Raw genomic sequence first — 66,162 nt, 5'->3', positions numbered from 1 at the left:
AACTTAAGACATAATAACATTCATAAAACAAAAAAAAATGCAAACATAATTCAGTTAAATAAAAGTACAAAAATACAAAACCAACTTACAAAAATTAAAACCATGTTTTAAAAAGCGTATTTCGAAGCAAATCTTGAAAAGTATAGAAATAAAACATAACATTTTTTGCATTAAAGATGAGATCGTCAGCAAATAGAAGAAAGAAAATTACTTCCGACATAAGGTGGAAATAAATAAGAAAATTTTTTCAAACCCATCTGATATAGTTAGAAAACTTAAATACACATTTTGCTAACATTGGAAAACAGACATGTACAAAAAATGAAGCAATACAAAATATTTAGTAACATAAAAAACAACAGCAAAAGTATCTTCTGGTTGTACGTGACTGAAGTTGAAGTATATAACGTTATAAAAAACTTAGACTCAAACAAAGCCAATGGTGGTGATGGCATATCAGTTTAAATTAAAAAATCAATATTGTATTTCCGAGAATTATTAAACTAAATAATCAGGCATTTTATAAAGCTAAAAATCCCTACAGCTTAAACTGTTATTAGAGGAAGTATTACAAATATCTAAGTCAGGATAAAAAACAGTACCAAGAAATTATAGACTAATTTCAATCTTGGTTAACTTAAAAAATTACTGAAAAAAATCGTAACTGTTTATGCCAGTTTTTTACTGAATACATTATCTTCAACCATTCCTATTTTAGTTTCAAAAAATGCCATTCTAACATATAAGCTTTTTCTGTATTTGTTGAAAGAGTCCTATCTACATGTGATAACGGTAACGCAGTATTAACAGTTTTACTAGATTAAAGTAAAGCTTTTAATAGTGTGGATAACAAAGTTTTATTTAACAAATTAGAATGCTATGGCATAAGTGGAAAAAAAGTTTGTAGTTATAACCGAATTTAACTGAAAGGAAACAGTTTGTGAATTTTGAAGATATGTTTCAAGTTATGAAAACATTGATACTGGAGTGCCACAAGGCTCCATCATAAGACTTTTGATGTCTCTAACATATACTAACTATTTAGAGTTTGAGGGTTCTAAGTTTTGCAGATACAATACAGTGCTGACCTTATTTTGAAGTCTAAAATAATTTCTGACTGGTTTGTTGAAAGGAAACTTAAGTTAAATGTTAACATAAAAAGATGAATAGTTTTTCATTCAGCAAAAAAAACGTTTTGGAAAAACAAAAAAACTGATAAAAATTTAGGTAAACGAGTTATCTAAAAAAAGTATAACAAAAGACTTGATGAAAAAGTTAAAAAACGTAAAAATACCAAAATATCAAATGTTGAAAATTTGTTTAAATCTAAGCTACTCTACTTTATGTATATTTAAGTATAATTTTTTTAATAATTAATTAAAATGTTGTTTTAAATGTTTAAATAAAGTGCATTACCATTAAACAAGATTTTATCATTAAAATTTTTTTGTACCAAGCTGTAGTAGACATAAAATAAATCCCTAGTGTATCAAGATAGTAAACTTTAGATTGCAACGCTTAATGACTTACAAGATCAAGGTCATCTTGAAAGGTAAGAGGTAGGTTTGAAAGGCTTTTTACAAAAAGAACAATTGAATGAATACAGAAAAGATTATACTATTACAATGGCAATATTACTTTCATGTACTTTAGGATTATACTTGTATAATTAGCACACTTAAGGGTAGTTCTTGCTACTTGTTAATGTTAATTGGGTTCTGATGACATTGTATTCGTCTAGGTTGTAGCAAGTATTACTATATTTTAATTATATTTTAGGAATTATCTAAAACTTCGTTTTTTAAACCATTATTTTATTTGTAGAGGTAAACTTACCAAGTCTTTGATTTATTTGCATCAAAGATGTTAAATACTTAAAGTATTGACTAAATTACTGTACAAGTTTATTAATTCACCAATTTATTTACAAAATTACTTTAATCAATTAGATTATCAGTTATAATTAAGTTTCTATTTAAATACAATCTTTCAAATTTAAGTTTATCTATTTCGTTGTTACTCTTTAAATAAACTAAAAGTAAAAAACTAAATTAATGTAAAAATATGAACTGAAAATATCTTAGCTAATGTTTGTAGTTATATTATTGTCATAATGAAATTAATTTAGCGAGCCATTACAATTTATTTCTTTGATTTTTTTATGTTATTTAACTTTTTATAGTTAAACCTATAGGTATAGATATACATTTACAAATATAAACAATTTAAGTCAAGTTTTTTGTTCTAATAAACAGTTTATTCTACCACTTTAAAACTTTTTTATTTTTAATTATTCTGAATTAAATACCATATTGTATTTTGTTTCTGTTTTCAAGTACGTTTTTATTCTTCTTATATATACTATTTTTTAAAGTAAAAACTTATGATGTTAAACATTTTCTTCTGTTGTTTAACACAAAATACAAAATTTAAATAATTGGTGTGCAGCTCAATGACCGGATAGTATTTCTATACACCAGGTCCTTTGACAAAAATTTTTTTTTAAAGTTTTAAATTAGAGTAGGTTGTTTTTAAGTTTCTAAAAATATTCCGATTTAATCAAATATGATATAAATTTTATGAAAACAATTTTTTTATATATTGAAACTCATTTAAAATAGTAGGACTTTGTTTTTAAATATTCGTTATTAGTAAAACAATTGTATAATTTTAGCATCTAAAATACACTACTTTAAACGAGAAAAAGTTCCAATGCACAAAACTAAGAAATACTGTTTTAAACCATTCCTTTTTTATTAGAAAAAAAAAAGGAATAACTTTCCTAATCAGTATAAAAGATATACAAACTTTATTCAGGGTTGAACATTATTTTTATATATGGCTTATTTATGAAAATGTAAAAAAGTATAAAACGTCAAAATAAAAAAGAAACAGTAAAAAGAAACATTTACATATACTATTGCATATAAGAAAAAACTATATATACGTGTATTTAGTGTTTTACTCTGTGTAGAATAAAGTAAAGTAAAAAATCCAAAGGTTTAAATTTTAAACTTTTTTTATTGATTCAATACTTCGAAATATTTTTTTTTTGTAATTAAACTTTAAATACAACACAGTGATGTAAAAATGCTTACTTATGTTTTACCTTGAAATCAACAAACAGTCTGTTTTTTTTTTAATTCAAATTATTTAAGTAAGAACGTTAAAACTATCTTTTATAAACGGTTAAACACAATAAATAAAAATATTTTTTTTTTCTTTAGTTATACATGTGGTAAAAAATATATACTAATGTGAATTTAGATCTTATTGCTACGCTACTGACATGATTTTTTCTGTGCGACAGCTGCAACAGAAATAAAAATACACAAATATCGTTTTATATTGCTTTAGTCAGTTTTAAGCTTTCGATGTATTAAGTAAAGAACGATTATTTGCCATAATGTTGAAAAATTGTTTACGTCAAGTTCTCTACAACATTGCAAGGTCTTTCCACAGCGATTCAAAGGCAGCTTTTAAGTGTAATGGTAAAGTTTTTGACTTATATATGATTAAAATTAAATCAAAGCAAGACTATGTTCTTTCACTATTTCTTTTTTGGGTTTTATATTATATGTTGTTAAAGCATGTTTATGCTCATCAACTATAACTGTTACGGTTCATACGAGATTTTGGGATGCTTATTCAATCCTGTATGTATTAAAGCGAAGTGGAGAATTAGAAAAATTGTAGTACACTATCTACTCTTAGCTGAGAACGCTACTTTTGTAGCTCAATCTGTTAAAGATCTGCAACCTCTATTGTCTTAGTTTTTCTCTGCGTCTCAAATTTTAGCCTTGATAACAGCCTTAAAAATAGGGGTGGGCAACGTACGGCCCGCGGGCCGGATCCGGCCCGCAGAGTGAAAATGACCGGCCCCCGACCGTTTTTTAAACTTTAATGGGATCCGGCCCGCAAATGAAAATGACCGGCCCGCGAGCAAAGTTACAGGCTTGCGAAGGGTCAATATTACAAAATTTTCATAAAAATTTTTATAATACTTTTACAAAACAAAACTGTGAGAATTTGACTTTAAAATATGCTAAAAAAAGACTTTATAAACTAATGTGTACTAATAAATACACTATTTTGTCCTAATATTTTGTGTTGTTCTAACTTAGTTGGTATATCTTTATGCCAAATTAGCCCAAGCAAATTGTTTTTTTAAGTACAATATTTGTCAATTCTATTTATAGACATAATTTAAACATTTGACACGTCTTAATCTACATCTTAAGTTGTCAGACTTGAGAAAGTTTATGAATTTGAAGGATTCAAAAAAGTGATCAACTTTATCCATAAAATTAGAATGCGGTTGGATCCAAAACTTTAAAAAAATTAAAATCCGAACGGATCCGGATCTTGACTTTAAATTAGTATCCATACGGTTTCGGATCTGAAAAGTTTCGGCTGGATTCAGATACTTGATCCGGTAAATCACATATTCGAAAAACTCCGGCCCGCAAAAGACTTAATTTTCCGGATCCGGCCCGTTGATTGAAAAACGTTGCCCACCCCTACTTAAAAACTAAAGTACTAAGCTAAGGTACAAATACTTTACCAACAAATAAGGTTGATGATAAATGTACTAAATTTTGAAAAGCTTCGTATACCTTGGTACAAGTATTGCGTCTAACGCATAAATGAACACTGATACTATATAACGCAGTGTTGAAACTTCAGGTACATTTATCCGATTATCTGGAAGAGTTTGCAATAAACCCAAACTGACTGACTGCACAAAATTGGCTGTGTGTAATACCTGTTTTTGCAGTACTCTTCTGTAAAATGCCATACAAGGACTCTTTTAATTGTGTAAGATAAAAAAGTTAACCCCTTATACTACCGATACCTTGGTTGACTTAGAAAATTAAACGGCAGCATAATTTTTTTTACAAAGATGTACTGAGACGTACTGATCTCACAACTGTGTGCAGTACAGCCTCATAAGCCAATGCAGGTGTCGCTGACTTTGTCACGTTCTGAGGATAAGTGACAAACAGATTCCAAAGCCTTTGCTATACAGTGAGTTGCTTGGCAATTACTACGTTACAATGACGTTTGCAAGAATCTGAAGAACTTTAACGTAGGAAAGGAAAAATTAAAAAAGCTAACTGATGATTTGATGGTAAGAAACTGAATCATTAGAACCCGAGAAGACGATTTTTTTCAGTTTTCACACGTTTCGAGTTCTGTACTGTTGTGTGTATAAGTTGTGTAAGCATGCCACGCAAGCCGGATTCGACTCGAAGCGGGGTATTTCTTTTTTTTTGACAACGAAAATAATTTAAGTTTTCTTAAATGTTTTACATCAACTTGTTTATAACCAAACTAAGTTTTAAGAGTTTATAAATTACGTCATATAACCAATTAGTTTGTGCTTATAAAAACAAATATCAAAGGTTTGTTTAGAATGATAAATTCTCCTGAAAACTTAAAAAACACACACAAGGGTGCAAGATATACAGTTATGACACGCTTCATAAGATAACAATACATTTCACACGGTTTTAGTTTTTCCCAACAACTGTCGTTACTTAACTATGAGTTATCATAAAAACAGCTTTTTACTTAAACATCTGGATAGTATTAGTCACGACACTTTTATTGATTGTGTTTAAACTTTCTGATTCAAAACATATATAGTTATTTTATTTTTTGTTTTAGATGTCTATAATTTCTTGTATGAGGTTTAGGTAAAAAACGAACTGTAAGTAGCGATCTTTATAAACAGTTTACAAACAAGTTTTAAAACAATAACAAATTTTTTAACTAAAAAAATATTTATTTTTTCATTGATCATAAAAATTCTTTTACGACTAGTTAAAGGGAGCTTAAGAATCGCGTTTAAATTAAAAATTAATTTTACTTGAATAAATAGAAGCTAAACGTCTATGGTATTTAAAACAAATGTAAACTCCAAAAAAATTTAAATAAGTATTCTAAAATACTGTTTTAAATTGAAGCAAAAACTATTAATCAAGAAATATAGAGAAGTGTATACTTATAAAACTAAAATTTAATACACTGGTTGTAAATTTATATCACTATTGTAGAAAAAATAGCTTAATCAGGCATAAAGAATATAGAAAAAATTGCATTTTAAGCAAACTTTGCCGATATAAAAGTTTCACTCATAAAACTGATAGTTTTAAAATTGTTAGATTTTATGATTAAATCGATAAAATCCGCCAAGCAATAACGTCTGCATTTTAAATATTTTATAACTTAAATAATGATTTTAAGCTAAAAGCAAACAAAATAATAAGAAGCCATATAACACTGAATGACCTAAAACGATTTATGATAAGCATAGTTGGCGTGCAATAAAAACACAAGTAATTAAACCATTGTTGATGGTAATTGAAAAAGATTACGAAGGAATGCACAAGTTTAAAGTTACAAGCATGTAGAACGACAAGATTTTTAAGTTGTTATAAGTATAAATATACGTTTATTTTTTTATACTATTATTTAATTATTAGTCGTTTTACAAACAAGACTAGTTTAATTTTTGAATGCGCTTAAAATTTAAGAAAAAATGAATATACAACTTTTTAAAGGATATCTAAAATCTATAAAACTTTCATATACATAAAAGAGACTAACTTTAATTATTTAAGTTAAACAAATAGTTTAAAGATATTTAAATTATTGCTTTAAAATACAAAGCAAAAATTTTATGATACAATGATACTTTTTTTTTTTATATAATCACTAATTACAATTATTTATGTTTTAACATATAACTGTATATTGTATAACATACGTTACTTTTTCGTTTGTTAATCTAATAAAACAGTTTTTAAATAATGTATTCGATAATCACGTTTCTTTAAACGTTAAACTTTAATTTTTGCTAAACTAATAAATATTAAAAATTTTAAGATGATTTTTAAAAGGTTTTATTATTAGCAAGAATAACTGTGTACTTTTAAAATAAGTTGCTTTTATTATTGTAAAAATATGAAATTGTAACGTAGTTTTGTTTGTATTTTATAAAAACTTAACAACTTATAAAAATATTCAAACACTTAAATACAGTTATAAAAAGTTTTAAAGCGAAGGTTTTATGATCGTATTTCAAGTAATAAATTTTTTTATCAAGTTGTAAAGCTGGTGTTGCTTAACAGAACTTCAGGTAAGCTTTTTGTAAAACGATAAATTAATATTTATTTGTAAAAAATAAATGGCATGATGTTATAATTTTGTTGATAATATTGATATTTGTTCTACTTTTAAAAAATTGAGAACTTTAACAGTAATATTAACAACTACAACCACAATTCTGTAGATAAGTATCAAAAAATAGTTAATACTGTTATAATAGTTTATATAAAAATTGTTTTGTTAAAAAGAAAATAACTATAGACCTAATTTATATTATATTTTATAAGTAGGCAGCTACAAACTTAAGCTTAAAATTTGTAAAAGACAATTTTTATAAAACTTTAAACAATTACTGGGTTTTATTATATATTTTAAAATTTTGAGCAAAACTTTTAAATTTTACAACTAAAGTGCAAAGTATTTCAGTGACAAAAGTTATTTTTAAACAAAAGTTTTTGTGTAGTAGCTATTTTATAACTTTTCTTTTACATTTAAGTCGACTTAAAACAAGAAAAAAACTTAAGCTGTACATTAAAATCAACTTTAATTATTAGCAATAGAGTGTTTTAAATAAAACAACATGTTTTCTGGAAAAATTATTTATAGTTTTAGTATGTATGATAAGTGTTTAAAGATACAAAAAGCAAAAACTTTCTTCAATAATAGATACAACTTTGTTAAAAATCAGCGATGTATTCTTTGAAGGATTTTTGTCTTAAACAGCAAATTCGTTTTAATAGAAAATCTTTATAAGCAGGGTAAGAAAACATCATTACAACTGGGATAATTGTAAAGGCAAGACAGTTTAAGTACTGACTTGCGTCAGCAAATGTTTTAGTCCATTCTTTAAAATAAAAACTTTTTTTATAAATCAATTCAAGCAAGAAAACAGGTACTTGCAAAAGCATAAAAAAAACCGACGATGTTGAAACTACTGCCACTAAAAGCTTACGTTCAGCAGCAGCGTTGTCTACAGTGTGCCTGGCCACTCGACTGTTTCTCCGTCTAAAGTTTCGCCCATGTCCGTGAGGCGGCAAGCCGGACGTCGTTGTTCGAATCGAGCTGATGTTATAACTTGAAGGGTTTAGGGAGAGAAGCGAAGTTCCGTGCTTCATAGCAACCGAAAGTAGGGGTGAGTGGGGGACGCTTTTGCCCGGTTTAAATGACGATGATACCATATTATAATTTTCAATACTGTTTATTGGTTGATTTTTGCTTCTTTGCTGATAATAGTTCTGCGCTTTGACTAAACTTAAATTAGTACGAGCAGAACAAAAGCTTTCAGGGTAGTGGTCATTTCCAGGGCTACTTTGTTCCAATCTACTTCTAATAGTACTATAGGTTCCGTATGAGGCAAAATTGGGGCTGCTAGAAGGGCTCGAGTGACTTTTTTCGGAAACGTTTAAAATAAAGTTTACTGCTCGTGTTAGTCTTCTATTGATAAAAACTGAAAGAATCAGGACTACAAAAAAAGGAATCACACAACCAAGAAAAAAGATCCACCACAACCTTATTTTACTGTACCAATCTAAAAAATATGCTAATAAAAGTTCCATTGTACTATTTTCTTTAATGTCGTAATTTACACCACACTCCCATTGAGTATTGTTAAAGGTCTCGAGTTCAAAAGTTTTGTTGAGCCAAATTTCAGGCAGGGACAAAATTGCAGAAATGAGCCAGACACAGCCAACGTTGAACAAACGTCGAAAAATTGTAGCTTCTAAAAAATTAGCATATGTGGCAATTCTTGCGGAGTTTCTGAACTGCATAACTACCAGAGCACAAAAGCTGCAGGATGTTGTGAACAAAAGAAGAACCTAAACAAGTATTATATTAATAGAATGGTATTAAAAGTTCAGATGATAAAATTTTATCTAAACTTTAATATATAATTTTTTTTTACTTCAAAGCAATAAAATACCGGAAGCAGATGCATAACTTTTTTTAGCTACTTTTTCAAATGATTATTTCTTTTTAATACAAATCATCTATTTTTATTATAATACTAAATAACTTATGAAATACCGTTTTGCGGGGAAATTTAAAATACTTTTGACTTTTAAAGGTTTTTGGCTAAATTGAAACATTATTTAATTTTAAAAATATTAAAAATACTAAAACACGCATGGCTTGCTAAAGTTTATCTACCTTATATTGGTTTTAAACTTTATGTAGTTATTTTTGTACTTAATATTTTATAAGAGTTTTACATGGAAACGTTTGAAAATACCTTACTCAATATTTCAGTTTTTAGAATTAATACTTTAATTAGCAAGTATAAAATTACGTTATCTTATACAGTTTAGATTTTAGATAATTTTGCTAAACACTTTCAATGAAATTTTTCAAAAACTAGTATGGCTATTCTATAAATAAAAACAAGTTTATTTAGCTTTATTTCATTAGTTATACTCATAAATTACAAAATAAGTGTTAATATTACTGAATGACTGATAAAATTTTTATTTTCATTTTCGGTTGAATTATGAAAGATATAGGTCAGCTTGAAAATAATATCCTAACTCAATCAACATTTCTTATAAAAGGTGTAACAAACACTGTTCATCAAATTTATAAGTTAAAAAGTAATCAACATATTGATTAATTTTATCCCGTGTTGAAACAATAGCAAACAAGTGTTTTGTTTCTAACTGAATTATAAAGTCTCTGATGATAGAATAATAAAGTACGTACAAAGCAACTGTTTAACCTAAAGTTATAATTAATTAATATATATCTACACAAATTAGTTGTAAATCTTACTTGGATATAAGGAAAAAGTTGGCACATAGTAAATGCATGTATCCATGTACTATAACATTCCTCAAAATTTTTAGTCTTATTTTGAGTTTCTTTAATTATCCTTATCATTGTCGTGTAAGCATTGTTAGGTATACAAAAAACAACGTAGATCAAATGGCTAACAACCATATTGACTAATATTTCTTTACCTGTACTGCTTTTTCTGTTTAGAAATGTTACAACTTAAAAATTTACTAACTTGTACAAACTATAAATACTCGGTTGATAAAAACTACTTTCACATTATAAACTTAACTGTTTGACTGAAATAGTTTTATATGTTTAAAAATATCTGGCACTAACAAAATTTTATAACGTAATAAACTTTTAAACCCAATAAATTAATTTCATTTTGTAAAAGCAACTAGTAGCTTTAAGAGCTTTAAAACTTGTATAAGTTCAAATTATAACTTAACAGTTACTTTTTGTTTTAGTATCTAACAATCTTTAAAAAAACGGTTATTTTCGTTTGTCGAACACGTAAAATTAAAAAAATAAATATATAAAATACTTTTGTTTGATTTTGAGTAAATTTTTATCAGATTATTCATTTATAAACAGTATGTACAAACATTAGCAAATAACATATATTTTAAAAACTTTATAGTGAGTAATACATTACTATTCAATTTTTATTTTATTGTGTTAAAAAACTTTTTTGTCTAAGACTTAGACTCTAAAATTTTAATCGGGTTTTTTCATATTTGTTGAACTTAAACTAGTTTATCTGACACATTGATTTCCTTCTTTATTGTAAAGTTCTAATTTATTCGATACATTTTGATTTTTTTTTATCTTGTTAAAAAAAAGTTACTTAGAAAACATTGGTAGTTTAGTTTATTTTGCTTTTTGTAACTAATATAGTTTTTTTTAACTATTTTCATAATGTTAATTATTATAATAATTCTACTAAAACTATGTTCTTTAAATGTTTTTATCTATTTAAAAAACTTGACAAACTTAACATAAAATCGTTAAAAGTGTAGTAAACGAGTTATATCATAATATAAATTCAGAGTTGCATAATATTCATAGCAGGATATATGTGACTTTTATAGATTATTGTGCTTAAACTTTATCAAGTAGGTAAGTTTAGTTATATTTTTTTATTTTGGTTTAAAAATGTTATATAAAAAGTAAAGGTATAATCTTTTTAAACATACAGTTTTATGTAATTGTTTTTTCAAAAACTAAGTCTAATATGTTTTAAGTATAAAGAATTTAAATAAACGTTTAAAACTATAATTATTGGAAATTTTTATTCAAGTATAAAGTATTTTAATATACATTAACTTAAAGCATTTAAAAAACCTTTAAATGGAATTTGACATCAACAAAATACATTTTATTTTATAACTAAATTAACAAAAAATTAGTATAGTGCTTACTTGTATTTTTTAAAGTCACTGGAGCTGCTTGAAAAAAAAGATAACAAAAATATATTTCCGAAAATTCCTGCTGCAAAAATCAAACTGTAAACTGTCAGCACTGTTAAGATTGTCGTAGAATACCCATCTTTTAGTTTACTCAAGTGCGCAAAAATATTGATTAGGTTAATTTGGGAAACGTCGACTGTACTTCGATTTTCCATCATAAAACTGAAAAATTACAAACTTTTAAGTAGCCAGCAATGAAACAGATGTTTTGCTATGTTTGCAAAGTCTTGCTCTCACGGTGTAAAAAAGCAAGTTTGTAAATAACAGCTGTTAAAAATGCTTCATTTTATTTAACAATGTATTACTCTATGAATATTCTGTATATCAATCGAAAACATATTAAAAACAACTAGAACAAAACGGCTGGTTAACTTTCTATCTGTAAGTTTATTAAATTGTTTTGTCTAAAAATGGGCCTTAGTTATTTTTAAACCTGTGTTTTACGTTATTGCAAACCTATTTTACGGTCTAGCTAATGAACGTACTAAAAAATAGTGAAAATAGTCATTTTTATAACATACAAAAAATGTCTATTTCAGATATATTAAGTTTAAACACTATATCATTGAAGCTAACATTTATCAGTTTAATTTTAGTTGATGTAAAATATACTTTGTTTATAACAACTAATTCAAAATATAAAAATTTAGTAAACCTACCTCAATTTTAAATAATAAAAATAAAACTGATATGTTGTTTTTCTCTCGAGTTTGTTGATGATGGCCTTAATTAATACTGGCTATAATATAAAAGCTTAGTCTACTACTGACATGTTAGCTTCACTCTAAACTGTGCTAATCAATCGGTACAATCACTCGTACAATGCATCTTTTCTCTTGCAATTTTAAAAACTTTTTCTTTTGTCTTGCTCTTCTTTAAGTGTTCTTGAGTTTTGGTAAATTTTTGTTTAAAATGTTTAAAATTCTTAAACTAGCATAACATGAATTAAATAGTTTTAATGGTGATCAACCGAATTTCTAAAAGCTGTGATAGTTTTACATAAAACATATAACACATAGCTTAGTAAAGCGATGCAATAACGTCGCAACATAAACGTTTTTGTTAAACAACTATTAAGTTTTTATTTTATACTTTATAAAAAGTATCAAATTTTCTTTACAATAATATTTTTAATTTTCTGTACTTTATGTTTTTTTACATTGTTTTAAATATTTCAAGTAAATATAAAAAGTTTAATAACAATGTTTTTACACCATTAAGAACTAATGAAGAATATCGTGAGTTTTTTTAAGTAAAAATACCCTAAACAGTTCAACGGTTGTCGATTAATGTTTTATTTGTTTTCCAATAAACTTTTATAAAAGTTTGAAAGGATTCTTTTATCTATTAATCTAGTTTAAACTTTTATTTCTAGCAGTGAAATAATTTAATAAAACTATGTCATTAAACCATTTTTTTTTCAGATATAACTAATTTTTATTATCATTAACAAAAAAACAATACTTAAAAGTTAGTTTGTAAAAATTTTTTAATAAAAGGATTAGTAAATTCTTTTTTTATTCAATGATTCTTTAATTATTCAATAAAAAAGAAGATCAAGACGGGTTAAATTTATCAAATATATTAAAACAAAGATAATGTTTTTTACAGGTGTTTAAAATAGGTTATCTTATAAAACAAAATAAGATATAACAATAAAACGATATTGTTCTTATCTTGTTGATTTTTTTAGTTATTACTACAACTAAATTTTTTTTGTAAAAAAATTTTATAAATCAAAATATTTTTTAAACTTGTAAAATATGCCATAAATTATCAATCAATCAGTAATAAAGCACATAAAACCTTTGTTTTTGAAACAAAAAATAAAATTATATGGTATAGTGCATTTAAAAATGATAAATTTTAAATCGATAATAGAGGTTTTGACCAAATATTTTACATTAATATAAAAAATAGCGATAAATATATCCAACGGTATAGGACCAAATTTGAACATAGTTTTTAAACGGCAGCTTAATACAAGCGCTTTATACTTCATTGTTTAACTAATCAAATTATAGGTAGTCAACAATCTAAAACATATACCGAAATGAGAAGGGTAAATAGATAAAAAACGTCCGTAGTTTTTTTTCGTAAAACTTTCTAGACATACGTACAGTACAGTAATGTAAAAGATGTTTACGAAATTAATTTTCCCTTAAAACCTAAACATCAGGCGCTTTACTCCTTTTAAACTATAAAACTTATGGGCGAGTATTAATGCCTTGGCTATAATATTTAGAGACTTGTCAACTCTTAAAACGACTAAAAAAAGTTTTTTTTTTAAATTAAAACTATCCATTTACTTTTATTTTTATAATCAAATCAAGCCAAAAGGGTTATAAAACTAATGGAGCATTTTCTATAAAATATTACTTTTAAACAAAATACTTGTGTTTTGTGTCCAAGGCTGATGTAAAATAAATTAAATACTGAATTGATTTCATTCACAGTATTTTAACCTAGACTCAGGTGTTATCAAATTTAAAATAAGGCTTAAATTTTTTAATGCTATACTCAACAAGTTCAAAGGTTTTTTAGTTTAGTGAAAAATAAACTATAAAAAATCAATTAAGACGTCGTTTTTATTTTACTTATATTAAACTGAGTAAAATGCTGCTATTAGAAACTTTATTGCCAACCTAACAAATTTTTCTTACTTGTGAAAATTTGCGCTGTAGACTGTGAATATACAGTTGTTAACTTGAATGGAATGAAAATTAGCATGAATGACATAGCTTAGATACTTAATTTATGATAAACTTATATTACGTTCCGATTTGTTTTCAATTGAAATTTAATTACTCCGTGAGTATCAAACTATTGGTGTATTTATCTTTGTCTTCTGAATTTTGTTGAATAAAACGTTCAGATAATTTTTTTAATATTGCTTCGCTTAATTCGCTTTATTAAGTAAAAACTTAGAATGTTTACATGAGGAACAAAACAAAGTATCATGTGAACACTATTTTTTTAAAAAAACTATCATACTTATTTATTTTATATTCAGGACTGAAAGATTAAAAGATTACAAATAAAACTAAATAAATTAAATAATATATTTGGCTATAAAGTTTGAGTTGAAGTTGTTTAAAAGTACAATGATTCGACTTTAAGCAATTTTTTTTGTTTGTGGATTAGTTCTAAAATACAATATTTCTTTTTTACTGTAAAACTTTTGCCGAACTCTCAGAAGTTTTTAGATGTAGTTATCTTTATAAACTTTTTGAACCTCTTCAAATGTCAAAACCTCCTTTTAGTAGTTATGAAGGTATCAAGTTACTTAATTGCAATTTATATATTAGAAAAAAATTAAGGCATCAAAATATATAAAATAGTGTATTATTACGCCTACATAACTAGTTAAAAAAACAAAATTATATTTTTATTGTAAAAAAATACTTTAGTTTCATTGAAATAAATAATCATAGAGATTATGTTTTAGGAAACAAATCTTGGATTTTTAATTTAGGATTCACTAGAGACTAGATACTCACACATTGTAAAACTGAATTTTTCTCAGATTGCAAATATGCAGTGAAAATTACAGTTTTAAAGTTGTTTATATAAAACTTTGTTAACTGCTTCTTTGTTTAGCATAATTTTGTTACAGATAAAAAGATTAACATTTCTGTAAATCTTTATTTATATTTCAACATCTTAGAAATTATAATTACCAACGTTCAAACAAATTAACATTTTTTTAAATAACAAAGTTGCATTTATATATGAATATTATTTAAAATAAAGTTCCCGCTATACTTAGATAAATTTTTATGAATTTTAAAAAACTTTATTACAAGATATTTTATACTTATTTATATTACTTATTATTGAAGATATACAAGAAAAGTTACAAGTTCGATTATACGAAAGTAATAAACAAAAAACTATATATGATTACAAAAAGGAAACTGTTTTTTTGGTTTTGATTTTCGTAACAACTATAAAATTTTATCTTAACGCTAGCATAAATATTTTTTATTATATAATCAACTAAGAAGAACTGTTTTTTTTTAATTAGTCATGATTCTTCCTTTAGTTGTAACCGTTCAATAAGTTTTGAAGTTTAATTACAAGTTTTCAACAACTAATAAATTACAGCATACGTTTTATTTCTTTATAAAACTAGAACTTTATTCTTTTTTTGTGATCTTAACAATTTTTAATTTGCAATTTGTCTTAGTTATCAACGTCATTGTTAAATTTTATTAATTGCTAGGTTAGACAAGTATTGAACACAAATGTTTAACTTACGTTTTGTAGGTTTAATTTAAGTTTTATATTATTTAAAACTTGAATTTTTTTTTTTAATCAAAAATCTAATTTTTTAAACTTTACAGTCATTCTTATAATTTAACACAACGATTTAAAATTAACAGCATATTACATAAGCTGATTGTGATATTCTTTGAACTGTTTATGGTAGCAAACTGTTTAAAAATTAGTTTCCTAGTAATTTTAAGTACAAACTGTAGGTACAAGATATCTTTAAATCGATACAAAATTTTGTTTTGTAGTTTTGGTAAGTGTAGTTTTCTTTTTTTCTTTATACTTTTTTTGTGTTAACTAGTACAATAAAAGTCTTAAGTGCTAGAATTATTATCTTTAAAAAGGTGATAATTGTTCTTATCTTTTATAACTTAATAAAATAAGTATTACACTATGTCTAATTTGATTTTACAATGTATATGGTTCTCAGAGTCTACAGCAAAAGTGTTTTAAACAAAAAAATTCTGTTTTTTATAAAACTGAGTTGGCGCTTATGCTCATGTACAAGTCTTACTGATACCAATCCATAAATGTTTTCGAAAAATTAAATCTTAAGGCAAATTACAACCTCATTATTTATGCTTGTAAACTAGCTCTATAAGTTCTAAGACTAATAGAAGACATTTAAAGACAAAATAAAAATTTAAGTGATTTTTATTGTTATTTTTAACAGGAGACTTAGAACTGTTTTTATAAGAAAAAATAAAGACTACTTTTAAAAATTTAGTTTGGTATTAAAAAAGTTTTAAAGATTAATTTCTATTTAAATTTTTTGACTAAAGTTTAGTTTTTATAATCAAAATTCTTCGAATATAGTTATAAAGTTAATTTGCTGAGTAATAGTATTTTTTTAAGTTAAAATAAAAACATAGTTCTTTTTATTTCTTGACATTCACAAAAATTAATGTTTACAGAAAAATTTTCTTTAAATGTTATAGTGATCTACTTAAAGATTTTTTAAAGTTAATTGTTATATGAATTTATTCAATGTGAATTATTGAAATTTCCCTCATTTATAGAGATTATATATATGTAAGTTAGTTTTTAATTACCTAAATAAGTAGTATTTTTTTAGTGTAGTTACAATTTTTATTATAGTATCTCGAATGTTTTTCATTTCTTTAGATTTCACAGTATATTTTTTACTAAGATTAGCAGCTTTGTGAACTGTCATTCACTTTGAGAAAGCTTTTTTTGAGCATTATTAAGAGAGTTTATATTGTTTTAATACAACTTTGCTCCAAGTATTTATTGGATAAATTCGTACTTTGCTTTATTTAAAAAATATGTATTTTCTAAAGCAAGGTTTGCCATAATAGGTCCATATGGCCCCTTGAGGGCCATCTTAGCAAGTCAGGGCGCGATAAGCTGCAGAGACAACATTTCACGAGATTCGAAACTTCAGTAGATTTTGTAGGGTTTTGTTGAAGTGCACGAAGTCTTAGGCACAATTTACTGGAAATTTAAAACTTAAACTAGATATTCTTGGGTTATAGTGGGGGAAATAATTTAAATATTTTATGAATATTAGGAGTTTATGAAAATAATTTTGGGAAAACCTGTTATAAAGTAGTTTAAACTCAAATTTAAACAGGCATGATTTAAATTTAAAATTATTTAGCTGTAAGTAACATCTTTAAAACATGAAATTGTTAAAACGTTAGAAAAATCAGATACAAAACCGTTGACGATTAACCTTTAAAGGTAATTAAATTTATCAAATATTGTTAATGTGGATAAAACAGAAGGTATTTAAAAAACCCATGTTTTTTTTACTTAAATTTTAATAAAACATTTATTATAATAAAAACTGTACCGTTTTTTATATCTATTTACTATTTTACTTTAAACTTTCTACTAAATTTTCAGATTTACTCAAAATAAATAATAATTTTAGATCTATTTATGAAAATTTAGAGATAAAGCTCAAATAAGTTTAGAATTATAAAACTTCTAATGTTAAAAAAGTTTTGATTACAAACTTAATGCAAAATAGTCAAACAACATAAAAAAAGACTGTCATAGTTTTAATTATTTCATATCAAACCGTTTAAAAAAACATGATAACTTTTGATCTATCTAAAACAAAAGTTCAAAAAATAAAAACAGTGCAAAGCATAAACCTATGTTGGAAAAATATCGGTAATGTTATATTTAGGGTTGCCACTCGTTTTTTCAAAAATTTTTCCAGGTTTTCCAAATTTTTTCCAGGTTTTTAAAAGTACAAATTTTTGGGTCCATTTTTAGTTTTAAGTTACGTTTAATGTAGAAACTGCGTTAAATAGTATAAAAACATTGAAAAGATACTGAAAGTTGCTTTAAAAGTGTTTTTTAATAAAAAAATTTTTTGGTGATGACAAAAAATCTTACTAATATGATAGATTTATTGTGTCAAACTGAAATTTTACTCTTAAAAATGTTAAAAATTCCAGGTTTTTCCAGGTTTTCTTCAAAATTTCTCAAATTCCAGGTTTTTCCAGGTAAAGTGGCAACCCTGTATATTCTATTGAAGAAAACTAAGATATGTTAGGTAAAATAAACTAAATAAAATTTTGATAACATTCTTAGCAAATAAAGATAAAAACTTAATGTTTTTTTTTTCAAGTTTAAAATAAGCTCATACAGAAAGTAATATAAAAGCTAAACAAATTTTACTTTGAGAAAACGTATATATAGGTTTTATTATAAAAATAGTTTAATCAATTACCACTTTAATCAATAAAGTTTATTAATACCAAACAAAAATTATACCAAGAAACATAAAAAGTTTAAAAAGTGTTTATACAAATTAGTACTATTTTCGTCGTATTTACCGAGAAAAATTAACTAAAAATTAGAAGAAATAAAATAAACAAAGGTAAACACTAATTGATCACGAATTAAGCTGTATAAAGCTTAGCAGTGTTGTTTACTAAGCTTCTTAATAGTATCAAATTTTTCCTGTGTTTCTATCTACAGCTTAATTATACTATTTCTTTTTTCTTTTAGATTGTTTTCCAGTATCTTTTGATTTTAATTCCATTTCTTTTCGTGCTATAATTATAATTTCAAATTATAAATCAGTTCCGTATGCTAAAAAAACCTTTATAACAACTGTCTGAACTATTATTCAGTAATAACTTTTAAAATAATTTAATATTTCTAAATAGTTTTTTTTTGATAAAATTTAAATAGTATCTTCACTATCATATATGCACTAACTTTATTGGTTAAAATATAAGTAACTAACGTTCTTAAAACAAATTCTACTTTGAAGTATCTTGACATAGTAAAGTCATCAAAAGATTATAAGGAACATTATATAGATAATCGATAGAGTAAGTTATAATGTTTTACAGACATTTATATAACTAGGTTGACATACTCAATATTATCATTCGCTGAGAAAAATTTTCATTTAAGAATACTATTAATCGGAAAATAAAGCGATCAGTTTAAAATTAAATGAAACAAATATTGTTTTGAAATCTCTAGCAAAACAGTAAGCTATAATAAACGCTCATACTTATTATTAATATACAAACTCTTAAAATATCAAGATAGTTTTCAGGTGATGATTATATGAATTAAAAAGATTAATCATAGCTACTAAGATAACTATTTTGCTAACAATCATTTAAACAACTATTAAATTCAACTTTTTACTGGGAACTAAAACTTTAACTTTGACTTCCAATACACGCTAAGTAGAACAGCCTAAAACTTATTCCTTATAAAAACTAGTAAAATACTGTTTTTTAACTGTATTTTTCTAGCTAAGTTAATAATGAAGACTTTTTAAGTTTTACTGCTATATTCAAGTAAAAACTCTTTTTTTACAAAAAAATATAAACTGTTTAAAAGGCAAATTATTAATTTTATTATTTACATTATAAAGTTTATCGAAACTATTTAAAAATAATTCCATTATTGAAAATAAAATTAATTCAAAAACAACATACGTATAACATAACTAACCTGTTTTATAGTAATCTGATTGCTCCATAAAGTAGTCCATATTAATTATTAAACCTTTAGACAATACTGAATCAATTTTTATCATTAATTTGTCAGAATCATGTTTTGGTACTACACTTAACTTTTCCATTTTCAGGAGTTCATTAAACCTAATGATAAACACTTTATAGGCAGAGTTTTTATTATAAATTTATAAGTTTTAGTTGTTAATTTAAACACAAACAGTATAATATATAACTAAATAGAATGGTATGCTCTTACGTGTTTTATAAACACTTATCATTCTGTTTGAAACCAAAACTACTAAAATCGCAAATATTTTAAACGTACATTGTTTTTAATTAAAAAACTTGTATAAATGTTTGCTGTTTTCAACGCCCATTAAATGCATGAGCAATACAGTAAGATTTATGAATATTTTATATTATATTTACATAAAAAAATTGGAGAACTTATTATATGTTTTCACATTTAAAGTTTTTGAAAACCTCCATTTATTTATCACTAAACTTTTTAACATAATCAAAAAATAACCGATATTTCAATTTGTCAGCAGTAATCCATTGAGGCCATGCAGTTTTTGGTAAAAGTTGTAACATGTTTTGCCATGGATCCTTTTTTCCTATCAAATTAAACAAACATAAAATTTGTAAATCCAATTCGCTGTCAAAATTCTGAAAAAAATTGACTTTATGTTTTTTAACTATATAATTTTAATTTTTTTGAAGTAAATTCTTGAAAAAAAACTGGATATTACCTCGGTAATCTTTTTTGGTTTCCAAGACTTTAAAGTTTTGTAAGTGATAGGAAACATATTGAAGTCATCTTGTGAGAATATCACTACCTCCCTCGGGCATCCAATTTCATATGTGTGTACTTTCACTGTGAAAAAACTCTAATTTTTACACTAAAATTTTATTAATTCTTTAAATTTATACTTAATTTTGAAATTAGTTTTTACTCTGTAATTAATGTATAGAAAAAAAATTCAATAATTACTTTTTTTCAAAAACTTAAATTATTAAATTAAAAAAAATTATTATGAGAAACTCATAATCTAGTTTCTTTTAACAAAATAAAGTAACTGACAACTATTTAATTCGGGTGATAAACGCTTGAATCTTTTGAAAAGTTTATGAAAATCATTTTCAAATTTAAAATTACGAGAATCTTTAGGTAAATCTTTTTCCATCCATCTACTTATTATTGAGTATCTGTGAAAATACATTAAATTAGTACATTTTGTTCCTGTTTATTATAACTTACTTTAAAAATAAGATACTTTAAATTTAATATTTGATTTGTTTGGAACAAAATTAGCTTATTTTTAAGAGTATGACAAATAATATACAACATAGAAAGCATATTTTTTTAACTATAAATGCCCTATAAAAAACTATATTAAATTAAAACTGCTTTTTACATATAATACCGCAACCATCCAGGAAAAAGGGTTGACAACTTCTAAAATAAGTAAGTCAAATATGGGAGCTTTTTTGTATATAACGGACCAAGACTATTAGATATAAACTTTTTTGTATTGCTGTATTTTTGTAAACTTATCCTAAAATATTTTATTTTTGAATAATTACATTAGTTTATAACAAAATAATCATGTAACTAGTATCACAGCTTACTCACAATTAAGTTTACGTTATTTTAGTATACATTTATTTTTACTTTTAATTCAACTGCATTTTAAAGTTCCAAAAACTAAAAAAATAGTGACAAGTTTGACAAATTTACTTGACAAACCTAGCCCTGGTTAAGCAATGTAATTTACATTTAGAAAAATATGAAATTTAAATCAACTGGATTAATGACAGTTTTATTTACAGGAAGACTGTTTCAAAAGAAAAGTCAAATTCGAAAAGATAGTTGTTGACAGCTAGCCGTTTAAAATTTTTTTTATAAAGTTTTAAACAAATTTTTAAAGTAGTCATATTTGGACTTATAAGTGAGTAAGTTAGTTTTATCTTAAAATAAATCTACTTTAAAACAAAGTAAAATATTTTGCACCTGCTTATAATTACATCAATATTAAAACTGGAAGGAAAAGGAAATAAATTCAATATTGCTTGTAACGCATCATTTCCATAAAATTCTACTCCGGCAGCTACCATGGCATCTGTTTCAGTCGTGTGTGGCTTGAAAATAAAAACTTTATTTAAATTTAATTTAACAAGCATGTAAAATATTGTAATGATAAATAAAAACTGGTTTAAAAATAATTGATTTTAATTTTTTTTGCATTATGTAAAGCTAATACACTTGACCATCAGATAATTTAGAATCTTTTAATTATATTAAGGCCATAGGGGGGAGGGGGGTAGAAGCCATTTTTTGACCAAAAATAACATATAGACTTATATTATAGTAAATTTCATAATCTTTCAGATGTTTTTTTTAGATTTTAAAAATATTAAGTAACTTTTTTTTTATGACCGGTTATATAAAGGGTTGTCTTTATAAAGGGTATATAAAGGCTAACTTTAAAGCCGTTTTTCTCAAGTTTTTAAAAACGGGCTTTAAAATCTATCTTCTCCTTCATTTTTCAAGCAATCTTCTTCAAATTTTCAGGAAATGTTCCTTACATTATGAGAAAAAAACGTTATTTGTGAATTTTAATAATTTAAAAAAATAAAAATTTTATGACAAAAATTAAAAAAAAAAAGTGATTTTTTATCAAATTTTTTTTATTTTTTTCAAAAAAAAGGTATTTTTCTTTCAAATTTTTTAAAGTCACAAATAACGTTTTTTTGTTATTGTATTAAGAATAGACTGTGAAAGTTTGAAGAAGATTGCTTAAAAAATGAAGGAGAAGATAGATTTTGAATGCATTAGTCTTTTTTCGCCGTTTTAGTTTTTCCTTCCCCATAAGGAACCTGTTATGCGGCCCGACTTTGGCCGGTCATATCTCAAAAACTAATTCGATTTTTTAAAAACGGTAAAAAGCTACTTGAAGCTTATTAAAAACTCTATAAAATAAGATCAACTTGTAAAAAACATGGCCTACCCCCCCCCTATGGCCTTAACTTTAATTAATATAACTTCAACAGTCCTTGTTTTAGCACCTTGTTTTACCAAGTGGATTTTTAAGAAATTATAGAAAATATATTTTAAAGAGTAAAATTGTTTAACTAAATTTAAATTATTATACTAATCTCCTTTAAAACATGTAAAACTTTTGTCAACTAATAAAGTTTAATTTTTTGTTTTAATTATACTTTTTCACAATAACAATGTAGTTTAATTTCAATTTAAACACCCTAAACTATAAAAAACTATTTACTGAAACAGAACTTGCTTAATAAAATAATTTTTGGCTTTCATTAAAATAAAAGAGTAAACATTGAATTTTTTGTACCAGATACTATTCACAGTTGTACAAAACTTATAACGTTTCAAAACGAACTTTTACTTTATTTAAAGAGTAACAATTAAAGTTCTCAACTTGCAGTTTTGAAATTTGATTAACACCTATTTAAGATCAATATTTTTTTATATTTATTTTCTTACAGTATTCTTCTCAGACACAACTGAAGGTTTTTGAATAATTGCTTCATCAAGATACAGTCTATGAGATTTAAAATCAGCAACAAAAATGTGATTTGACTTAACTTTTTCTTGTAATTTGATTCGTTTTAACATTTTTTTTGTTAATAACTCATCTTTAGAAATGAATCTTGGTTTTTCTTTAGCGTTATAAATTTCTGACAGTTTTGTTTTCTTGTGTAGCTCAATAGCAGCTGTAAAATTTAAAATATTTATATATATAGTTGTTTTCGTGATATATATTCTTATCATAAGTTTTATAAAGAAGTAACATTTGAAAAAAGCTTGTTGTCTGATGTTTTTATTTTATTTCATTATTAGTATCATCAAAAAAAATGGAAGTGAAATAATTAAATTGTTTAATACAACTCATATTTTAAATTAAAATGGTAGTAAACATTAGAGTTATAAAAATAGTATATATTATAATCAACTAGTTCAAACAATAGAAAATATTTATTATTTACATACTTTTTTCATTATATTGCTCAAGAGTGAACTTAAAGTAATCATATTGCTCGGCAAACTCAGGATCTAACCAAGTAATATAACTTCTTGTTGAATCCAGCTTCACTAAATTAGAACTAAGCATTTTATCAAACCTGTTTAAACAAAGTTAAATTATCAAAAAATTAAAGTAATAAATTTGAAAAAAAAGTTAGGTCTTCAAAAATATTTTAACTTAGAAGTAACTAAACAAAATGTTGTAATGATAAAGTACAAGAAGTATACAAAAAACTTATACAACGTTGATTTTAACAGCTGTTCTTAAATTTGTGTGTGTGTACATTGAATACAAAAAATGTTTGATTTTTATTAAATTTAAACACTTAAATTCAGAAAACAAAAACATTAAAATAAGTAAAATATAAAGAAAACTTATTAAGGTTAAGCAAAGATTTTCTCACAGAAAAAATAATGTTATTAAGTAAACTAAATTGTTAAACACACTTTTTCATAATCATTTGACTACTACTTTTATGTTTTTTCAAGTCTGTGAAAAAAATATCTCTAATTTTTGACCACTTAAGACCAAGCATTTCCACACCAGCTATAATAGTCATTTTGTTTTCATGATTTAATAACTGTAAAAGTAACAAAATATTAACAATTAAGTTATGTTGGTACTTCAAAAATTGTAAAGTATAGTAAAATTAAGCAAGTTTATTAAAGAAAAACTTTTATAAAAAATGTTAAGTAAAACCATAAACCTCTTAAAACATAATTGAAAAAAATAAAAATAAATACTTTGTTAAACACTTTAAAAATTATTAGAAAAGTATTTAAACTACATTTACATACCAGCTGTTGACGGGCTCTTTTTCTATTTTGATTTTTACATTCTGTGCCAAGATTATGCTGTTCAAAATCAACATTATTTTTATCAGTTTCAATACCTTCAATTTCTTCATCTTCACTTGCTGATTGCTGTATGTCATCTTTTTCAAATGTACAGACATGATCTATTTTTGCTGCAAAGATTTCAGACTTAAAAAATAAATAAATTAAAGTTTTTAATTTTGTGTTTATACTTTATCAGATATTAAGGCCATAGGGGGTCCACTTTGTTTTTTACAACTTGATCTTATTTTGTAGAATTTAATCTGAGCTATCAGACACTTTTAACCGCTTAAAAAAACTCAAAGTAACTTTTGAGATATAAGCGATCAAAGAAAGGGCGTTCAATAGGTTCCTTATGGAAGGCAAAAACTAAAAATGCGAAAAAAGACTATTTCACTAAAAATCTATCTCCTCCTTCATTTTTTGAGTAATCTTTCTCAAATTTTTACAGAATGTGTATCATTAAACTTTAAAGAGATCTATTGTAGGAATTTTTTTGATTTTGAGTAAAAAAAAAATTGTTGTCAAAAAACTACCCTTTTTTTTAGTTTTTTGTGAATAAAATTTTTATTTTTCAAAATTTCAAAAATTCCAACATTCAGATTCTTCAAAATATTAAAAGGAACATTTCCTGAAAATTTGAAGTCTCTAGATCAAAAAATGAAGGAGGAGATAGGTTTTTAGTGAATTTTTAAATTTCCAAAAAAATCAACCCCGGAAAATTTGCGGTCCATACGTTTGTATCGGAAACTTTTTACAAAAAATAAAATATCTCAAAAGTTAAATTATATTTTTGAATTCTATAAAAACAGGCTTGTAGTTTGTATTTAAAGCTTTCATATAAAATCCAAAGTTATTTTTTGTAAAAAAAAAAGTGGGACCCCCCCTATGGCCTTAATTATATTAGGAACTTATAATATGAAAAAAATTAATATACAAAGCTGGTGGTACAAATCAATTGAAAGCAACATTTGCAAAATGTAAATTTTTACTTAATTGAAACGTTTCTGTGCAAACTAGGTTTGATCAGTTTAACTAAGTATGTAACATTTATGTCTTTTCTTAAAAATTACATGCAACAAATTATAGGAGTATGTGATTAAGTGATAATTAATTATATCTGACAGAAAAAACTATAATCATATCAACTAATAGGATGTTAATTAACTTAAAAATAAAAACTTCAAAACAGGTAAGACTTTAACAATACTTTTATTCTGTGCATAACTAAAATAAAACATTTAAAATAACATACATTGACAATACCTTGTCAGTAAAATTTCCTTGGTTTAGGTTAAACTAAAGTATAATCTAAACAACCATTTTTAATTAAAGCCATTAAACATACATAAGAGTTTGATTAAGTTTTCATACTCATAAAGTTTTTATTTTAATATTTTTGAATTTGTTATTTTGCTAGGTATTATAAAACTCAAAAAGTTTTCTAACATGACTTTTAATTTTTTTTACTCAACTCTCAGTACTTACATTGATAATAATTTATAGTAAGTATGATAACATCAGGATTGTCACTTTTTTAGTCATAAAAACTGTTCTGAGTCATCCTAATACAAATATCTAATACAGAAATACAACAAGTTTTGCATAATTTTTTGCATGCTTTTTTTATACTTTACTATTGTGAATCATCCTAATACAAATATCTAATACAGAAATACAACAAGTTTTGCATAATTTTTTGCATGCTTTTTTTATACATTACTATAGTGAATCAACTTTACACAGAAAATAATACATGAAAATAATGACAAAAGTAAAATAAAAACACAACTTTAAGGAAAAAAATATATAAATGATTAAAACATAGACTTATATGAAGAAAAAAAATTAAACTAGTCTCAGTTTTGAAAAAAAAAATCAAATAAGCCTGAGTTTTTTTTTTGTAAACTATGATAAGTTGCTAAAGTGTGTTGCAACCATGTAACAGTCTTTTTTAAGAAAGCAAAGTTTATCCTGTAGAAACAAAATTTCTATAGATTAGATGAAATTTTGTTTAAAATATACAAAACTTTTAAGAACTATTTTTATCTCAATAAGTAATTTTTATTTTCCTATCATAAGTATCTGTAGTATATACTTAAAGCTAATGTTGATTGTAAGAAAGTAAAAATATAATGCTTCCTATAAGGCTTTAAATTGAAAAACTAAGAAACCATACATTTTTTAGATTAACTTTTTATTACCATGTTTTCTAATGGTTGAATTTAAGTCTTTTCTGAATTTTTCTTCTTTTTGTTTTATAGAGTCTTGAAATTGTTTTAAAATTAGTTGTGAATTAATAAAATCATTGTTTAATGCTAAAGCATTTTCCTTCCAATCCATTATTACTTGCAGGTTTCTCCAACTACCTATTTGAAAATGATAGTTGAATAGGTTTTAGAATGGGGAAAACTTTTTTTAATGGTCTATAATAGGGGTCGGCTCGGCAGGCAATTGGTTATCACGGGCCAAATTTCAAGCTAAAAAATTTTCCGTGGGCTGCAGTTTTAGTCCGTTTTGATTTTAAATCAGTTTTAGTTACATTTAGCTACTTATAGGGTTCTGGCACGGCCTAATTAAAATGTTAATTTAGTTTAGAGTCTAAAATTAGTATTTAATAAAGTACTTATGTCCTTATATAATATCTATCATTATTTATATAATTATTCAAAAAAAAATTGTTCTTTTCATTATCACCTAACTCTTTAACAATGAAATAAGCAATCCACCAGACGTTTTGCTTTTGAAAAAAAGTTACACGATACACAACAATAAAAGATCAACTACAAACACAGTGATGCAATAAAACAATTAATAAAATGTTATATCCATTTCCTCTTCTAGTTCGGTTTCATAAAGTGTTGTTTTTTAACTTTCTTTTGCATTTTGTAGATAGAATTTTCACGTAGTCATTTACCAGCTACTCTCACTGACATCTGTAAAAACCTAAGCTCAAAAAACAGATGTGGATCACCTTTTACATTTTTTTATGTAATCAACTTTTATTTATTTAGTTATTTTTTTCTTTTAAGTTGTTGAAAATAATATTTATATATTCTATACACTGCACAGCACATATTTAAAGTTTAAGTTATTTTGTTAAGCTTACTAAAATATAAATAAGACATATATTACTATTTTCATTTTAAACAGCGCAAGTTTTTCTTTTAAAACCCTTAAATACTTTAATAATCTGTCTAAAGTTTTCTTGATTTCAACTTTTTGAAACAAAAAGTTTGTCCTAGACATGACGTTAAAAGGTATCCAAGTGATGTACGAGTGGTGCACGAAAAAAACTTTTCGTGCACCAGATCCTAGGACCAAATATTTTTGAGCGCTCTTATTTTCTTGTTAATTAACATAAATAATTAGCTACATCAAACCAGTCAGTGTTTTTTTAAATTAAAAAAATTGTAAAAAAGCCAAGATTGAAAAACTTACGAGCATGAATTTTATGTTTATAAATCAAATAAAAATTTACATTCTGTGGAAAGTATCTTATATGTCACTGCTGACACTTTTTCAACTAAAAATAGCAGACTTTGTTTTATTTTTTAAGTTTGGCTTGTTAGTAGAATACTTTATCCAAGTTTAAAATTATCAACTTAGTATACATCTTCGATTCAGTTTAAAAAAGCTGCTGAGAAACAACGTGATTAAGTTTATTAAGTATTAAAAGTTATTTGTTTTCATTACATACGAATAAAATCTATAAAAACTAATATCTATTTTTTAAGTCAAAAGAATGAGACAAAACCTGAAACCGGATTCTGTTAGTTGTGGTATGTAACAGCGGCGTCGCGTGGTATTTTTCCTAGGTGGTGCAGAAAAAAAAAATCCGAGTTGAAGGTGATCGATTTGCTCCACTTGAGTTGCCTCTGCTAGAGTTGCTTCTGATCGAGTTGCTTCTGCTTGAGTTGCCTCTTCTCGAGTTGCTTCTGCTCGAGTTGCTTCTTTTCGAATTGCCTCTTCTCGAGTTGCTTCTTCTCGAGTTGCTTCTTCTCGAGTTGCCTCTTCTCGATTTGCTTCTTCTAGAGTTGCTCTGCTCAAGTTGTCTGTGATTGATATGCTTTTGCTCGAGTTGCTTCTGCTCAATTGCCTCTGCTTGAAATGCTTTTGCTCGAGGTGCCTCTGCTTTAATCGCCTGTGCTTTGCTTAGCTTTGTTTTCATTTTTGTTTACAAAAACTTGTGGAATGATACTTAAACTTGTACTGTTTCAGGGAATTTTCAACTTAGCTTACTTACCGCAAGATATTGATTTTGCGGTAGTTCTTAATGAAATTTTGCTGTTTTGAGTTCATTTGCGGCAGTCAGCTAAGAGTTTGCGGCAGTGAAGTGAGCAAATTGGTCGTTTTCTAAATTGGAGTTTTATAAGAGATTTTGTTCTAAAAAATAACAAAAACGTTATAGATACTTAATTTTTTCTTACAAGATTTTAAGGTGGTGCAATTGCGGCAGTGCAACACCCCACTCGACGCCCCTGGTACGTAATAAATAGATAAACGTAGATAAAAGAAATAACTTTAAATATTTTTAAAGCACTTGATTAATTTTATAAGAATATTACTATTTGATTTCTGACAAAAACTACTAAGATATTTTATTCTTTTATCATAAACAAATCGAAACTTTTAGTAAAACAAAAAAAAAAAATTATATATTTTTATTTTTATTTTTATATAATTTACTACGATTAAAATCAGAAAAAACTAAACAATTTAATAAAAACTAAATACTGCTGCACTGTGGTGGTTAGAAAAAAAAGATTATTTAGCTATCCACCAGTGGCGTAGCGTGGTATTTTGGTCAGGGGGTGCGCAAATTTTTTTCTCAAAAATTTCACCTAAATTAAAACTTTTGTAATTAGCTATAAAAAGATCTTTTTTTGAGTAATATAATTTAAATAAATTCATTAAGTAAAATAAGTTCGAAGTAACTGTTTTATAAATACTTATATATTACAAACTAAACAATTTAAAAAAAAGTACCAATTTCATTAGAATTACTTATACTTGCACAAATGTAAGCTTACTAAATAAAAATTATTTTACTACTTACAGTAAACTTTGTATCTTTAAAAATTAATATATTCAATAAAACGAAAGTATCTGTTTTATCAATATCTATATTAAAAATATCAATATCTTTAATATACAATACAACAGTGATAACAACACCTCATTGCACATAATTTAAATAAAGTTACACAGAAGTTAAAATAGACCAACTTTATTACTGTTATTACAGTTTATTACAACTTTGTAAAATTGTTAAAAGTATACTTTTTAGATTTAATTCATTTGATTGTATTTGTTTAAAATAAAAATCACAAACAAAGTTTATTTTTATAGGCCGACACGCATTTTCTTGTATGTTTACAAAAATAAAGTTCAGAAAACTAGCAGTAGTCTTAACATTTATTGTAACATAAAAAAAGACTTGTAAAATTGTTTAATTTTTCTTTAAGCGTGACGTATTTTTGTAAACTTTTTGTAGAAAAATCTGCCATAAGGTTATATTACAGCGGTTCACTAATTAGTTGCGTGCTTTTTGAGTCTAAATTCTTATGAAGTTAATGAAGATATAAATTTTTTTCTTTATGGAGTTTTTCATCAACATCGGTGCGCACTTTCGTTTGCGCACCGAGTCAGTATATTGGGTAATTTTCTTAACTTATCACTAATTGGTATTCAAAATTTCATTTAACTTTTTCAATACTAGATAAACATAGTTGAAAAAAGGCAAATTAAGCAAAAAGAATTAACTATAAAGGATAATAATATTACATTATTTTTTTTTACTTTTTTTCTTTTTTTGGGTGGCACGCACGCGCCAGTGTCCCTCCCCACGCTACGCCCCTGCTATCCACTATCTATATATGTGTGTATATAAAACCATACAGAAAACCAAATACGCTCATGTTCTATGTAAACGGTAAGCCGAACCACCCAGCAGACCAACCTCCCAGTTGCAGTAAACAAGCGATGAGGCAAATTTGTAGCACTAGTAGCCTGTTTCATGTACATGCACTTTTTTTCGTAAAAGTGTAAAGTTAGGGTAAGGGTTAAAGTTAGACTATGAGTTAGAATACACGCTTTGGTAGTGGCTAAATAATAGTGTGTACAAAATTGTAAATAAGTAAACAAACTCACTCAAGCGTATCGGTAAAACACTGAATGTGTATAAAGCAGCTACAAACTTGACTAACATTTTAAGGCCTCTCAATAAGCATTTCCGGAAACTTCTAGCGGTCAAAACATATTCACTGAAACATAAAACATACAAACAAGCTATTAGAGCAAAACGGATACCTGTGCACAAGTTAGCCTACAACAAAGAAGGAAAAAAAGCAAGAAAAGAAAGAGAAGGAAGGTAAATACATTATTCTATAATGCTCCTTTCTAGAAAATGTAGCGACGTAGCTTGGGAAATGCTTTTAAGCAACTGTGGATAAAATTTGACTAAAGAAAATCCATAGAGTAAGTTTTAAACTTGATAAAGCTAAAACTGTCTCAAAGTATCAAAAGTTGATAAAGACAAAAGAAATCTAAAATTGTAAGCGTTGGAAGAAAAAATAAATTAATTTGAGATTGCATAATGAAAATGTCCGATCAATGGCTAATGCTCAACAGATAATTTTAATGATAATTTGTAAAATAACATAAATACATTAAATCCTGTGTTGGATTAACAGGATTAGTCTTTTAAAGATCGCGATACAAAAAGTACAGTTTTAAAGGTGAAAATTTGGCAATACCAATACTTTATGTACATGTAATTACAAAAATTGCAGTGTATATAAGAAAACTTATAAATAGTAGAGTATTTATTAAAATAACTCAAAAATTTTATAAAGAAAAAAAAACAAAATCAGTCTTAAAAATAATTTTAAATTATGGCTAGAATTCTGAGATATTAATAATTTATGGTTGTATGTGAAAGAATTTAAGAATACAGTACTAAAAACAATATAGACCAACAAAGTCAGTGGTGAGAATGGCATCTCAGTTAAAGTTCTTAAATAAATAAACATTATTGTTTTTCAATCAATTTGAAAATTAATTAGTTAGGCAATTTGTTTGGTAAGTATTCATTTAGGTTAATATTAGCAAAAGTTACACCAATACTTTAGTGTTAATCAAAAAGTAACAAACTCAAAACAATTAAACTGAATTTAAAATTAATTTAAAAAATATTACTACAAACAAAAAACAACTACTATTTAAAAATGGGTGTAATAAACTAAAGCAGATAAAATAGAAACTTTAAACGTAAAAACTTTCTTAATCTCTAAATAAAAGAAGTAAGCTACAAACAGGTTTTAATACTTTTTAAAGCTAGCTCACAGTTTTTAATAGTTTTTAGATTTTTTTATAAATGTTTATCATGTTATTACGTAACAGCTAACTTTGAAACAGTCTTGTACTTAAGTACGGAATTCTCTTTCTATTAAAACTAAAACTTCCTGAGGAACGCGTATTAAACGCGCTGAAAAAGCTCCCCATAGTATTAGTTTTTTTTTATATACTAAACTTATAATTGACACCATGAAAAAATAGAAAGCTTTTGTTTTTTCTACAATCTACAGGAATGACAGAGCAGTTATACATTTATATTTAAATTTTTTTAGATCTTGTTGTTTTATTTAAACATGGTTTAAAATACTATATTTTTTGTATACAAAATAAAGCGAATTATACTGACTATATAAACAACAATCAATAGATTACATATGTTTCACACCTAAAGCTTTAAGTGTTCATCGTGTTTTTATTATAAAATTATAATAGAAATTTACTATTACTACAAAAAATAGACATAATGATTTATTGACCTTTTAGCAGAATTTAAAAATCACTGCACAATTTAGGGATTGGCAGCTTTTTATAAGTCAAAGGCCAATTTTTCTAGAAAAAAATACTCTCGGCCCAAAATGTATAGAAAAGTGTCTTCACAAGCCGAAGGAATTTCAAAATAATTGCAGTAATCGATATAAAATGCTATTAAAAACAAAAATGTGATAAAATAAGTAGTAATAGAGCAGTAGTAAAGAGTACATACAAAATTAAAAGCCTAATTGTAAGCTTTTGTACAAAAACTTGTCTTTTTTTATTCTAAAAAGTATTTTTTAGGTAAAAAGTACCTTGTGGGCCGCACATTTTGAATTTAAATGCCGCAGTTTGCCGACCCCTGGTCCAATTTCGAAACTTAGTTAATTTAGAAAGCGTATTATTAATATTAACTTTGACGTTAACTTAGTAATAAACTCACTATGATGAACGTTTAAAGCTTTATGCTTTAGTTGCAAAACATATGTAATCTGTTTTATTTTGTTTTCATTATAAATATTTAAGTTTAAAATTATTGATCACAAACGTAAAACGGAAATTCCCAAAAGCATTAAACCAAAGACATAGTGTACAAAAGGACCTCTCGGTCATTGAGTCATACACCACATGCTTTCACCAAAACTGTAGTAGATATAATGATTTTTAATAGTCAAGAAGTTAAGCTCTAAACTCCAAAGAAAAAAACAGCTCACTGTAAACATCTATAAAAATGTTAAGTTAACAAAAAATATATGCGACAATTAACTTACTAATAATTTTACATGATTAAAACACTTCTAACTAAAATCTTATCTGAAATAAAAAATTGTCAAATTAACTTTTAATAGTTGCAGAAGAAAAGAAACATATAAAATTCAGAAAGAAGCAGTTGGAAACTATGCGCTAAAGGAAAATGATTATTAAAAATAAATAAACAAAAATGTTAACATCTTTATTCTTAACTGTAAATTTTATTACGGTAAATTATACTTCTACAATCTAAAATCTAATTTTTATTAAAAAAGCACTAATACAGACATGAAAAACGTTTATTAAATTCTTTATAGAAAAAAATAATACAAACAGGCTAATATATTTTAATTTTTAGTTGTAATCAGCAATTACAGTCAGCTATTTTTACACTCTTTTTTATACGCTATTTTACAATAACTGATTTAGTACAAGTTTTCTGGGTTTAGATCACAATTTAAAAATAAAGCTTATTTGTAGACTGTTTACTATCATAGGAAGGTTTTTAAACGTATTTATATATTATTTGATAGTAAGTTTGTAGAGGTTACTAATTTTATTTTTATTTTATTACACGAATGTTTTCAAAACTATACTAGTTTCATTTTCAAATGGTAAATGTTAAATGATTTTGAAAAATTTAGTTAGTAAAATAGTTTAAAAACAAGTCTTGTTTATGAAGTACAGTAACCTCTCGCTTATTTACGCACATTGTGTCTACAGAAAAATTACGTAAAGATACGAGAGGTACCCAATATACTTACTACAATGGCTGTTTTTTGATATTGCTTCTAGTTAAAGGCAGACTGATGACTTTCCCACTTTTAACAAAAAGTTTACTTTATTTCAAAATATGAAAACAAAAGATAAAACTATACATATATTAAAAAAAATAAATTTAAGTTAATATAAAATAATATTACTTGTAGAAAAATTTTACTAATTTTAATAATGCGTAGATTTTATCTTTATCTTTATATATATGTGAATTATTTGATACTTAACATTTATATTATATTCTATTTAGCTAATACAATTTACATACAGAAGAAGAACTTAACCTAAAAAAAAAACGTCAATTGAAAATTAGTGATATGTTTACTGAAAAAAACAACTGAGATTTGTTTTAAGTGTAAGCTCTATATTTATTGAGTATCACTGCTACTTTTTGCTAGGAAGTTTCATTAGATTTCTTTTTTAGATGTTTATTCATAAATAGGGCAAGAGTGCCATATTATTTATTTGTGTTTTAAACTCTCATTATTTCATTATACTTTCATTATTTAACACAGTAATATTTCTTTATGAATTTTAATATAATCTCTTATTGTTAACAAAATTTCTGATAAACTGAGGTATAAATAAATGTTTATCAATTAGTCAAGGAACATAAGTTTACAAAGTCTAAAGGTATAGAGAGGTGAGTTAGCATTTATAAACATATTCTAAATTAAAAATATACAATAAATCTAACTTTTGCAATATTAAAAAAAAAAAAACATTATTTGAATATTTTGGAATTTTAAAATGCGTTACTAAACGAGAGTGCGTAACGTCACGAGTGTGTAAAGATGCGAGAGGTTACTGTATAAATAAATCTATATAAATAAAAAGTTTACAGTACAGCAAGTAAAACTTAAGCTAAGATATGTTAATTAATAAATCGTCAGTAGTTTAGCTTTTCCATTTAATGTTGCTTGCGTGTATAAGTTAGGCCGTTTTACCTCTATCAATATTGGTTCCAGTTTAAAGTTTTGAACTATTTCAGAGTTTTGACAGTGTTTGCAATTAAAATGATGTTCAAATATTGCGCTGTTTTTATCTGTTCCGCAGTGATCTGTAATTCGTCGGAAGACTTGTCGTGATGTTTCTCTATTAGAGGAGATGCTCTGATCTGGAGAGCAGGTGTATTTATAAATAAAATTTGTTTCAAAAATTTCCGAGCATTCATTTTTGTTGCTGAAGTAGTTATTAAAGTTTTTGTTGGTGTAGGCCGGTTTAATAACAGTGTTGCGTCTTTGAAATATAGATGCTTTTCTTTTTAGGAATCGTAATTAACCAACTTAAACTGCTGTGAAATAAGAGCAGTTTTCGATGTCTATCTTCTTTTAATTTTGGTGTTAATCTTTTTGTTTTGTTTGAATATTAAGTTAACGATTTAATGAATTTCAAAGAATTTATATATTTTGGACTCTGTAAGGTTTTTAAGATATTGATTCGTAAGTAACAAGTTTTTAATTTTTGTTAGTTCTTCTTTAAAAACAGTAAAATTTGAGCATATATTAAGCACTCTGTTTAGACAAAAGTCTATTAAATTAGGTTTCCAAGATTTTGAACACATACTGGTGTATTGAAATATTGGGCCTGTGTCTGTTAGTTTTCTATAAATATTTGTGTTTAGTCGGTTTGATACTTGCTTTACCTAAGTGCCGTGAAACGGTAGTCTTCCGTCAACGGATCTTTCTAGAGTGAATTTTAAATTTGGGTGTAGAGTATTCATTTATTGATAGAAAGACCCAGTTTGGTATATGAAGACTATTTAGTTCTATACTTTACTTTTGAATCAAAAACTTGTTAAGATGCCTATTCTTATGCAAACTCATGTTTTATATTTTATTCAATAAACTAAGGACAGCTCAAGGCTAGTATCTTAGAGTCTAATCTAATCCTAAAGTAACAAGAAAAAAATAAGTTTGGATTGCTTACTAAAAACGTTTTGAATCAAAAAGTTTACGTATGTTATTAGATATTTTGTTAGTAATCTCTATTTTTTAATATTGTGTGTTGAATTTACAGGGCTGAAAATAGATATAAAATATTACAGAACGATAATGTCATTCGTAAACAATAAAAAAAAGCTTTATAAAGTAGTCGTGAGTAAATTTATCTAAAAGCTGTAACTAATTTTAAACTACAAATTCTCTTTTTGTCATATTAGTATTATTTATTTAATGATAAAAAAAGCGTTCAAAAAGTTTGGTCTAAGGACTTAGTGTACAAAGGAACATTTCGTTGATCGAGTTTTACACAACTATTATATTATTTACACGTATTATGTAAGTAATTATTTTGCATGATATTTTAAAAGTATTCAATGTTTTACTTAAAATTACTGAAGTCTGAAAACAATTCATTTTAATTACTTAGACACACTTTTCATTATTTTTTAAATCTTGGTACCTAACTAAAAATCAGTGCTGAATATTTTTAAAATACTTTAACTATACCAAACCAATGTTAAAACTCTTAAACTTTATCACAGTAGCAATTAAATTGTTGTTAGTTAAATTAGCATATAAATTTAAAGTAAATTAAAAATTTAACTTATAAATATGAAAAATAAATTTATAGTTAAAAAAAAAAGCTACTAAAGTAAGATCTACAATTGTTAAGTTTAGTTTCTAATAAACTATAACAACAAGATTTTGGAATTTTGAACTTGATTATGTCTAAAGTTATTTTTAGATATTTTAAAGCTTGTATTAAGTATAATGATGAAATATAATTTAAAAAAATGCTTTTTATTTTTATACATTACTTTATGAAAACTTAATTATAATTCTAATAAAACAGCCCATGCTTTTGAAAATACAGTTACTTATTAAGTTTTGTCTTAAAGATGCTAGATACTATTTTTCAATACCCCCACTTTAAAAATTCCAGAGCCTTCTATTTAACAAACTACAGTTTTGGTTTTTTTTGCTTAAAGCAATTTATTTGAGTTAAATCATATAGATTTCATTTAATTAGTTAAACTTACATAGTTTTTATCAGATATTACTACTGTTTAAAAGTAACAAAAATAAATTGACTTTTACTAAAATGTTAACAAGAAAATACACACAAAAAAGTTTAAGGCACTAAAAAAATATATTCCTTTAAAAAGAAAAATCGACTTTATAAATTATAAAATTTTCAAGTTTTTAATTCTTATATTAAATTTGCCAGTTTCTATGAGAAAAGTTTCTGAAATTTACTCGACCATGAAATAAACATTTAAAACAAACAGACGTTTATTAAGAATTTAGAACTCTTTAATATTAGAATTCTGGCAACACTACCGTGTATGTAATGTACTGTTAGTACTACACTACATTGCTACTTATTTAGAAAAATTATTAGCGCAAAAAAATATTCTAAAAGTAATAAAACAGTTTTATTTACCATGGGTTTTTAAAAAGTACTATTTTTTTTACTCTTTATCAGCAATTTTACTTCACACATTTTGTAGTCATTTTACCTCTGAAAGTTTTTCGTTAGAAAAAGCTACTAAGACAAATTAGTCTTTTAAACTTGTTCATATTTACGTGTGTTATAGTAAGTTATTTCAAAAAAAACAAAGTTGTAAAAGCAGCATTAAAAGATTGTAATGAGTTAATGTGAATGACAATAATGGTATTGTGAGATTGTATAAAAGAAAAATAGTATGAAGATTATAAGGCTATAGAACAAAATACAGTTTTTTCTAAAAGTACAAAAGCTAGCTCACTCAATTGTAAACACTATCAACTTTTCAAAAAATTAAACTTTAAAGGTTAAGATAAAAACAATACAACAAATAAAAGAAAAACTACAAAAAAATCAAATTTTGTACATTTAAATATGAATTTAAAACAAGTATAGTGGTTTTAAAAGTCAGGTTTCATTAAAAAAACTTAAAAATTAAACAAAACATTTTAAAAAGTTGTGTAAATGTTACCAAAAAAGACAGATTTAATTAAAAGTACTACTATTGAAAATTTTAGATACAAAATTAAAATACAAGATTTTCTTTAAGTCTCATAGTATTAAAAATCTTTAATTCTTAAACTTAAATTAAAAAATTATACAAAAGTTTTTTGTACAATAAAATATATGTTTTCAAAAAAGGTAAATATCTGTAAACAAAAGTTTTTGTTAGAGTGAATCTAATGAGAATATAATATCTTTATGGAAACTTTATAAAAATTAAACATAAACTTAAACTTTTTTTCTATGTGAGTTTATGATTTGAGATGATAAAGTATAAGTTTAAAAGGATTATAAATAAAAATATGGTAACAAATGTCTAAAATTACTATTTATAAATTTAAATGTCTGTTATTATTGTCATTTAAAAACTTTACCACACTACTAGTACTTTTAGACTACAATTATAGTTAAATGTTTCATTTTTTGTTAAATTTTATGTCCATCAAAATACATATAAATAAAATGCATTTTTTTATTATACCTTATTATGTTTTTAGCTACCTATTCACTAAAGTTTTTTTAATGATCTTATTTTATTTTTTATATACTAATTTTTTACTCCTACTTACGATCAACTTAACCTAAATTCAACAACTGTGTTAAAATTATGAAACATTAAATATACTTAATGGGACTTAAGGATAAAAGTGTTTTAAAGAAAGAAAAATGTGAATGCTTACAACTAAGGTCAATGGATTGGTGTGGAGAAAGACCTTTTGGTCATTAAGCTGCACACCATTTGCTTGTAACTAATACTTTAAGCTAACTTTACAAAAAAAATAAAAAAATAAAATACTCAAAAAGTAATTATATATACAACCACAAAATATGCAACAAATATCTCAAAATTATTAAGAGCGGAGAACTATGGCCTAATGTCAGTATAGATTAAATATTTAATATAATCATAATACTGTAAGAGCACCATGTATTATCAAATAATATCTATATTTTTCTAGTATATGTAGTTGTAAGTAGGTAAAAATCTAAAACTACTAAAAACTTGTTTAACTGTTCTATAGATTTGTAAACAATTTAGTTTTAATCAATAAAATCTAGCACTAGTAAATGATTCAATATGTTTAAATTACTTAGAATAAAATCATTCCTAATACTGAACAGCTAAACTTAGTAAAAAAAAATAAACCTTAACAAATATTCTGAAAAAATAAAATAATAATAAAAGTATTTTAAGCAAGTTAAATAAACTGATTTATTTTAATAAAAGATTCTTTTAATTAACTGATTCTTTTAATTTAAAAGTATTTAATTAAAAGTTAATTAATTTCTTAATTGGGTCAAGGGTAAGGGTATAAAACTAATATTGATATAGTCCTCATAACTTATACTTTTTATTTACTTATGATTGTTATTTGATTTTAAATGATATATTTATTATTTTTTGAATTATGAAATATCAATTATCATTTATGAATTTAGCCCTGGTAGTGATTAAAAAGTTACATTGACTGCAGGATTGCCACACCCTTTGAATACTTAAAAGTTTTTAGAATTCACAGGGTAACTCGTGATATTATGATTTTTTTTTTGAATTCAGGCTGACTGAGGATAGTTCTGATTATTTATTAAAAAGTCAGGATAGTTTTAAGGTTTTTAAAAAGTCTCAGAACAATTTTTTTATAAATCTTAAATGAGATTTTGTTAGCCCAGTTTCAATATTTGGTTTTTTATATCACCAATTTTTATTGAGAACTCAATTTTTATTTATTTTGAATGCTTATTAAGTTTTTATTAGCTTTCTGACTAGCTCTTCATTACTTCTAAAAATAAAATAACAGTTTTTGTTTTAAATTGGAGATTAATATTTGTCATGATTTGAATTTGTATATTTAATCAGAAACAGTGTAGAGATATAAAAGTTTAACTATGGGTTATAAGATAAATATTAATTGAATGTTGTGTATAAAATAACTATTATTGTTACATTAACAATCCACAATTGTAGTTTTTAATCTTAATTGATTTGTACAATAAACTATATTTCTCATTACTTTAGTAAACATCAAATATAGAAGCATGTATATATGGATTTTCTTTTCTTTATTTAGAATAAAAATTAATATTTGGTATAAGTAGTTTGTGCCAGAGGTTAAATTTTTTTTTTTAACAATTTAAAAGTCTCAAGATGACTCAGGATAGTTTAAGGTCACTCAGGATAGTTTTTTTGTAAACCTGCAGTTGTATGAAACTAAAATGCTATGCCAAATTAGTATAAAGGTCATATTGCACAATTTTTATTATGCTTCTTATTAACAAAATTCATTCTACTATGTACTCTAGTTCTACAATTAAACTCTAGTTTGGGTCAAAACTTAGCCTCAAAAGTTTTATTTCTTATATCATTTTAGATAATTAGTTTTGAAGAAACTAGATGTAAAATTTTTAAGAATAAGTGAGAATTATAATGAAGCTAAGAACATATTTAATTTATATAGAAATATTAAAAAAAAAGTTTGCGTAAATAATCATATTTTTAAATGACAAAATCACAGCTTTAATGTTATATAACATATATATGTACTGTAATCATATTTAAAACTAACTATTTAAGAAGAGGTAAAAAACTTTTTACAAACCTTAACATAAAATTTAAAAAAAAGCATTGAGTATAAATATCTTATTTTTCAAATAATTTAAAGACCACTTTATTTTTGAAATAAAGTAACTTAAAACTAAATTTTCTGTACAAATGGTATTACTTCTAATTTTTTCTTAAAATTTACATAATATCTATTTCGTACTATAAAGATATCCAAAAGGTCTTTCATCACATCAATCTATTGACCATAGTTTGTGAGTGTTAACATTTATCTTTCTTTTTCCTAAGTTTTTAAATATTTTTTTATATCAAGTTTCCAAAATTTATTTTTGAAAAATCTGTAAAACCCTCTTGTTGTAAAAAAAATTGAAAAATATTTGTACAACACCATTAATAATCCCCTATTTTGACTTTTTTCATATTAAAAAAAATCCATTAACAAAACTATTTATTACCAAAAAAAAAACATTAAAAATTAAAATAAATTGTTCAAGAGGGTATATGTGCATTCTTAACCTATAGAACACTTGAGTTTTATATACGCTTAATATATTTGAAAAAGTATTTATAGTTTTGAAAAATTTTAAAGGCAAATGTATTTAAGTACTAAAATATTTTTTAATAACAAAAAAGTAGAAGGATACTTAGTTAGTTTTTACATTTCTAAAAATTAAACAAGAAAGTTAACAGGAAAATAATTGAAACTATAAGTTTGTATAGAAAACTTTAAACAAAAATAACTAAAATTAAATATTGATTAAAAATATATAAATATAATACTATATAGAAATATTTCTTTAATTCATATTATAAACTTTATGTAAAAGTGAGTATTAGTTTTGTTGTAAAATTAAATTTTTAACCCTTATGGCCTTGCTTGACTACATTTTACATAAATTAATTTAAAAAATTCTGCATTTAATTTGTTAATTTTTGTTAACGTTTACCAGAAAAATTTTTTGTTAAAAGTAGTAGAAAATGAATGGAACAACTAAATTGTGTAATAAAAAATCAAAATGGATTCGTTTAAATGTTGGAGGAACTTACTTTTGCACAACAACAGACACACTTAGTAAATACCCAGATACATTCTTACATAAGTTGTGCCATTCAGAAAATAATATGAGTTCAGACAAAGATGAAACTGGTGCATTCCTGATAGATAGAGAACCTTCATATTTTGCCCCAATTTTGAATTTTATGCGTCATGGAAAGCTAGTTTATGATAAAAATGTGTCAGAAGAAGGAATTTTAGAGGAGGCAGAGTTTTATAACATAGAAGAGCTAGTAAGCACAATTAAAACAAAGATACAGGAGCGAGATGAGGTTCCTGTTGCTGCTAAATCTATCAAAAACGTTTTCCGTGTCATACACAGTACTGAAGAAGAGCTGACCAATACAATCTCTTCTATAGCGGATGGATGGAAATTTGAACAACTTATTAGTGTTAGTTCCCCTTATCCATATTCAAGTGCTGATATGGCAGAATATCTCTGCATAGTCTCCAAAGAAGTTGGTAACACTTCTTTAGCAAATCATCTAGAACGCTCTTCATCTGCTAAAGTACTTCAAATTTGAGTTGTAATAGAATAGTTTTAATGTTTTTATTTTTTTTAATGTTCAAACTAGCATGGATGCATTGTTTTTTTATAGTTGAACCTATGTTTATTTTTAAATTACTTTAGTTTAAAGAATTAATTTTTGCGCAATTAAATAAAATTGTGTATATAATAAGCTAAAAACTAAACTTAATTTTTAATACTAACCATAATTTAGTTTAATTTTGCTCCCAAAATGTAACTTCTATTTTCGTATGAACCTTCTTAGTTGTTGTTTTATATATATTTATAATAATTGTTTTGGTGCATGTATTTAGATTTAGATAAAATGGACTGTTCAAATTATTAAATGTTTTTTAACCTAAACAATTCTAGATATGACATTACTATATGACAGTTTGCACAAAACATAGTATAGTTATTAATTTGTTTTCAACAAAATTAATTAAAAAATACTGTAAACAACAGATAAATTTATTACTAATTAATTTTTAAATTTCAAAAACTAATGTTTTTAAAAAAAAAATTGTATAATATTTTTTTAAAGTTTCTCGTAGCTTTTACCTTCTACAATTCTTAAAAAAGAATTTTTATAAACCAGACTGTTTAAGTAGTACAAGTAATAAAAATTAGCTTTAATTACGATTAGCTTACAAATATAGGTTGATCATTTGTTCAAATTTTTTTACATGGCTAATATCATTAAAATTTTTTATATTTTAGACATATTTGTGGATAATTTTTATGCAGTATATGAACTGATTTCATAGATTAAAGTGATTATTAAAATAATAATTAAAAATTTTAAATATTTAAATTAATAAAAAATTATCATTTTAATGTTTCACAATAAGATGTCATAAAAGTATTTCAAATATTGTTAATTGTCTTTAAGTTTCAATCCTCTTAAGGTTTTATACCAAATTGTTTTTTGCCTTAGTTTTTAGATTAAAAATAAAGAAATAAACTTAAAATGAAAATCAAAATTCAAACATAACTGTTTCATGTAGTAATTGTATATTTAAGGTTTATCAAAGGATATGTGTCAGATTTGCGCAGATAAATACAACTATAAAAGCCTAATCTTAATAATTTATTAAACCCCTTAGTATAACCCAATTTTAAAACTAGCCCTTAGTTTCTTACCTTAAATCCGTATCCCCTAAATTTTTAAACATAATCGTGAAAAGTATAAATAGCATTTCTGACTCGTTTCCCTAAACTGCATGCTAAACTAAGGTTTTACAACTATAAAATACTTTTAGTATTTGAATTTGTTAAATTTTATTTTATAAACTGTTTTAACTTTGATATAACTAGTTTGTACTTTATATCTACTTGTTGTTATAAAAGATGTTTTTGTATTTTGTACTGAGTAATTACTTAAAAAAGGTTTTTGATTTTACTACATTTTTATTATGGACAAATTTTATGAATTTAAAAATTGTTCATTATAAAAAATTAGATATTTTAAACAAAATAGAATAAAAATTATTGATTTATATCTGTTTTTTTAATAATTATATTTATGTTTATTAGTTGCACTTTTTGTTCATAGCTTTAAATATTTATCAAACATAAATTAAGTTGATTTCCATACTAAGGATAACAGTATTTTTTCAAATACTAAAAAGTATTTAAAAGTTGTTTTAATTTAACTATAAATTCAATAAAGTGTATAATTTATTAATTTAATTATGTAAGCTGTTTTATTCTGTCATCTCAATATATTGTTTGTTTTGTTATAGCAGTAAAATAAGTTTTAATTTTATATAATCATGGTCTAACAAGTTATCCAAAATTGCTCTTATTAAATAAAATTATTTTCACAATAGTTGACTAAATTTTGAATAACTTAACTAAAAATGGCAAGTGCTGAAGCGAGAAAAGTTTTAAATGAATTGCGGAATAACAATGGAAATAAAGTATGTTTTAATTTGGTGTTGCCGTAGATTATTTCTTGATTTCAATTATTATCTATAACAATCAGTTAGATTTATATGCAAATTGTGAAGTAAATAACTATAAATTTTCTTAAGAAACTAGTAAGAATAGAATGACCTAATATTTTCCTTAATTTTCATGTTTTGATTAAAAAACAGTTTTACAAGTTTTATACAGGTTTGTTTCACAATAAGGATAACTCAGACTAGTTTTTAAGTTTTAGAACAACTGAAGCTAATTCGGATTTTTTCCTATAAATCTAGGTTTTCTTACAAGTTATGTTTTTTTCTTGGCATTGTTTTTTTCTTAATATTTTAATTTTACAAAGTAATTAAAACTTATTAGCTTTCATTATATATTACTTCAGTAAAAATTTTCAGCTTTTGACTATCACTGCTGTTTTCAGTTTTGTAATAAACTCAGGCAAGTTTGATATAGTGTAGGCTAATTCTTGGTGACACAAGCTGGATTTTTTGCTTCAAAGAGTGGCAGCCCTGTATATATTTGTTGTTGTAAAATGTGCAAAAAAAACCTACTTAGGTTAGGAATTTTTAAAACTTATCCTTTATATGTTGGGGTTTGTAATGGAAAAAAAAATCTAGGTACAATTTACAAGACATATGTAACTTTCACTAGACGTTCTTGGTTTTTGATTAATAGAAACGATATTTTTTTTTGAGTTCTAAAACAGGCAATTATGAATAGGAGATTTTAAAACCCTATAATAAACAATAAGCTTTTTAAAACTTTTTATACATGTTTCCCTAAATTAATTCTATCAATTTTTAACTCAAATCTATTAAAACAGGTTTGTTTCGAATGTCCAGCTCTCAATCCACAGTGGGTTTCCGTCACTTATGGAGTTTGGATCTGCTTAGAATGTAGTGGAATGCATCGGGGGCTTGGAGTCCACCTTAGCTTTGTCAGAAGTACCACTATGGATAAATGGAAAGACAGTGAACTTGAAAAAATGAAAGTCGGTATAATTAGATACAAAGAACTATATAAGTTTTTTGAAGTTTATTTACATACAACACCAATATTTGATTGAACTTTTAATGTTTAAATTTCATAATATTCTTGTTAATACTTTATTGAAATTAGTGCAGTAAATTGCTTCTTCTTTTTCAATATTTAAGTTTGCTATACAGTTTTCAAGCTGTTAATCATAAATTTTTTTAATAAATGTTTCTACTTATAAAAACATTCATATTATTATGTTTCAAAGTTTTCAGATAATTTTCAAAAATCATAAAACAAAATAAAACTTTATCAGTTTACTTTTTGTATTTTTCAAATGATTAGTATTTTAAACTTAATCAAAAATTAATTTTGAAGACTAAATGGTATCTATTTAAAAATAATTCGTTAAAATATATTAAAACTTTTCTCAAACTAATTAACTTATTTCTTAGATGAAAATAAGTGTATATTAATATTTACTAGATCCAAAGGGGCTCTGGCTTGCCAATATCTTGATTCTAATCAGATTTTAATTTGAAAAAAAAAAAATCAAGTCCTATATATTTGCAGTATTTAGAAAATTCTGTCGAACTGTTTTTTTTGTTTATTTTTCATATAAATTTTTTACATTTTATTTTTTTTTCAATTCCTTCTGACAGAATTTTCTAAATATATCAAGGAACATTTCCTGAAAATTTGAGGTAGTTATCTCAAAAAACGTAGGAGAAGATAGATTTTTAGTGAGTAGTCTTTTTTTGCCGTTTTAGTTTGTGCCTCCCATAAGGAACCTATTGTTGGCTCCAACTTTGACCGGCTATATCTCAAAAACTATTTTGAATTTTTAAATCTGTAAAAAGCATTTTTTAGCTTAGTAAAAACTATATAAAATAAGATCAAATACCAAAAATGGGTGTTTACCCCCCCTATGCCCTTAATTGCAAGTCAGTTCCGAAGGAGATCAGATAGGACAAAGTTTTCAAATCGAGATTCACCCCAATAGAATCGAATCTATTTTTCAAATCAAAATCTTGTTTGATCTGAATATTGGCAAGCAATGACTAGAATTAACCAGTTCTAGCATTTGGATCTAGTAGAACACTACTTTGTTATACTGAACAAATTTTATTTTGCAAAATAAATTATTATGTTGAAGTTGGCTGAATAGTAATCTATTTTGAAAACTTAAAAGTGTGGTTGAGTAATTAATACTTATTTTGAACCTATATAAAAGTTTAATCATAATTTTACAATAGTATTTATCAGGTAGGTGGTAATGACACAGGAAAAGATTTTTTTAAATCGCATGATGACTTTAAGGAAAATTGGACGTTAAAAGAGAAATACAATAGTAAAACAGCAGCTTTATTAAGAGACAAAGTTTGTTATTGTTTATTTTTAATTAATTTATATTGATGCAGCAGGTTATGATTTAACATACAACTTTTATATAACTAAGTATCTTTTTTTAGTTTTTAGATATTACATTGAATAAAAAATACCAATACAAGTGATAATATTTAATGTCTGAAAATTATGTGATAAAATTCACATGTGTTTAATTAATTTTAGTTTGGATTATTGAAATTGTTCATAAGAAAGCATTTAGTAACAATGTTTTTTCAGATTTCAATAGAATCTCGTGGGGAAATTTGGGATGAAATAACTTCATCTGCACAAAACTATAAGCCTCCTGTTGAATCATCACTAACATCACACAGGTTTGATGTCAGAAGTAGATTGATTAACAATTTTTATGTTTGCCTTAGAGCAGAGGTCAGCATGAGTTTTGTGGTTGGGAGTAAAATTTCAAAAAATAAAAATCTTCTTTGGAATTTATTAAAGTTTTAGTAAGAATGTGACTTTTTTTTACTGTTCATAACAGACCTCAGCATCTAGTGTTAGTTTAAGAAATGTTACTATTTGTAGGCTGTATCCCATTTATAATAGAAACATACTTGTGGTTTACTGACCCCTGCCTTATTTAGTAACTTGTTAACTTATTTGGAAGAAATTTTTTTATATAACATTGTATTTTTGTTGTTTATTGACTTTGATTTTTTGATTAAAAATAAATTTCAAGGACAGCTTATTAGTCGTTGAAAGAGTCTTTAAAGTTTTAAGGAGTGCAAACTCATTTTAGGCATTTCAAAAGTATAAAATGTTAGTTATAAATATATTAAATTGAAACTTTGTTAAAAATATGTGTTGTTTTAAATTTTAATGAATAATACACAATATGTTGACACTATTTACAATTGATTTATAAGGTAAAATATATTTGTAAATAAATTACTGTTATTATAAAATTTTTAAGCATGTGATTTATGCTTAGTTTTCGATTTTATTATTTTTAATAGATCAACTTTAAACTCTAAGTCAACGAATGCAACAACTTTAGATGATATTGACGACTTTGAGAACTGGCTAAACGATGATACTACGACAAAAATACCTCCCAAAAGTTTGTCTTTTTAATTAAGCCTAAATACTTAAATTTATGAAAACAAAGTATTTTTATGCTGAAAAAAAATTTGAAGGTTTAGTACTAACAAGGAAGGTATTTTAAAGCAGAACTCTTTGTGTAAGGGGTCTTAGCTAGAACTAGCAGTTTTTCTTACAAAAACTCAATTTGAATATCTTAATTTAAATTAGCCTAAAATAAAATCGTTTCAGTTTTCCCTTTTTTTATGACTACAATATTTGTTTTTTATTTTTTCTAGCTGAAGGGTCGAAGTACGGCGGGGTAGGAAATCGACCTTACGACCCTTCTGCGAATGACGAGCCAGATTTGCTAGCAGGAGCCATTTCATCACTCAGCGTTGGTTGGAACTTTGCTTCAAAATGGACTGTTTCTGCCGCTAGTGCTGCTAAAGAAAACGTATTTATGTTGTTATATATTTTATACTAGTTAGTAGAAATGTTTTACATAAACTAAATGTTAATGTTACTGGAAGTATTCTTCTGAAAAATTTACAATCATAAACGTTAAAAGTTTTGTTTTGTATTCTTCAAAATTATTTCCTTTTTTTTGTTAGATGATCTTTATTTTGTCTCTAGATTTTTTTCCTTTTTTTTGCTCTAGATACTTAGCAGAAATTAAATATATTTCAAAGTAACAACAATTTTGTTATACTAGCTTTTATATAATTACTGAAGAAAACTTATTACTTGCTTTTTAATAAAGTTAAGATTAGTATACTATGTATTATAATGTTTGTGTTAAGTATACAAAATTTTATTATGCAAGTTTCAAGTGTTTTTTTCTGTAAACATTTTAAAGCTTAGTAAGCAAATATTTAGTATGTTTTAATATTTTATATAAAGATTAATTTAAAATCCTTACAGTAATAAGCACTGAGGCAGACAGTTAGTTTGCAAAAATCCATAACCCTTATTTTATAACTTTTAACAAAGCTAACTAACACTTCATTAGCTAAAGCTGCCTAGAATTTTTAAAATTAAAACTTTCAAAATGTCTAACAATTAAAAAATAAAACTATATAGTGTAAACCAGGGTTTCCCAAACTTTTTTGCGAATGGCCCCCTTCAACTACATTATTTAAAAACTACCATTGAAAACACCTAAGACCTTTTTTTTGTTCTTCATCTGCAACTCGAGAAAAATTCTTAACTACCATTAAAAACACCTAAGACTTTTTTTTGCTCTTCATCTGCAACTCGAGAATATCTAGTGTAAGTTTCAAATTATGACTTCATAACCCCCTGTGGCTCCTTTACTGCTCATGGCCCCCTAAGTATCTGTTATGGCCCACTTTGGGAAACCCTGGTGTAAACACTACAAGCTTATGTTTATTGCTTGCTAAACCATATAATTGAATGTAATAATAAAATAATTATTAATAAATAAATATTTTATATTTAAAACTTTATATAAATAGTTAAAATAATTTAAAATGACAAGAGATAGTTGATCTAAAAGATAATTATAAATATTAATTTTTATTGTGTAATATGTATCATGTAGCTAACCTTATTTGAATTAAATAATTTTTATTTTATTTTGTGTCAATTTGTTTAGTTGCTTTTTATCGTTATATTCTATCAATTTGACCTTAAAGTAGCTTTTTAAAAAGCTTAGACCTTTTAAATCAAATCTTTATTCAATCTTTTGTCACTAATTATTATTGTTTATAAAAATTTCGATGTAACCAAATGAGTTATGATAAGTTAGTAAACCATGTATGTTATAATATGTACTTGCTTAACATTAACATACTTTATTCAAATGTTATCTTAGGTTTTATATATCATCCATAATTTGTTTTCTTACGTGCATAAAATTGTTAGAAGTAGTATATTGTAATGACTAGTTTAATCAATTTTAGATAAAAAAAGCAGAGTTTATTGTACTTGTTCTAAATTTTTTTTTTTTTAATGTTAGGGATAAATTATTTATAGCATATAATCATAAATCGTGTACAGGTAACTTAACTTACATGACAAAGTATTTGCATATTATTGCGCAATAAGCTGACTGCTGTGCTGCTAAAGTAAAACAATCTGAAACTGAAAACATGAATAAAAAGGTAGTTTAAGAAGCCTAAATCGATTTAAGAAAGTTTCAATCGATTCTTTTCAATGCTATTTATTTTTGTGTATGCAGCAGCCCTTTGCGTTGCAATCATTTAGCTTTTGTTTACCAATGAGTTAATGGTCTTTCGTTTATGCGTCAAAAGTAAATTAAAATTGTTTAAAACTTAAGACTTAAATTAGTAGTTATTATTATAGGTAAACATTATTCTCTAATTATAAACTGACATTTTAAGTTTTATTAAGCTAATTATTAATTCAATTATAGATGTTTTAGCTCAATTATTCAAAGAAAATAGACTAAACGGTAATAAACTAATTTTCTGTATGATTTTGAGAACTTTTTTTACCAGCCATATGTACTGGTTATTAAAGCTAAACTCAAATTCAAGTCATAATATTATTGACTGAAAAAAACAATAGTTTTAGAATTAATAATGAAGTATCTCAATTAGGTAGACAATAATATTAATTTTTGTGAGTTGAATTAGTTTTTTGTTATATCGACAATTTTCAAATACAGGCAGTAAAACTAAGTTCACAAGCAAATGAACTAGCAACCGACTTTGGCTCTAAAGTTAACAGCAGAGTATTGAAGCCGGCTCAGCAAAAACTTACGGACAAAAATGTCGTTGAAGATTTTACTTCAAATATGTCATCGTGGGCTTCAAAGGTTTTTTTTTTTAATTTCGTATTACATTTTTAAATACTGCTATAAATTTTAATAAAGTTTTGTATGAATAACAATCTATCATGTGTCTTATACTTCGACTAATAAAAAATATCACAACATTTTTAAATACTTTATAAGTCTAGATTAAACATAGTTACAAAATGCTATATGAAAAAAGTTTTAATAAATTTATAACTTGTTCTTCGGTTTATAAACAAAGAGTTCAAATCTTATTCTGACTAGTCTTTACTTAGATTATTAACTGCAAGACTACTTAATTAAATACTTGATAGCGTTTTTAAACTTTCTAACTTGGAAAAAAATTTTGTACTAAATTTATTTTTGTTGTTTAAAAGTGCGAAGCATCTTAATAGTTAAAATAAAGTTTATAACTTATTTTTTTAACAATCGTTGTATTATTGCGTACGTATTTCAAAATTGTTTGAAACATAATATTTTGTATTTTTAATTTTGTTATTTAATTCAGTTTGAAAACTGTATATTTGTTTGATATTCTTTAAAATCTCCCTTTGAAATAATTTAATAAATTAAAAATAGGTTGAACTACTTTTTTTTATTAAAATAAATTCAGTATTCGGATTTATAACTTTCGACTTTTTTTAACACAATATCTTTTATTGCTATGTAAGCAGGTTGATTTATATATATATTTTCAAAGCTATCAAACTATGGAAAGAACGGATTTAACAGTTTAAACAACATTATTCAAAATAAACCGTGAGTGTGTTTTATTGATTGTATGAATTCTTGCTAAAATAAATTTTCTAGTTTGAACAAAGTTTAGTCATCGTGTTTGCACGTTTTCAAAAATAAAATCAAGCTTCTGTTTGAGAAATTTGCTTATTTTCACATAAAAAACTATAAAGTACTTAGATAAAATAACTTACTAATTATATATTTTACAAAAGTTAAAGTAAGTTTTCACATTTGCTATGTTTAAAAAAAAATTCACCCAACAGTCTTAGCTATTGATAAATATAGCTTAAAATTTTGCTAAATGATAATTTAAAGTTAATAACCCATTTTAATAACTCATTTATAGTAAGTTTTAACTTTGTGCAAAACCCATTTAAAGGTTTGAATATAGGAAAGTTCTCATTATCTTTTTCTTAATGTTTTGTATTTTGAATAATATGTCAATTATTTATTTGAACTTTTTCTTAGTTCTTTCGATGTTACAAAGCAGTTTTTATATTTTTAGTTGAGATTAAGAGAAACAAATGTTTTCTTATTATTTTAGAGATTATAAAAATACTAATTAGCTTGTACCTGTAGCTTTGCCAAAACTTGTCAGCTATAGTGTCTGGTTACACACTTTTTCTTATTGTTTATTTAAAAAATTGATAATTAATTTTTGTGCATATAATCTAAAAACTTAAAAGCAATATTGTCTGAAGCTTAATGTTGATTATAAGTATATTTGGTTTATAAGTTATATTTTCAGTATATCATTTCAATGCTAGTATCTTGCGTATTATAATGTTTGAAATTCATATGCAGATCAACTGTTAAGTTTTTTCACTGTAAAAAGTTCTCTTATTCTATTTTTCTCTTCTTTTCTACCTTTTTTCATAAATATTTTTAATATTTATTTTTTATACATTAATTTGATAAAAATGTATGAATTAAATAGCCTAAAATATTCTAATAAAGTTAACTAATATAGTAAAAATTAAGAAATCAAGTCACGTATATTAATTTATTTTTGGTAGTTGACGTATAGTTTAAATCATAAGTTTAGTTTAAAACGTCATTTGAATGTATACCTTTACAATCAACGTTGTTTAGTTTATGTATTTTTTAGTTTTATTGTGTAAATATGTGCAAATATTTGCAGCTTATAACTTTATGTATGGTGTTGTTCAAGCTAAATGTTATAATATGAAGATTTGAAAAAAAAGTAACATTAAGTAGAACGTGTGACACTTTTCTTGAATTTATCAAAAGTAAAACAAATTAAGTTTCAACTTAAACTTTATTATAAAAAAACATAATTTTAGATATTTGTTACTAAAAAAGTATTTTATTTTACAACTTCTACCACTAAGTGACATGATTGCATGTAAAATTATCTCATAACTTCATAACTAAAAAGTAAACATTTCTGCTTTCACTTTACAATTAAACTAAACACAGTTTTCTAAAAATTTATTTTTTTTTGAAGTGAGAACAAGGATGGCGTAGATGCAGAATTCTGGGACACTTTCGGCGCTTCTCAAAATGTTCAAAAGAAAGCGAAAGAAAACAACAAGACCGAGTTTGACGACATTATGAGCTCGAACGAAGGGCCGAAAGTCACAAATCAAAGTGACGACGTGGACTTTGAAGCTTGGCTGAACGATGACGACACAAACATAATTGACGACAAGCAAGAAAGTAAAAGTGCTGACGTCAAAAGCAAAAACGTCAGCAATGACGGTTGGGACGACCAATGGGAAGAGGTCGGATGGGACAAGTAAAACTAGACCTTCAACGTTTCACTGATTCTTCATTTCTTCTTGCCTTTTTGTTTGGTCGGATCTGCACAAGAATGGACTTTTGCGAAACTTTTACTTCCATAAAACGGCAAGAGAGTAAATGACCATTTTTTGTTTGTTTATAGAGATTTATAATTTTGAGTCTGATTTTATACTTTCTAAAGGGTATATATGTTTTTAATTTTTCAGAACTACTACTAATTAATCGGTGCATTTTTATTTTGTTTAAAGAACTTTTTCCAAATTTTACTTTATTTTTTCAGTTCAATACATAAATGATTTAACATTTTGTGTTTTTTATTCTGAAAGTAAATCTTGTAAAAGTTTTGAGCACAAAACGAACATTTTTTATTTATTTTTTGTTGTTACGTATTTACTCCCATTTTATCATACTTTTGATCTCCTGTATTTTTACAGTTTGACATTATTGTGTCTTTTGAGATGTTATTGTCATTCGTGCAATTATACTTTTTCCAAGTAAAGTAAGCGCAATAAAATAATATTTTATAAATCTTTTAATGCTCTTATTTTTTAATTCTAAAACTAACTAATAAAAAATGTCTTAGGTTTTATTTTTATTTTTTTTAAGTTTTAGTTTTTACTTAACAAAACAAATTATTTTGAAAATAAAGTTGAATCGTTTATTGTATTTCTTATGAAAGTTATTTATTTATTAAATCTTGACCTCAATTGAATTTTTACTTGGTGTTCTTAAAGAAATTGCTGTAGTAAAGTTACGTACATTACGAAAACAGTTCGTTGTTAAGGTGCATAGAATTCATTAAATTAAGTTATATTCTTTATATAGAAAATATAAGTTCTTTATTTCTATAAGCAATATTAACGTCATGTAATAAATTTTATTGTACCGCTAATTAATTGAATATTTATTTGTGAATTATATACATTGTCCTATTATAATAACAAGACTGAAAAGCCTAGAAGATTTCATCAGATATGTACCTATCAAAAACATTAAGTAATTTTTATAAAAGTGCAAATGTGTGCTACTTATATTTGTCATGTTTACAACTTTTTTATTAGGCTGAAAATTAAGTAAACAATGATTGTCTTATGTATTAGGTATGTATCACAGCTTAATGTAGTAACAATAGTTATTAGCAGTAAGCTGTGTTTAAAAATATGTTATGAATATTACTCAAACATTTAATTGTTTGTTTTCTACTATGATAAGTAAACTTATTTAATATTCATTGTGTGAAAATCGCAACTACACTTTGCACATATTGTTTGAAAATTTACAGATTTCTAAAGTTTGAGGCAACTACTAATTTAGATTATTATACTTTTTCATTGGCTTAAAATATTTTATATTTTTTAGTTAATTTTTTTTTACATTATGAAACTTTTCTGTAAACTTAAGTTTGTTGTTATTGAAAAAATAGCATAAAGTCTGTTTCAAAGTATAATCTTGGGGTGTAGCAACAGAAAGTGCAGGGTTGCTACACCACTCTAAGGATTTTTTTTTAATCTGGCTAGTATTTTGTTAGAACTTGAATAAAGTTAAGTACATTCCTTTATATATATATATATATATATAGATAACATAAGTTCTACCGTTTACATTTACTTATTGGCTTCACTTTTTTGCTTTGCGGCAAGCTCTACTTTAGAAAAATATTTATATTTGAGTGCTGAAATATAAACTTATGGTGGTAACATTAGCAGTATAGATTTAAAAGAAAAGTTTGTGTTACAAACTTTTTGGAGTGTTTATTAGATTCTAATTCAAGATATTTTAGTGTTTCAACTTTATTTTTATGTTTTTTTATTGAAAATAAATAACTGAGCAATATCGTGAAATAGAAACACATGCTTACGCAGTTTCAATCATACTCGTAAATATTATCAAATAAAATATAATGATTTATATGCCTATGTTTAAGTAAATTGCGCTGTAGAGTACTTGACTTTATTTTTAATTAAGGCTAGGCCTTATGCTCATATTAATAGTTTTTGATCCGTTTTAAGGCTAATAGAATGTGTAAAAAGTCGATATATACTTTAATCAAAAAATATAAATGTATATTATTAATGGGTAGGTGTCAGATATGCACGAAGGGACACTTTTTCACGGGTTAAAAATTTATTTTAGATTTACTATCACTTACCCCTTATTCTTACCCTAGGTCGGTAACTTTTTTTTATTTTACTTGTTTTTGTTTTTAAATAATAACTTTTATTAATTAATTTTATACTATCACTGTTACCTCTTACCCTCGGTCGGTAATTTTTTTTGTTCTTTTTTATTAAATAGTTTTTTTTATTTTTACTATCACTGTTACCCTCAGTCGATGACTTATATTTTCTTCTTTTTTGTTTTTTTTAATGATTTATCTTTTTCGTTTTAATTTTCTTGTTTTTTCTAATAACTTTTCTTTTATTATAATCATTTTATTTATTAGTTTTTACTCTCGTACAATAGTGTCTTTATGCAAAATTGTCCTTTCGTGCATATTTAACCCTTCATGCAAAAATGTCTTCGTGCATGTTTGACCTGTTTCCATTATTTACAGATTTAATATCAGTAAATAATTATTTAAACAACTTGTCTTTAAACTTGTTTCCGTTTCTACTTGTTTTTAAGTCGCTAAAATAAATAGTAAAACCAGTTTTTACAATGAAAAAAAAAAATTTTAATTTAATACAAAACATGATAACTTTTTATTACTTTAAAAAGTTAAAAACCGGACATGGATAAAATAAGACTTATAGAATAAATCATGCCCACAACTTTAAAATTTTACTGAAATTTCTAAAAAGCGTTTGAAGTTAATAACGTTTAGATATCATAGTAATTCTATTTAGTTTTCAAGCTGAATTTTTATCCTTAATTATATATACACTGTGGTATATCTATGTGCATTGATGTAGTTCGGTAGTAGACCACGTCTTAGTACTCCTTATTTTTTAGCACGTAAAAAAAAGTTGTCTTATTTTTACAAAATAAGTTTAGAAGTTGTTATTACAACCAAAGTTATCAAAAGAATTACATTTTATTTGTTTTAGTATTTTCTACTTTAGGAAAATATTTTTCTTAAAACTTTCTAACAAAAATCACGCTTGATTGAACAGCTAAAATTAGTGTAGTTTTATATCTGGTATGTATGATCACATTCTTTAAAAAAATGAAAACTTACTCTAACTTGATTAATTTGTTAGTATGTATCTCTATGGGTAAATCAAAGTCAAGTTTTTATTTAAAAAAGTAGTTGTTAAATAAAGTACATAGACCGATTTAATTAAATCTGTAAATGCAATGATTTGTTAAGAATGGTATTTTTAAACACTATTTAGAATAAGACCTTGGATCATTAGTTATATTATAATCATTGTCTCTTTCTTTATGTCAATGATACCAGTGGAAAATGGGTATTTGTCAGATATGCACGAAGACACTTTTGCAAGATAAGAAATTTTTTTTTAAATTTTTCTACCACTGTTGTCCCTAACCTTTGCCCTTGATTGGTATTTTCTTTTTCTTATTAGAACATTATATTTTCATTTTTTTACTCTCGTCAAAAATGATTCTTCGTGTAAAAGTGACCCTGTAGACATTTGAAACTTTGTGCAAAAGTGATTTTGTTCAAATTTGACCGTCCCCGTAGGGTCCGATTGTAATGTGACGGTGTTTCCCGTAAAATTTGCTGAGTTAGCAAAAAAAAAAAATTTGTATTAAATTTATACCCTTACCCCTAACCCACCTTGACCTTACCCAAATATATTAAGAGTTTATCAAAAAATATTTTTTAATAAACAAATACAAAAAAAAAATCAAAAAAACTTTTTATTTTGCTGACTGCGCAAACATTAAGGGAAACATCGTTACATTACAACAAGACTGAAGAAAAATTTCTGTAAATAATTTAAATTTTGGTTATTGAGTATAAGGTTTAATACTTTTATAACAACAATTGAGTGGACAATTTTAAATTAACAGAAACAATTCAGATAAAAAGCATTCGAGTACTAAACCAAAGAGAAAATTATGACCTTATGGAAAGTATCAAAAAAAAAACGTTTTTTTAAAAACTTTAATGTATAATACATTACAGTAAAGAATAAAATTTCACTCTTTAAGTTCATCTCTTATATTGTCTTTAAAAGCTAGATTATTAGTTGTTTATTAAAAAAAATTTTTACATTACAAATAAACAGACAACTAAATCTCTTTAAAAAGAAATGAAAAGTATTGAAAGAATAACAAAATTAGTTTATTTTAAAAGTACATCTTGGAAATTTGTTCGTGTGTGGTTTCCTTGCTAGTTTTGCAGTACTTTTCACTGAACGAATAAAAAAAATTTCAATACAACTTATTTATTAAATTAAACAATTAATGTTTAATTTGAAGTAATCGTAATATAAAATCAAAATCGAATTGTATGTCAGAAAATGTAAATAAGATCATGTTTGAAGAGTTTATCTATAATTTTTTGAGTTTGTTTTTATTTTATTACTAATTTTAGTATTTTGCGATTTTTTTCATCTTGTTATACAATAACTAACAGTCTTGAAAGTAACTCTTAAAGTTATATAAGTAACCTAAGTAAAATTAAATCATATACATACTCTCAAACTAGTTTTATTTTGTACTAAATACTTCAAACTAAAATAGCACTTGTATAATTTTTATTTATAGCTAATTGGAAATTAACTTAGTTAAGTACTATTTTCTTATATCAAGTAAATCTAAGTGAACCTAAAAATTTTAAACACCTTGAAATCTCAAAATAACTAGTTGAGATAGATGATAATAATTAATTGCTAAAGTTAAGCACCTTTTATTAAACCACATTTGTTCTCAAAACGTGCATCTCATGTTTATCATCTACATTTAGTTTGTATTGAATGGTGAACGTTTGTTTTTAGATGTGTATACTAAAAAAACGCTTTTTTGTGTTCAGTAAAGTTTTTTTTTTTTTTTTTTAAAAACATCAGTCTCAAACTCTACCCCTTGCAACGATAAACGTTTTCTGGGAAAGTGGCGAAAATCACAGTTTATCTGGCAAAAACAGTCTATAACTCTATAACCAAATTTTTGAATGCATTTATAAGTACTTGTAAAATTGGTTGTCAAACATGTTAGTACTAATACTTATATCTTGTTTTCTACATTTATCTGGATTATGCAATTTAGAAAAAAATGGAGGTTACTTGGTTTAACTTTTTTACCTAGTGCTATTCAAATTTTGTTTAAATATAAAAATATTTAGAACTTGTTATCAGTTGTAATAGAAAACAGTATTTTTCCCTGTAGTTGTCTCTTCTATTTAAATAAGATTTAAATTATAACTTTTAATTTTATCCACTTACAACAGGTTTGCCACACACTCAGGATAAATCAGGGTATTTTGAATTTTTTTAAATCTCAAAATGACTCAAATGTTTTGATTTTTTAAAACACGGGCTGACTTAGGTAGTCTTGTTTTTTTATAAAAAAATCAGGATAGTTTTTAGATTTATTTAAGATCTTAATACTGTTTTTTTTCTATACATTTGGGCTACCTCTTCTCTACTCTTAGAAACAACAATGAAGTTTTTGTTTTTAATCTGAAATTATATTTATCTTGGTTTGAAGAATTTATATTAATACAAAACTGTGTAAAGAAATAAAAGTTTAACTTTGCAACAAAAATTTTTAACATCTTTTAATGTTTTAAGTACTTTTTAATTTGGATAAGAAATATTATTTATATGTTTTTAAATCGTAGATAAAGCTGTTTGTTATTACTTAAAGATACTTGCAGCGTTGCTAAAGAGTCAGGAAAAACAAAAAAAAAGACAAAAGTCTGGAAAAGTTAACACATTTGAAGTAGCTTTACTGTATCAATTCAATTTTTTTATAATATTTAACATAGTTTCTTACCTTATACTTAACTTTAAACTAAAAATAGACCCAAAAATGTTTACTTTTATAAACCTGGAAGAAATTTTGAAAACCTAGAGAAAATTTGCCAATAACACTTGGCAACCCTGATTTTAGCCGAAGTTTTTACACTTTACACGTGGTAGTTATTGCAAAAACACATTGTGCAAAACTTAAGACAACTTAAAGAAATTTTTATGGTGGTACTTCTTGATTTTTTAAACAAGAAAACTGGACATTTAGAAAACTTACAAAAAATGATAAAAATTACATTAAAATGAAAGTCAGGAGAATTGCTTAGATTAGTCAGGAAAAAGTTAGAATTTATTTTTCATCATTATCTGTGACATCCCTGTACTTTTTTAGTAAACAAAGCTAAAAAAGGAGTAAAAACTAGTGTTTATTACTTTTACATGAGAGGCTGATGTCTTATTTAAAAATAAAGAAAATAGTTTTAATGCTAAGTATTTTTGCATTTATTGTGAGTTCTTTATGTGGTAAGATTAAAGATATTTAATTAAATTTATTAAAAAAAACTCCTTTTATTTATATATTACTTAACTACCATGGTTACATTAAGTTATCCATAAACTTTAATAAAATCTCAATTGATTTAAACTTTAAAAGTTAAGTCATTGGAAACATTATTTCTTGTAAGTTTAATAAAAACATTAAGGGCATAAGGGGCTAAATCACAGTTTTCACAATTTAGTCTTATTTTATTGAGTTTAAACTATTCTACAAATTGCTTTTTACAGATTTTTAAAACTCAAAATATATTTTGAGATATAGCCGGTGGAAGTCAGAGACTACAATAGGTTCCTTATGGGGGGCGCAAACTAAATTGGCAAATAACTAGAAATCACTAAAAATCTACATCCTCCTACTTTTTTTGAGATAACTACCTCAAACTTCCAGGAAATGTACCTTGCAGTATTAAGAAAGTTCTGTCAGAGTTTTTTTTTTTTTTTGTCATAACATTTTTATTTTATAATGTTTTTAAATTTTGTTCTGACAGAATTTTCAATTGATATACCAAATTCAAAAGTTTTGGATTTGACAGGATCCAAATCCCAGTATTATTTTCAAATTAGGGTTTGGCCAAATCTGGATCCGAGTGTTTTGATAACTGTAATCTTAAATATTTAATCTGCTTGTAACATATATACAATTAGAGCTTATAAATTATAAATATATATTATATTATGGCTTATTTAGTAAAAAGGTTTTAACCTTTTTTTAACGTGTTAATAAATAAATGCATTTTTATTTAAGAATAAATTATTTCAAAAGCAAAAAATAAATATAAGTCTTGCTGAAAAAAAATCAAGCTACATACACAAGAACTTAGTTTCAATGTTTTGATATCCATGCTAGCAACATTAATAATTAACTTGTATTTTGTTTTGCAAAATAAATAAATTATCACTTTGATAAATGCATAAAGCAGAAAACAAATCACAAGCAAAATTAAAACAGTTTATGTTTAACTTGAGAGTTATTTTTATTGTGACCATAAACAAATTAGAATATTAACTTTTTTAAGTCTATACATTTATCAAACAAAGTGCAATTAAAAATTACATAGAGCCGTAATAAGTTAAAATAATACCAAGTATAGTAAAAACCTTAAAAATAAAACAAATTACAGTTGTAATAAATAAATTTCAAATTCCTTTTAGAGTTACACTTTTACCTTTACAATAAAGAAATAAAAATAAAGAAATATATATAATTAACTTAAGCAACTGTTTACAGGGTTGCCACTTTACCTGGAAACCTGGAATTCTAAAAATTTTGAATAAACAGCTAGAATTTTCTAACTTTTAGTTTTTGTTAATTTTTATAAAATTGATAAAATTAAAATGCTTTTAGTTTTTATGAATTACGAATCTGTAGTTTTAGCTAGCTTTGTTATTATGGAAACAATAATGTTTTAACATTAACTTTTTGTTGATATTGCTAGTGACTGGAAGTCATTAGGAAAGAACTAAAAATATTACTTTGTACTTGTAACAAAAATGTTGCAAATTTTTTACAGAAAAATATAAAGTGAACACAAAACTCTTCAAAATGTTTTAACAAAAAATATAGTTAACTAAACAATGCACATTTTGTATGTTGTCATTCTTCTACTTTTAGCACAAGATGAATTTAATATACTTCAAACAATCTTTTTTCTTTTTTTTCTAAAGTTATATAAAGATTAAAAAGTATTCTTTAGATAAGTTACAATCTATGTATATTATAATAAAATATCAGTTTCACTTGCTGTTTTATTAATTAAAAATGATTAATATAAAATTATTCAACTGGAGCAAAATTTTAGGGTAATGAGAAATTAAATGATAGGAGAAAATAAAACTGATGTAAGTATTTATCATGATGGGAGAAATAGTATGTCTGTATGAGTATGTTGAGAAGAAGTCAGTTTTATTGCAGTGAGCCTAAAGTAAAGACCATCCAGATGTAGTTCCAGAATTAAGGGCATAGGGGGGGGGGTAAAACCCTTTTTTTTATTGGCTCAATTCTTTCATTAACAACTAAGCTACTAGTTGCTTTTAACGGTTTATAAAATTCAAAATAAATTTTGAGATATAAGCAATCAAAGTCAGAGACTTTCATAGGTTTCTTATGGAAGGCGCAAACTAAAAATGCAAAAAATACTATTTCTCTAGAAATTTATCTTCTTCTACAATTCTTAAGCAATCGTTTTAAAAATTTATAAATCTGATATTTAATAAATTTAAAATATTCTGTCTGAGGAAAATTTTAAATTTTTGAGTTAAAATATTATTTTTTTCAAAAATAAACAAAAAAATTACGTTTTGTTTTTTGCTCATAACTATTTAATTTTTTTGTTTTTTTAGTCTGTTCTAATAGATTTTTCTATATAATGCAAGGAACAGTTTCTAAAAATTTGAGGCAAATTGCTTCAAAAACGTAGCAGGATATAGAATTTAAGTAGTTATTTTAAAATATCGAGAAAAACAGCTTTAAAGTTTTCACAATTTTTCTTCCAAATTTTGACACAAAAATTATGGTACGATTAGTTTAGTTTATAATCATAAAGTTGGTGTGGTTTATTCTTTTGTTAAACTTAAAGTTTTAATAACTTTATTTATTTCTTTAAGATATTTGTATCAGTTTTGAAATTTTGTATTTAAAAAACCTAAGCAATAAGCAGCAGGACAAAAGTAAATAAAAACTCTAAACTAAGCTTGTAGTAAACTAAGCTTGTAATAAACTTTAACTTTCTAGACAACTTTTTGTACTTAAAGTTATATGATTTGAAAACATATTTCTGTATAATTATGCAAATACATTAATACTTCATATATGATTTCGTTTAAGTTTTTAAATATAGCAGAAGATAGTTCACTTTAGTTTTAAAGCGAAGTGTTTTGGGTTAGTGTAGTTTTGAAAAAAAGTTTTATACTTTGATTCTCTGTTCAGTTCACTAGTGAGTTATTCATTTATTAATTCTTAGATAATTTAACAATTTCATTAAAACACTTTTAATTATAATAAATATAATGTTTAGTCAACTAAGCATTTTTTATTAACTACTTTAAGTTATAATAGTTTAAATTGATAGTAAAATTTTTGTAAACTTTATACTATTTGAATCAAATTAGTTAAAGTTATTTAATTGTTTCTTAATATATTATATATTAGTTATTAAGTTGATAGAATAAATCATGTTTTTAATTGTGTTTTATTTAATTTAGTTTAGTTTTATAACAAAGTTAATCAGTCAGATATACGCAAACAATTTTGAAAAAATAGTCAAAGCAGATTTTGTACAAGTTTAGATTATCTTGAATTGCTTTTTTGTTGTTTATATTTCATTTTGTTGAATAAGTAAATTATACCTTTAGTTGTGTTTTATCTTACTTTATAACACTAAGTTTTAATTTTAGGCTTAGTTTTAATTTACAGAGATTTTTGTTATTAGTTTGTAATTTAGTTGTAAGAAAAAAATGCCTAAATTTAGAAATTCAAAGAAGAGAAGCATGCGCCTAGTTAATTTAGATCAGACAAACGTACAGCCCTTGGAAAATAAAGGGCTGTACATTAGAGGAGGCGATTTGAAGGCTCTAACTGAGAAATTGCCTAACTGTGATGGAGAAATTAAGTTAAATGAAGTTAGGGACAACAGGTCAGTTCACATACGTTGTGTTTAAGTGTACTGCCCTACTTACAAAATGACTAGTTATGTAAACAAAAATGAATGAACATCGTTTAGAGAGGAGCCTGTGATTCAACAAATCAAACTTTTGCTTCAGATGTTGCTGGCTTGAACTTTTAGCAGCTAAAGCTGTTCTGCAGCATCCTAGACATCCCAGGACCACCAGACTCTTACAATACCTTATATCAAGGAGTGATTCATAGCACTTTGCTAAAAGAGATTGAAAATTGTTTAACTGCAAACCAAAAACAATACTTCAACAATGCTTTACAGCATGTTGATGGTAAGTCTATCATTGCCATAAAAACGGATAATACTTACTAAAAAAGGGGTAACTGTAGACGTGAGTACACCTCAAAAATAGGTTTAGTTCTTCTCACGGATGCATACAGTGGCAAATTTTTAGACTTTTGAGTCATGACAAAGTTTTGCCACACTTGCACCCAACATTCTAAAAGAATGAGTGCTGACAAGTTTTCCATTTGTGAGGGAAAAACTTGTTGCTGAGGGCAAATGCTCCAGCAACTATGAAGGAATAGAAAGAGTTGCTGTTAAAGAAATGATTGATTTGTTGTACCACAATCTCAGATTTGATGACTGTGAGAGGTAGCATCACTTTTGCCCACCTCAGAGATGGTGTGCCTACAAGAGAGGATTGAATGTTTTGGTAAAAGATCACCATACACATGCTTGCTTAGAAGAATTGCTGCTTCCTCTTTACAAGCGTTACACTTCACATCCTATGCTCAATCAGCTACTAGCAGGACTCACAACTAATGACCTAGAGTCATTCAATGCAACCCTATGGAACAGAATTCCAAAAATAAGTTCTATGAAAAGAATAAGGTAGAAACAGTTTTGATGTTATGTATAATCAAGCATGAGGATGGGAAAGCTGGCCTTCTACTTTTATGTCCTCTCTAGGTATTGTTAGTAGTGAGGCTGGCAGTGTATTTTGAGCAGCACGATAATAGAAGAAGAAAGTTGAAGGAACAGGCTCAAAAGAGAAAGAAGACAACTTTTATTCAGAAGAAGAATAAGGCACTAGAAAGGTATTCAGGTGAGTCATACTCTCCTGGGATTTTGAGTAGTGCTGCAGGTCCTTTTGGAGATATGGGATCAGTTCCTAGAATTTGTTCTAGTGAGATTGATTCTTTCTCCATTAATCAGTTTGTTGTTTTGCCTTATGGTCTGAAGTTGTTTGCTACACAAGTTGTTAATGTGAGTACTGAATCAAATGAGATAGAAGTCAGATACTTTGATTCATCTGATGGGTATAAATCATTTATCAAGTCAGATGAACCTAAGTTTTGGGAGTTCTCATCAAGGATTTTGATGAAGCTCTCTGATCCACATTTTGTGCGCACCTCTTCAACTGGGTTTCACTACACATTCTCAGAAAAAGACATAGCCGAGGCAAAAACTGCATTTGCTCAATGGAGACAGCACAAAAAAAAACCATAAAAGTTTCACTTATCTGAAATTTTAGACAAAATATGACTTTTTGTGTTTTTTTTAGTGTTTTTTTTTTGTTGCATTCAAAGTTATTCAAAATAACAGCATAGGCTTTTTTTTCTTAACATTTAGTTTACAATGTTTTTTTTAGAATATATAGCAAAAAAGTTTATTTTAGACAAAATGCATTGTGAAAATTGGAAACTTAGAGAAATTAAGAATTGATGACTGTGAGGTCATAATAGCTAGATTGAGACATTTTTTTAGATTTCAGGTAAGCTTCAAGTGTTAGTATATATTTATTTTATGTTTAATATTTTTTAAATATCATACTTATAAGTGAAATTATATGTTAACGTTAATGTTATATGATATTGTCTGTTTTGATTGCTTCTTAAAATTTTCCTTTAACACCCCTTAAAACAAACGCCTATAAAAAAAAAAAAACTCAATATTTTTTAAATCCGAAAACAGCACCTAACGACTAAATTTGCTAAAAAAAAAGTTCATATGTTATTTTTGACCAAAAACAAGTTCTAACCTTCCTATGCCCTTAACTTTAATACTATTTATATTTTTATTGTAAAGTTTTATTTGTTAACAATTTTTACTTTTTATAACTAGTTTCCGATTTAAGTAGTTAAGTATCTTTTTATTCAAAACATTCTTAGTAGACTTTTAGCTATTTGTATTAAACCAACGTAACGGCTTTTGAACAACCATCTTAGAAGAATTTAGTACAGGTTCCAACATAATAAAATTAAGGCCATAGGGAGGGTAAACTATGTTTTTTACAATTTATCTTATTTTATAGAGGTTTTTCTAAGCTTCAAGATGCTTTTTATCGTTTTAAAAAATTCAAATTATTTTTTGAGATAATACCAGTCAAAGTTGGGCAGCATAATATCTTCCCTATGGGCAGGGAAAACTAAAATAGCAAAAAAAGACTGTTTTATTTAAAGTATATCTCCTACATTTTTCAATCAATCTTCTTCAAACTTTCACAGTCTAATCCTTATACAATAACAAAAAAACGTTACTAAAAAAAATTTTTGTCAATTAAAATCAAAAAGAACAATAGTAACAATTTTTTTCTTTAATCAGGGTTGCCACTCGGTCAGGAAAAGTCAGGAAATCAGGAAAAGTCAGGAAAAATTTTTAAAAATGACAAAAGTCAGGAAAAGTCAGGAAAAATGGGGGGTTTTGAAAAAAAGTCAGGAAGTTTGATAAATTTAAAAAAAAGTCAGATTTTGTCAGTTTAAATTTACAAAATTTCTTGTTTTCCAAAGCCTTCAAATGGTAGAAATCAAGTAAAAGTCTTTTAAGGTCAGAAAAAAATTCCAAAATTTTCCTAGAAATTTACTAAAATATTAAATTTTATTTCCAATGCCTTCATCTGGTATAAATTAGTAAAGCACCCTTTACAAAACTGCAAAAATTTTCTATTAACATATTGAACAAGTACCCTACTTGAACAAGCAGATTTTGTAAGCTTTTTAGTATTGATGATCTGTAGAAAGGACACTTCCATAGTGAAACTGTGATATATACACAAAAGTTTATCTAGCATAATTTTAGAATCAAAGTGTATTTTGTTTAAGTAAATAATTAAGTTGTTTATAACTAAGAAGTTAGTTTAGTATTTTATGTAACAAGTTAGTGTCTTTACTTAACCTCTTTATAATTTTTTCAAAGTTGTTTAAGTTTATAAAATAAGTTATAAGAGAGGTATATGCCAAGATTAAGTTTACTTATTATTTGTCTTTTTTGTAGAGTAACTTAAGTTTTTTAAATAGATAAGAGTATATTTATTTGTTACAAATTTTATACTAAATGATAAGAGGAAATATTTTATAAATAAAAGTAAAAATAACTGAGTGTCAAAAGAAATGAAGCCCACAAGTTGTGGCTTGATTTAGAGAAAAGATTCTTTTCAACAAGTGTAGGGGCAGCAGATGAGAGCAATTTAAATAAAATGATTCAAATAATTTTAACTGCCATAAAAATGAAGCGGAATGCAGTTCAGATGAAGGAAACCATATCTTCATTAGATGAAGAGGTTGAAGTGCTAATAAAAAAAACGGAGAAAA

At 25.3% G+C, this 66,162-nt stretch overlaps 4 protein-coding genes across 4 annotated transcripts; 2 read left to right on the top strand and 2 right to left on the bottom strand.

The window, feature by feature from the left end:
- Window positions 1–7,548: 7,548 nt before the first annotated feature.
- LOC145834494 (uncharacterized) lies at window positions 7,549–12,135 on the bottom strand. Its single transcript, XM_082941936.1, has 4 exons — window positions 12,011–12,135; window positions 11,304–11,513; window positions 9,877–10,078; window positions 7,549–8,930 (listed from the first exon to the last, which is right to left on the bottom strand). The coding sequence occupies exons 2-4, from the start codon at window positions 11,507–11,509 to the stop codon at window positions 7,791–7,793; spliced, it is 1,548 nt and encodes a 515-aa protein (XP_082798062.1). The 5' UTR covers window positions 11,510–11,513; window positions 12,011–12,135; the 3' UTR covers window positions 7,549–7,790.
- A 6,201-nt stretch (window positions 12,136–18,336) lies between these two features.
- LOC145833463 (uncharacterized) lies at window positions 18,337–26,822 on the bottom strand. The gene is made up of 11 exons (XM_082940639.1): window positions 26,684–26,822; window positions 24,441–24,610; window positions 24,090–24,223; window positions 23,610–23,740; window positions 23,103–23,332; window positions 21,603–21,730; window positions 20,673–20,797; window positions 20,341–20,465; window positions 20,118–20,257; window positions 19,584–19,732; window positions 18,337–18,659 (listed from the first exon to the last, which is right to left on the bottom strand). The coding sequence occupies exons 1-11, from the start codon at window positions 26,820–26,822 to the stop codon at window positions 18,595–18,597; spliced, it is 1,536 nt and encodes a 511-aa protein (XP_082796765.1). The 3' UTR covers window positions 18,337–18,594.
- A 14,483-nt stretch (window positions 26,823–41,305) lies between these two features.
- On the top strand, window positions 41,306–42,305 carry LOC145834066 (BTB/POZ domain-containing protein KCTD5-like). Its single transcript, XM_082941399.1, has one exon. It carries the CDS (start codon window positions 41,329–41,331, stop codon window positions 41,926–41,928), a length of 600 nt encoding a protein of 199 aa, XP_082797525.1. The 5' UTR covers window positions 41,306–41,328; the 3' UTR covers window positions 41,929–42,305.
- Window positions 42,306–43,742: 1,437 nt separating this feature from the next.
- Window positions 43,743–53,305, top strand: LOC145834218 (ADP-ribosylation factor GTPase-activating protein 1-like). The gene is made up of 9 exons (XM_082941595.1): window positions 43,743–43,834; window positions 44,662–44,829; window positions 46,080–46,193; window positions 46,440–46,534; window positions 47,174–47,277; window positions 47,537–47,694; window positions 49,891–50,040; window positions 50,720–50,778; window positions 52,226–53,305. The coding sequence occupies exons 1-9, from the start codon at window positions 43,775–43,777 to the stop codon at window positions 52,518–52,520; spliced, it is 1,203 nt and encodes a 400-aa protein (XP_082797721.1). The 5' UTR covers window positions 43,743–43,774; the 3' UTR covers window positions 52,521–53,305.
- Window positions 53,306–66,162: the final 12,857 nt, after the last annotated feature.

The sequence above is a fragment of the Thalia democratica genome, chromosome 4, assembly GCF_965202585.1.
Source record: "Thalia democratica chromosome 4, ktThaDemo2.hap1.1, whole genome shotgun sequence".
Classification (NCBI taxonomy): domain Eukaryota; kingdom Metazoa; phylum Chordata; class Thaliacea; order Salpida; family Salpidae; genus Thalia; species Thalia democratica.
Note: the sequence above shows the minus strand (reverse complement) of the source record. Positions and strands in the feature narration are given on the sequence as shown.

What these genes read in the sequence shown, in the direction of transcription:
- LOC145834494 (XM_082941936.1), bottom strand. Translation starts at nt 11,509, where the DNA reads ATGATGGAAAATCGAAGTACAGTCGACGTTTCCCAAATTAACCTAATC. An exon ending in AGTGACTTTAAAAAATACAA is followed by an intron (nt 10,079 to 11,303) that starts GTAAGCACTATA and finishes ATTTCTAAACAG; the next exon opens with AAAAAGCAGTACAGGTAAAG. An exon ending in AACTTTTTCCTTATATCCAA is followed by an intron (nt 8,931 to 9,876) that starts GTAAGATTTACA and finishes ATACTTGTTTAG; the next exon opens with GTTCTTCTTTTGTTCACAAC.
- LOC145833463 (XM_082940639.1), bottom strand. Translation starts at nt 26,822, where the DNA reads ATGGATTGGAAGGAAAATGCTTTAGCATTAAACAATGATTTTATTAAT. An exon ending in TGAGCAATATAATGAAAAAA is followed by an intron (nt 23,333 to 23,609) that starts GTATGTAAATAA and finishes TAAATTTTACAG; the next exon opens with CTGCTATTGAGCTACACAAG. An exon ending in ATCAGATTACTATAAAACAG is followed by an intron (nt 18,660 to 19,583) that starts GTTAGTTATGTT and finishes TTATAATTATAG; the next exon opens with CACGAAAAGAAATGGAATTA.
- LOC145834066 (XM_082941399.1), top strand. Translation starts at nt 41,329, where the DNA reads ATGAATGGAACAACTAAATTGTGTAATAAAAAATCAAAATGGATTCGT.
- LOC145834218 (XM_082941595.1), top strand. Translation starts at nt 43,775, where the DNA reads ATGGCAAGTGCTGAAGCGAGAAAAGTTTTAAATGAATTGCGGAATAAC. An exon ending in GACAAAAATACCTCCCAAAA is followed by an intron (nt 47,278 to 47,536) that starts GTTTGTCTTTTT and finishes TATTTTTTCTAG; the next exon opens with CTGAAGGGTCGAAGTACGGC. An exon ending in CTAGTGCTGCTAAAGAAAAC is followed by an intron (nt 47,695 to 49,890) that starts GTATTTATGTTG and finishes TTTCAAATACAG; the next exon opens with GCAGTAAAACTAAGTTCACA.